We start from the raw sequence: 72,089 nt of genomic DNA on the forward strand, positions 1-72,089 counted from the left end.
AGGGGGGGGGGGCATCCTCAGTATAAAAACTTACTTGACTCTTTTAAAAATGCGTAAAACAAAAGTTGTAAATTACCGTTTTAAAACAATAGTCTGCAAACAACGAAAGGTAGAAAACAAAGAAGAATTTTCACAGGTTTTTACACTGAGTATCGTCAAGAGACTATGATATAGTCTCTTGGTATCGTCCATTGACGGCGTCTGAAATAAGCAACATTTCAGTATTAGGCTCAACCAGGAGCCCATGCAACTCCCCCCGCCACCCAAACCCTCGGAAAGAAGGCATTGTTCTCATCGTCGCTCAGACATTCAAAACAATATTACATGCATGAGGAGCCAGTAGGGCGTAAGCAGGAATTCTTGCTATTCTTTCTGTCTTTTCCTTCAGGCAGCTCTCAGCGAAATGAATAATACGCGCGCTTTTTGCGTTTGTCTTCCGGCTACGAAAGGGCTAAGCCGGGTCAGTTAAAACGGGATCACGACGAGGTGCTGGTGAATAGTTTTTTGATCTTTACTTCGTGTTTGCAAGAACTGGTATATTTTACCCCAGCATTGTTGACAACTACGATGTTTTGAAATCTTATACCTTTATTTCGTCATACAATAACATGCGCTGATGATAAAATCCAACATCGGCGAATTCTGGAGTGAACCGACGTGGCACGTCACCTGATGTCGGTCTATTGCTCTAGACCCTAGGGGGGGGGGGGGGGGTACTCTCTTAGGTATGTGCCAATCAAGGGGTATGGTGTTTGAGGCCAGGCCGGTCTGTATACGGGTATGGAAGAATTACATATTTTGGTCCGAAATAGGGCCGGGTTTGGAGAGCCGGGTGGAGGACCCCGACCAAAAATTCTGAGGAGTACCGGCCTACAACGGGAATAAGAAGCCTACTCCTGCTGTATACGTAATGAAAAACAGCATCATCAGCGTTATTGTAACAAAGTAGGGTGACTGATCAAGATCAGAAGACACCTCGAGCTCATGGTACCAACCGTTGCTTCGCATATTTTCAGTTGAAATCCCCGAACTTTGGGAAGACTTTGTAGTCTAGAGCAAGAGAGGACCTTCATCCTCTCTTGTCTAGAGTTTATTGCCTTAGTCTAAAACAATAAAAAAAAAAAACCTCTGTTATCCTCGCTTCATGTGAAAGCCGTAAGTCTTTGTGGAAGTTGTTCTTCGGTTACCCCCTTTCCACAAAGGAGAGTGCTAAAGAGGGTGACACCACAACCTCCTACGCACGCAGACGCTCTTTGCACTCGTAACGCACGTGACGAGCCCAAAGAACATCTTGCGTATGAGGCCAGTGAAATTACACTTCCGGCGTTGCTGGTTGCTCATGGATAAGGCCGGACTTTAACCCGGTTGCAGTAAGAGTATTACAAATCCTCCTGGATTGGATGCTGGCTCACCACAGTGCAGGAGTCCAATATCAATGGGTATTGGATTTTTCGTTTACCGCGTCAGCTTTAGAGACCTGCCTCATAAATTCAAAGAGGGCCGAATGTACCATATCAGCCTCTGGAATGCATCTGAGACAGGCTTCGTTGCTTCAGGGGCTAGAGTTTTTTTAGTTTTTCTTAGAAATAGGTAACCCTCGAACAGTGAGAAGCTAGCTGTGAGCGCCCCTTGGGAAATTTTAAAAACGTCAACTTATTGCACTTTATTAGAGGTGTGATCGGACTCTCGTTTTGAGGACAAGGCGCTGTTTTCCACCAAAAGAGGCTGATAGTCTTCACAACTTTCTGCGGGTGATAACTGAGTAGAGAACACGACTTTCCGTGCAAGTTTTAGAGAATATTGACATGAATCTATCCTAATCTCTGCTTGATTCGAGAGAACACCAGTAGCCCAGTGCCGATGACATAGCAAAGAATGAAGATATCACTTGTTTGAACAGTAGACAAATTAAACTGAACATCACCTGTATTTTTTTGTTTTTGCTGTTTTGCGGGGTTTGCGCGAACAAGACCGGATAAAATGCCACAGGATACAAAATCCTCCTCCCTCTGCCATTTAAATGTTTAGAGAATCACAAAACTGATCAGTTATAGACAATATATGATGATAATGATGAAGATGATTTTGATGATGATGTTGAGAAAAGAGAATATTTAACCGCACGCTCGATACCTCTCATGCGCCGAACCAAGTGGTACAGGAGGTTGCAGTTCGAAAGAGATATGGTGCCTGGATCAATTTGGTCGGGCATATTTGAATTTAAGGTATACGGCAAAATCTCAAGGTAAAGCAGAGCTTGCCGCATACAAAATACGACGCCATACGAGCGACTTCGGCTCCTTTCATACTCCGAACCTAATGCATATACGACTATGTATTTTTCAATATAACGAGACCATGCGATTAGCTTAGGTCTGGTAGCGTAACCATTCACATTTTTTTACGCGAGCAGGGTGCATGCTTGGTTTGACAAAAAGTACGCCGTTTGAATCAACGGACGCTCCAAGGTCGAACTTATTGAAATCAACTTACGCCGTCTAAATCATGAGGAGCCCAGTACGTGCCATGATTACCCTGCAATTTTCCCGTTCGCATAACGACTTTTTTGTCGAGTGTTTTGCCGTTTTTTTTGTCAAGATAGTAATAGCGAGTTTTCTTTACCTGAGGATAAATTTGTTCAGGTGTAAGCCAAAATGCTGAGGGTCCAGAAAATGCTAAAGTTAAGTTTTAAAAACTGCAAAAGCCGTGAACGAAGATCCTGCTTGCTTGTACGTTTGATCTCACAGGAGATCTAATCAGCCAAACTTGAAAAGTAGACGATGAGAAGTCCAAAGACTACTGCAAAGCTGACACAACATAATATATTTTAAAACAATATTTCGGCTGGCCAAACCAGCCTTCTTCAGGTTTAGATGTTACTAAATTATATAAATGAAACTACTGTTTCTGAACATTTTCTTTCTCAACCTAACCACTGCCACACTGACATGCAACTAATACCACTTGAAGTTATCCACTCCTCACGTGATTCAATCAGAAAAGCCAGAGAGTCTTTTCTTATAGATTTAGCGGGGACCTTGGAACCCCACGGTTTGAATAGACGTGATGAATTGTAATAATTTTTATTTTATTTTACTTATTTCCTTATCCTTTGGTTGCACATTTCACAATTGTGTACTTAGTGCCCTGGTCTTTGAGTGGAAACGAGGCTAGAGTTAACTCTCTTTGATACAACGTTCTTATGCTGACTAGTTGCGCGGGATGCCCTGAGGGCAGCCCGTGTCTAAATTCGGTGGCGTTTCTTTTTTATCGTAGTCGCAAATGTGCATCTTTCAACTATCAAATTCAGTTTTCTAGAAGGGGGATATTTCAATTGCGAAGGGAGGATAGCTTTAAAAATCTGCAAAGCGTACAATGGAAATAAATCAGGCACAGCATCACGCGTTAAATGCCAGTATAGGCATCTTGTTTTCATTTACACGCAGGAGAAGCGCTGAGATTTGGATCAACACAAATAAAACTCTAGCCTCGCTTCCACTCAAAGGCCAGGTCACTAAGCCCATAACCGCGAAAGGGGCTATTTTGCGAAGGTCTGGAAAGGATTTTTCTTGCAAGTTTCCTATAGCTCAAGTTCACCAATTTTAAGATTGTTCTATTAGTGCGAACAAATAATTAAAATATAGCCTGCGTAGCAGTCGTTTCCGTTCCCTTCAAGCCAAACGGGGCAAGCGCGCGAGGGTATTGGGCAAAAAGGAGCAAAAATGTAGGAGCAGGGGGGGGGGGGGGGGGAGGAACGGGGAAGGAAAGGTAACGCCTGCCGCTGGGCCCAGACATTTTACCGAACGCCCCCAAATGACTTCGCTCCGTTGGGGCCTACACTGTCAGGTCAAAAAATATAAAAAATCAGGAAATATATGCGTGCATGCTAGGATTTGTTTATTCTTACAACTTGTGACATAAAATTGCAACATTAAGTGCTAAATAAATTATCTGTTGAGGTATTTAAATCACGTTTAACGCGACGAAATAAAATTCAATTTATGTAAATATAAACAACTTACTATGAACTGATTGGTTGGAAAACAATTCACCATCAGTCAATGGAAACATTAGTTTGACGTTTTTTTGTTTTGTTTTGCAACAGAAATAAAAAACTTTCGTAGCTGGCATGCGTTTCCCAAATCTCCCGAAAAACTATTTTACGTGCACAATGTTTAATACCAGAAGTTTGATTTTTGTTGACTTGAAAATAACATCGTTCTCCAGGGTCTTCCCTTGTAAATTGGGAACGAGGTTGATTTGAAAGCTAAAACGTGTGAAACCTTAACAAGTTTAAGAAACACATTGGGCTAGTTTGGACGAAAAACTACCACATATCGATAGGAATGGATACGAGAAATACTTTTCCCACTCGAAAACTGTTTGGCAGTTTTGCGAAACGCACGCCTGTTCTCCATGAAGTAAAGCAATGGTATTCGAAAAATTTCTGAACTTTATGGAAACACGGAAAGCGTTTTATATTTCTTGGCTTTAAACCAGCTCTACTCTGTTTCTTAAAATTATAATGGAAAAGTAACCCACCCTTAAATTATCGTGATACCAGTTAAGGAAAAAGCAAATCAGCAAGCACGGGAAAGCCGCTTGCCGTGTGCGCTTCGGGTTGAATACAGCTGTTTTTCAGTATTACGGAACTTTTAAGCCTGGTTTTCACTAGCAACGCAAGCACAGGCACAAGAACAAGCATGGGAGATTTATGTCAAGTGAAAACGAACGCGACGCAAGCACAAGCACAAGAAAAGGAATATTTTTGATCCTTGTGTTTGTGCTTATGCTTATGCTTGCGTCTGTGCTTGCGTCGCTAGCGAAAACCAGGCTTAAGCTGGGACGACAGCAACGGCAACGTCACTTGAAAATATTACTTCACTTTCATTTGTGCTACTTCGCGATCATTTTAACTCGTTCAACTTCTACACAAACGACGAACTACCCAGGAACCAAATTGGTAGGAATGACGCTTGGGTTAAGAAAGAGAATGAAAAATTCACCGTCGTGTGCTCACGTTCTCCACAAAACCTTGAATTTGGTCATTTCACGTTGTTGTTTTGCAGAGGACGGTGACAAATGTACAAAAATTAAACCCCACGTGCAGAGCGATTGGTTTTGTTCATTAAATATGTTTTTGCGGCGTTGTCGTTATCGTCGCCGTCGTCAGTTGCTTAAGTTCTCTATTAACGCTGCCGGAAAACCTAAGCAACAAGATGATAAGGTGACATGAATTACCAAATTCACCCCTACAGAGAATAAATCACAGAGGCAAATGTTTCGCTGCGACAAGTTACAGCCGAATTACAAAAAGACTTACAGCTACCCATACTACCTTTCGATCTTGTCCCGTTAGCTCCAAAGAGGCTTTGTAAACATCCTTCAAGTTGAGTTTGAAATTCGTGGTTGGCGGGAAAAATTGAATGTCGAAATCAAATCCCAGTTTGTGTAATTTGGTTTTCATGTTTGAGTCGTGACTTTCCTGTGATGCTTTTTATTGTTCGTTGCTTGAAGAAATAAAATTCATATTTTTTTCCCAGCCATTTAATTTTGTCGTTCGTTTCCGCTCACCCGCAGAAGAAAATAATTTAAAGTTATTTAAGGCGCGTTGGACGCGCACGGTTGTTTTTCTGACCAATGAAACACAAAACAAGTATTCCCCTAGAAAAATGAATCATTAAAAAATGCTCGGTGTATTCTAATCACAGCCTTACGATTGCTAAGGTGAACTAAATAATTATACATTTTATGTAATTAAAAGTAACATGAGTAGTACTCTTATGAGCGCAATAAATTAGAACTGAGCCAGTGTCGGTCAAAAGCTGCAGCTTTTTTCACCATCTCTTTCAGAGAAAGTTGGCCCCACTTGGTTTGCAGATTATGTGCAAACTTGCTTGTAAAGCTTGTACCATCAGGGTCAGATTGCCTTTAAAAAAGAAAAAAAAAGATATATTAACAGTGATATTAGTTTTATTGTCAGAGGGTACTTCAAAAATGAGACAAATCCTAAGGCAATTTGCTATGCTAAAGAGGCGGTTTGTAAAGACTGAATTGCCGCACGGTGGAACTCTTGCGCCAAATAAGCGAGAATACACCTTATTCTGAAATGGCTACCATTTTAATATTCTTTTGTTGGCATTCAAATTAGCCCTTCTTACCTCGTTTTTAAGCTCAAAAATCAAAATAATATTTTATCTTGAAGGACGCAAGAAGCTAGGGCTAATTTGAATGTAAACAAAAGAATATTAAAATAGTAGCCATTTTGGAGGCGAAAACGTGTAACCGGTGCCAAGCTGGAAAACGCACGTAACGTTGGTTTAATTACTCCTGATTGGTTGACAAAACAGCGTGACAGTTTGCTCGGTCCGTTTGGAACACAGGGGACCATGTTGCAAGGAAATTTATCGACATGCGACACAAAACGAGTGCTGTGCACATGAAGGAAAATGACCTCCTTGAAAATGTTGTTTTCTTGACATTTTCAGTGAAGTTCAACAAGAAGTTGACCTCATAATTAATGCAAAATGTCAAAGGACAGAATTTGTGCGGTGAAACTCCTGTTCAACAGCTAAAAAATAAATTCGAATAAATGAACGCACGGGGGAGAGTTTCGCTGAAACATGTCCCCGACACATATTTCTGCGAGTGCCGGTACACGTTGTAATTTTGTCCCTGATACAGGTCCCTGCTACAAGACCTTTATCGTGTGCATCAGTACGTTCTTTGTCCTAGAAACATGTCCCTCGACAAGTTAAGCCTCGTTTAATTAACGCACGTTATAGTCTTGAACGAAAGTGGAAATGGTGAACGCCTTTTGTATGCATGTGACGAAAACGATCGACCTCCCTTTCTACCCCGGCGTGGGAAGATACAACTAAAAATTTAATTTCTTTGCAATAAAGGAGTAAACTAATTACTAACCCGGAATCGCCTTCTTTAGGCACGCTGATCATGACGTCAAGTGGGGCGGTCATAAATGCCAGTCCGGTCGTGCATGTATTCAAGTCATCAACTATCAAGATTTTAGGCTGCAAAAAATGGCATGACGGTAATTAACAAACGTTAAAAAACACCATACGTAACAGGCAAGGGACATTTAAGCGACAAAACAAAACGAACCGATGTCTGAATTTCAAGCCTGAACGATAGAGGGGTATTTACAAAGAGCACACTTGTACTATAGTCTGACTCGGGTCATCCGGCAACATATTCCGATGTCTTTTAAATTTGTCGTGCCAGTCATTACCGTAAAATGTTTCGTTTCCCATCCTTCGATCGACCCATGGTTTCAAAAGTAAAAAGAACAACCACGTTTCTGATTTATTGCGTTCTCCCCTTTCTTGGGTGTTTTCAAGTCTCACACGCTCCGTAACGCTCACAATGAATAAAAAGCCTTCGAACACCTTTCGGAACAGGCTCGATTCGATATTTTTTAAATTCAGCTTGACAATGAGGCAGAGGACACACAAAAAAAGGAAATATAGTAATCATGTTTATCTATTTCAGTTGTTCGTGTCCTCTGGTCCTCAAAATCAACTTTGATTTTAATATTTTAAAAGAAGCCTAATAACGGCTCGTTGCAAAATAAATAAATAAATAATAATAAATAAATTTAATACTTATATAGCGCGAAATTCGTTATATGTATATGATCTAATCCGCTTTACAATAAGTTAAAAAATATCTAAAAGAAACTGCAGGGAATATGATAGTTAAAACTACAAAATGGAACAAAATTAATAAATTAAAAAGCGATAATAAATCTATATGGTACATAGTCAAATGGCAATAAGGTGGAAGATATGATCAATGTTTGCATGGGATTATCGATTATGGGTTTGCCGGTATCTCTTTATAAACCTGGGTGAAGAGAGCAATGTGGATGAGTAAACTATCTGCAAGACTGATGCAGAAAGAAGACAAATTCCAAATACTTACCCCTCTGAGCTTCTCACACATAAGATCCAGGGCCCACTGCAAAGGTACACTAGCGGGAGTGGGGTCCGTCACATCTTTCCCATAAAAGTAGTTGCGATCGAGTATCTGAAATAAATTGTAAAATAAATTGTGGACTAGATCAGCCAGTATAGGAGTGGAAGCTACTTTTTTACAGTTTTATTTTTATAATTGTTTGCCACACTGAGATGTAAGTAAACAAAGGCTAGAGGTAAAGTGCATCGGATTAAAATGCTCTTATATTCGCGCGCGGACAATACCGACGGCGCGAATTTGTTTTTGAACTTTTATCGAGTTCTTTTTTTGTGTGCTCAAGTAAACGTACAGCGTAAAAGTTTTATTAAATATGACCACAGGTAAACAATAAATATGCACTCAACAAAAAGAACAACAACAACAACAACAGACAAAAAAGCGCAGCCTGTGGTTGAACATGGGGACGAGGCTGATCACGTGACCAGATCCGCGAAATTCGAGTAGTTGCGACAAAAACATATGCATGGTCATGCATGGACCCTCTCTCGAGAAGGAAGACAGGTGAGATTGGCTTGAATATTTCTCAATTGGTTTGTACAGTCCCGATAACGAAAAAAAGGAGGTAAGCTAAGCTTAAATCTTAATAGATGTAAGCTTATTTTTTTCAATGAGTGACACTGGCATGCTCGGAAAAGAAAATGTAAGCTTACTTCGCTGGTCAGACCCACACTAGAATATACATGATCATCCTGGGACCAAAATTATAGGAAATACCAACAGACCTGCTTGGGCAAGTTCAGAGGGGAATTGGTCGTTTCGCCACAAGGATTTACTCAAGGGAGGAAGGCTGTGTCACCTAGAACCTGCCGCTCTCACACTCTCAAGTTCATCCCACTCCAATCATCATGTGATGCATACAAATAAATATTATTTTAGTTTCTGACCACGGACGATCAATGACTAAACAACTTGCCTACTGAGATAATAACATTGGACTCATTGCATTGGACTCTGCCCAACCATTTGTTTCAACTTTTAGCTTGTTCTATTTCGTAGTTAGCACTGTACTCACCATATGTGTTTGGATTTTATTGCACCCTTTTTGAAAACAAGTTAAACTTGTTTTAATCATACTTGTGAACCATCCTGACTTATCCTGACTAGGATCTTGCAAGTTATAATTTATGCAGGTCACATTGCTAGAATTTAAATGATAAATCCCACAAAAAAACAGAGAGCTTGCTTGCAGGCTACGTATCTATTTCACTGAGCACCACCTTGCACTGATGTATTACAATAAATAACTTCGATAAATTTTGCAAATTAATATAATTTATGATACAAACCATTTTAGTGTGCCCCATGAAATACACCATCACTATTTTCTTTTTGTCACCCAATCCGTTCAAAGTCTTTCTTAGTCCATCCATGATTTCTTTTGCTGACTTGTCACAAATCTCCTCTGATGAATCAGAATGTAATATTATTAGATAATGACGCTCGGAATTCAGGAAATGATCAACAGAGAGAACTTTTCCTGTGGGTAATGTGTTGAAAATGGTGGAATCTGGGGGGGAGGGTGGGAATACATGTACAATGTATTAATGATGTATTATGTTGAAAATACAGTAACGGAAATATTTTGAAAAAGATAGCCTCCTTTGGTTGCCTACTCAAGTATAAGTAACCAAGGAGACAACAGTAATAAAATAAAATTCAAAGAGTGCAGCTAAAATTGGAGACCAAATAATCTAAAAAAGAGAAAGGCTGATTTCACGGTCAGGTTTTTTGTTCTAGAATTTTTTTGCTGATTAGGTCCTTCACTATAAGATCCAGTACTTTTATTTTGTCATGGTAGACCTTGCAAACGCAGTTAATTACTGTTTTTTTTTTTAGCTAAAATTGGCCTGCATTTAGGCTATATTACACTGTAATCCTGAACAGTGATCAGCATCAAATTTCTCCTTGTAATATCAATGCTTATTCACCCAAGGCGAATTTTCTTGGTATTGTAATGACTTCTCCCCGAGCTAAAAACCTTGGTTAACTTTTAATTGTGGATTAGCATCAATCTGCTTTTGAACAACTGGGCCTGGAAGTTTCTGTGACATGAAATCTGAAAAATTATATAGAAACATACCAAAATGCCAGCCAGCTTTTAACAGTGCCATCCGCAATGCTTCACGGTCCTTAACGCATTGGTTGGTTACTTGTCCATAATACTTCGAGTTTGACACTATAATGGCATGTTGAGTTAGGTTGCTCAAAGAAGGTGCCTGAGGACCTTTGGAGTCAAATTACAAATTAAAAATTAACACCATACAATCTCAATGTTACAGCAATTAAAACTTAAAAATTCAAAAAGATGAATACAAAAATAGGTACATGCAATTAATAAGTCAGTCAGTCAATCAGTCTAAAGTGAAAATTTTTATAAAAACTAGTAATAGTAATCACAGATTAAAAAGTGCGGTCAACATGCCAATTTGTATGTTGAAGAGAGGGGACTTGTGTGGATGAAAGACGCAGCGTGCTTGCACAATCTCACGAGCCAGAGGCTTATGATAAAGTACATATGCCACCATAACCCAGATCAAATTAGAATTTGGAAATGTTGGTTTTTGGGGAGAGGGGAAAACCAGAGTATCCAGAGCAAAACCTCTCAGAGCAAGGACGAGAACCAGCAACGAACTCAACCCACATATGAGGCCTCAGGTCTGGGAATTGAACCCGGTGCACAGCGGTGGGAGGTGAGTCAGCCCTCACCATTGTACGGTCCCTGCTCCCCCACGAAAACAAGGAAGGGCATTTGAGCAGGACATGTTGAAAGGGAAAGAAACTATATCCATCCATGGAATTTGCACAGAAATGATGGCTGAATGTAGCCAAAAAAAAAGGCTATATTTTTCAAAACCAATAATTGTGTTATTTTATTTTTTTATACTTGGAAATTTTGGGGGTCTTCGTTTTTGAGTTTTCAGGGTCTTAGGGTCTTAGGGTCTTAGGGTTACCGTTTTAGAGGTCTTCGTTTTCGAGACACCCGCACATTTGAGCAAAAACAAAAACGTCAACAACAACAACCAAAAATTCAACATGATGTAACTATTATTATAGAGTAGAACTTTAAAGAATTTTTACTCATTTTTCATCAGAATATTATTAAACAGTGGAACACCCTCCCTAAATTAAATAGCAGAAGTGAAGGATTTTAACATTTTTAGAAGTAAACTGAGAAAATTTTTTAAAATAAGTTAAACTTTTTAAATTATTACATTTTTAATGTATTATCCTTGATAAGGATAACCTCCAACGTTTCCTTTATCACCAGCCTGTCAAAGACTAACCTTCACTATCTCCAGGATTAAGACAAATCAGAGGAAGAGACGAGTTGAGGGAGAATTCCAAGGGTAAAGTACAAGCTTCTGTTTGTTCTTTTTGTGACAAATCTCTTCTGATGTTATCAAATAGTTCTTCCAGCATCACATTCTCTTCTTCCACATTCCTCACCACACTTTGTATGTAATCCCTAATAATAATAATTTTATTATTATAAATTATAATAATTATATTAGTTTATTCCTACTCTGCTACGAATTTGTCATCAAACTGACAAAATCAGTCCTGACTGGATGAGCTATGTTTGAAATGTTATGAGAGAAGACTACATTGCCAAGACATGTGACATTCTAACGCTAACTCTTCCACAACCGCGCACTGATTATTTAAAGAAAAGTTTCTCATACAGTGGAGCTCAGTGGTGGAACAGTTTGCCAATAGAATCACGGCAAGCAAGTTCCTTGAATGATTTTAAGACTAAATTGAGACGCCACAGTTATAAGTAAGATTTTAAACACGGCCTCCAAGAAAAGCAGCATTTATTGTTTAGCTTTGGTTTATTATTTTTAACTTTTATAATCCTAGTTAGGTAGATAGATAGTGAGTTGATAATGATAATCTAAGTAGCTGATGGAAAAACCATGTATAAATTGAAATTACAGTGCAACGAACTCAACCGGTGAAACCAAACAATTGATCAGCCAATCACAGGTCACATTTACAACAAATTAAGGAGTCTGTCTTTGGTAGTTTGTAAACCAACCAAAAACGAGAACATTTATTTAAATTTTAATGTGTTGGTTTTATCGGTGGCCCCGAGTTAGTTGCACTGTAAAAAATACAACAACAAAAGAAAACGGTTGGAATAACCTCAAAACTGGCCATAATGTTTGACATGCTATAAAGATGCTTTAATCTTTATTCCTAAAATTTACAGTTTCATATTGAACAGGTTTCACTTAGAGCTTTAACTTTTGGTATATAAGTACAATGGGATACATACAGCCTCCTTTGCTCTTTTCGGATGGTTCCTGGATGGCAAGGGAAAGCAATAATTGCATTTGGAGGTGGGCACATTGGAGCCAATCCTTGCAGAACACCATTAAAATTTGCACCTGTCACACCATTCTCATGAGCCCCATCTACTATTACTATTTGCATCTGAAAAAACAAAACAAAAACAATGCAAAAATTAATATCCATTATTAATATTGAGATGTTATTAATTATTAAAATCTTATTAACATCTTATTGTGAACATGTTGAACACATGCATGTGAGTAATTCAAGAAAGATTGTCACAGAAAAGACATGGTTATAGATCCTTTAAATCTGTTAGCAGCTGCCATTTTTCTAAGGGTGCTGTAATATAATGGTGAAGATGATGACGATGATGATGATGATGATGATGATGATGAAAGAAAATTTTTAGACAGGATAACTGTGTTAGTTTAAAACAAAAACTGCTATAATTAATACAGGTCCTGCATATAGTCCATAAATTTATTTCATGTGAGTTTATTTCAATCCAATAATCATATATCATCCCAATCAATACACAAGGATAATATACCAGGAGTCAAAACACAGCTGACTCAAGTGGATTTAGAGTCAGAAAAATTAACAGTTTCATGGACAGGCTCACGTATAGCACAACCATATACCCAACAGTTTTCCTGAGTGCTCCGCTGCTTTGCTCACATGCCCAAACCCCTCCATCTTCCCCCACTCTGGTGCCTGCCATATTGACAGACCTCTCAAGTCTCACGATTTTGCTGTGACACTCATGATTTTCGGTTCAGTCTCATGGTCTCACGACGAGACACAAAAATCTCACGATAAACAGAATCACAGGCTTCTATAATTTCATTTTTGGCTTGCTTAGGTGCCTTCTTTGCACCAATTCTGTGCAGATCAATCTTCTATGTAATGTATCAAACACGGGAAGGTGTGTTTCATCAAATATCCAAACACTGAGAAGTAGGTAGAAAAAACGAGGCGCAGCCGAGTTTTTTTAAATGACTTCGAGGTGTTTGGATATCAGATGAAACACACTTTAGAGTGTTTGATATGGCTTCTCAAATGATCAATAATTCTAGGAGAAATTCAAGGCTAAAGTTGCCAAAATTTTATGGTAATTAGGAACACATATCCAAACCACGGTCACAGTAGTGATTTTCTTTGTTTTCTCTTGATGAATTATTAATGAGTTTAAGAAGTTAGTAAACAACCTTAAGTTCATCCATCTGTTTGCTGGAAACACAGTCCAATTGACCATATATAGAAGACATGTGCCAAATTAAGTTTTCATTACCAGTCTCTCCCATTTTGGTCACTCACATTTTCAAAATGGCGGAAATTGGACTTTCTCTTGATTAGCACCTGTGTTTACTCGGTTTTGTCTGCTGGTCAATCAATCTCCGTTTTTCTTTTACCTCAGTCTCCAGATTTTCAGTGTTTTGAGGTTGAGAGGTCTGTATTGAGTACTCAAATACTAACTCCTTAGCCTTTCTTTTCAGGTCAACAAAAAACGTTACAGCTCTATAATTAGTGAAAACAAAGAAATTTAAAAATGAGAGAAGAAGTACGAACATCATTTTTACTCAGTTGTTTCACCAGCCAGTTGATGTTCAAGGAACTGTGTAGAAGATCTGCTCGTGAGGAAGGATTCTTCAAGTCAGCTGGCAGCAGGTAATTCTCACCATTTATCTGTAATCAAGAGAACAGAAGAGAGGCCTGTGTTAATTGTAATTTAATCATTTCCAAATTATCCGAACGAATGCATTTTAATTAATAATTTCTTGTTCATAGTTTGGCATTGCAACATGACAGTTATAGGGGTAGTCTCATAAAGTAATATTTTAGCAAATTTGAACTCAGTTCAAAGAGATTTATTATAAAACATCCTTTATTATGGATGGCCCATTTTGTTTTAAGGGTGGGGGGGGGGATAGTGTAAACAAAAAAAAATTCCTGCAAGGCTTTTGAAAAAACAAAAACAATTTGAGTATACATATAAAGGAAAGAAACATCTTGCAAATAAGTGAAATGGAAAATTTATACAAAGATTTCAGTCAAAATTCAAATCTGTGAAGAAAAATACTCCAACATCCCATCCCTCCCACCCCCCTTCAAAAACACAGTTAACATGAACAGAAATAACATTCAACTTACATGCACTGTAGGTCCCACTAGATAAACAAAGGATATAATTCTAGATTCCTTGAGATTCACCAGAAATGATTGAACAGTCTGGACCAAATCTGAAGCCTTGCACCGTTGTTTACGTGTCACTAACAGTGTAAAGATAACAGATGCATGTTGGTATTCTGTAATTAACTGGACATTGCAGTGCAAATGGTTTCAGAACTGCAGACAATCTGAATGCAGTATGGAAAAAAATTGATTCAAAATGATGATGATGACGATGACGATGATGATATGATTCTGTTTTAATTTATTACATTGTACATTGTATCATTTTTTAGATTAGTTCAATGTCTTTGAAAAGCCTCTCAGGGAAAGTAAATAAAGTATGTTATGTTATGATGATGCTGATGATTCTCAGTATTATTTAACGTTTAAAAAATGAGCAGGAGTGTTTTATCGGGTTTAAAACCACGAGCTGCAGCCAAGTGGTTTTAGACCCAATAAACACGTGCTGCGAGTTCTTTCAATGGCTTCAAAAACATTCCTGGAAAAGCGTGTGTCAATAGAGTTCATGACAATAATTATGCTTTTGTGAACGTTGGAAATTAGCATATGAGAAAAATACTGCATACTAATGAGGAGTGTTTTATCATCTGATAAAACACCGCATACCAATAAAGTAAAGTCACTGCAAGTGATGTATCATCAACCATTTAATAGGACAATGGGCTTATGAATTATTAATGAGTTTTAAAAGGACAATCATTTTAATATATTGCATCAAATTGGTGAAAAGAGAGGTGAAACAGAAACAATGGCAGACCAGATAATGGCAATGGCAAAGAACAGTCACTGTGTAAACAGGACCTGGGATAAATTAGTCAACAAACTTCTGCTTGAATAGAACTGAAAATGAGTTAAAAATCTACATCCCATCCAACTTATAATCAATTTAATCATTTAATAATTTATTTATAATTAATAGTTAATAGTAATTTCATGTAAGTCAACAGATCAAGAAAGAAGGATGTAGGTGGTTGTGTATTTAATGAGGCTACGTCAGCTTAATGTGACTATTGGGTTAGCTGATGTTAATTTCCAAATTAAGTTTATTTCTCCACATACACTATAAGTCCTTAGTCAGGAGCCATTGAAGATGTTGCATTGATTGCTATACAAAAATTACTTAATATATTGTTAATTCTTAAATTCTTATAAGTAAAGGTTTAGTTTTACATAGACAAGTGAAAATAAACGATAAAACCGAACTTGATAATGGCGTCATGACGACTCTGAAATGTTGTTCGGTTTTATTGTTTATTTTCACTTATCTATGTAATTCTTAAATTATCCATGAAATTTGAGAGGTACGAGTAAATTTAACCTAAGACATATAAAACTTACCATCCCATCCCAAATTGTCAAGCGCATCTTCCAACTTCCTCAGTTCTCTATCGTGCTCTTTTTCACTTTTACTGTTTCCACAACAGCTTAATAGAAGAGCATACTTTTTCACATCATTATCTTCTGTTGATAAAAGTATTTCAAATACATAAGTTAATAATGTGCTGTGTCTTGGTCATGAGAACTGAAAACCCTAAATACTGTACACACTCACTTTTTAATGTTCATAGCTGAGTTATGCATTTGGGTCTTGACAATCTGCCAGCCAGCGAGGTATGCGAGGCAGATGTGCAAAGCACTCGGGTTAGCCTAAAAAACACTCCCGTTAGCCTAAAAAGCAATCCGCTTAGCCTAAATAGCACTCAGGTTAGATTAAATAGCTCCCCGGTTAGCTTAACGGTTAGCATTTACGTTGGGGGTTGTTCATGCCTTGCACATCTGCCTTGCATGTTTTGTTCATGCCTCGCACGTCTGCCTCGCATGCCTCGCTGGCTCGCATATTGTATACACTCAATGCATTTCAACTTTTATAGCCTTAACAATAAAATTTAATTGTTGTTTTCAAATTCCAGTATGGATGTTTGTGCACAATGATTCTTCTAAAAATATTACTTGAGAAATTAAGCTATCCCTAGGTGAATTATATATCATTTTCCTGTTTTGATCAATCTAGCATTTCTGGTGATATTTAATTGGGTCATGGGAATGAGTTTGGTGGTTCCCAGGGAGCAGGGATGGCGCAGTGGTGAGAGCACTCGTCTCCCACCAATGTGGCCAGGGTTCAATTTCTGGTGCTGACAAAATAATGATATGTGGTTATGGGTTAAGTTCGTTTTTGGTTCCCGTCCCTATCTCCAAGGGTTTTTCTCTGGGTACTCTGGTTTTCCTTCCTCCACCAAAAACCAACATTCCCAAATTCCAATTTGACCTGGAAAGAGTGGATGAAACAGCCACTCTGTGGAAGCCACTGAAATTCCCATGTATTTATTTATTCATTTTATTTTTTGATATACTCAGTAGTACACTGAAAAAAACAGAAGCCACACAGTAACCAATTGGCTGCTCAATAAATTTTTTATTGTCTGTTTGACAGAAGGTCACTTTTAACAACTCGTACAGTCATTTTTCACTTTCTCAATCACCTCTCTTCAAACAAAACGAAGTGGGCAATGATATTTTTTTCTAACTTTCGATCCATGGAAATGTTTATATAGTTATCTAATTAACTCAGAACATATTTCCATGCACCTGGGGTCTTGTTACCCAAAGACATTGCAGCTACTGACAACTTATATCAATACCATACCTGTACAACCAAAGACATCATCTTCATCATCATTATCATTAGACATCATATGGTGACCATCCTCCACTTGACGGGAAAGCTGACAACCTGGTTTGCTCTTTAAATCATGATCCTCCTTGTCCTCTACTTGACTTGGTACACGTGCATCTGGTTTGGTGTCTAACTCTGATCGTCTTTGGCCCTTGGGATTGTCGTCGTCTTCCACCTGACTTGGAATCCGTGCATCTGGTTTCCTGTCAATCTCCTTGGGATCCTGAGATTCTTGTCTAGGATATTGTAGCGGTTTGGATATTGTTTTGGGGTCGCTGGATTCTTCAACTGAGGATACCACATCCTTGGAATCTAATAACATTAATTAATGACTTGGTGAATTATTTTAACAGGATATCAATGCATATTGTTGTTCCCATTCAAACTGGTTTCCCTGCAGTTGTTAAAAAAATTGTGCATTTCTGAAAAGTTATTTGGGTTGGTTTGCTCTAAGCCCTTTACTCATGGGCACGCATTTTCATATCTGCTAACTCTCAATCATTTTATATGCACGAGTCTCACGCCTACAGACTAAAGACATGGATCTCACCCATTGAGGACAATATTATTTCACATGCCTAACTCACAAATCGGAGGCGAGTTGTTCTTTAACACATGATTAATAACAAAAATTCAATTCACTTTCCCATAAAAGAGGCGCTTAATGTTGACTCTGTGTCCTAACTGTATCACAACACACTAAAATTTTCGTGATTCAGTTTGCATTTTGATTTGAAACGTCTACAATCTGTTTGAATCGGTGTCCAAGGGTCATCGGAACATCTTCGGACATTTTTGGTAATGTTCGCAAGTCTTCGGAAAATCTTCGGAAGTGGCTGGGATGTTTTCACAAATCCTGGTCATGGCAAGACAAAAATCTCACGCATTTGACTCAGAAAAAGTTGGCAGGTATACATTATAAGGCACTTTAACCCTTTGCAGCCTAAATTAATTTTGGAAATTTAGAGAATATTTGTACATGAAAATCTGAAAATTATACCAAATATTCAATTTTAACTGTATTAGTGCCAAACGTTCACAGTATTTACATCAAGAAGAGTTCTTCATGGAAAAGCATTAAGAAAAAGTATTGACGTCTCTTGACAGGTGTCAGATGACGTCAAAGTCAATAATCAGTGTCACAGATATAAACAAGATAGGAATGTTTATTGCAGTCCAATGCTCAATTTGTAAACTAAAATTATGTTTTGTATCTTAAAACAACAATCCATGTCCCCTGCGTATAGCAAAACAAATTTGATGTTTTCTGTTGCTATAGGTCGCTGCAAATGCCGCTTTTGCCATGTCACACGGTATGTCAAGCAATCCTATCAGTAGCTAGGAATGTCAACATTTCCTCTCACAACTCTATCGAAAGTCCCCAACGCTTACGTTTGAAGGTCTGCCTCTCCCAGTATTTTCTACAATGTCAAAAGCTGCAAGATTGGCATCGATCACATCTTCAACTAAGAAAACAATGTCTATGTTCGCTGCTTGCGTGGCAAACTCGTCGCCTTGTTCTTCCAAACTATCTTCATCGCATCAAGTCCTTCAATGTCAGAATTGACTCAATCGTCGGGTATATCGAAGTTTTCGCTGAGATAATCGTGCATTTCATCCTGTGTCAAACGCTGAACGGCACTTGCCATAATGGCAAGGCCTTTAACATTTCCCGGGAGAATTGATGGTCGAATAAATCGCACATTTTTCGAGAAAAAGCTCCTAAACTGGCTCAAAAGCTACGAATAACAAAATCCAAGATGGCAACTGACGTTGTTTTGACTTTGGAAGTCTGGGAACTAAAAATTAAGAATCCGCTGAACAGAATTTGGTTGATTGTTGTCGTGTCTGATATATCAGACATCCGGTCGTAAAGGGTTAAATTAAGGCCTACAAGTTTTAGCAAGGCCAGGTTTGTTTGCTGACAAATGAACTATCAAAATATGCTGTCATAGTTGCTTCATGCTGCAGAAGCAGCTGAAGGTTTCTACCTACAAGGATAAAAGACAATCAAACCTGATTGCTGGTCTTCAGTGCTCTTGCTTTCCATCGGCGATTCTTTAGGAAGTTTGCACGCCTCTCTGATTTCATCCATCACATCCAATCTCCGAACATCATCATGTTTTAGCAGAACCAAGAGATCTTTGATAGTTTTCTTTGTATGTATCATCCTTTCAAACAGGCCTGTCATTTTTCCTTTGGTGTCTCCCTGCAGTTGTCTCACTTCATCAGCAGACATGTCCATAGCACAAGCTAGACCTCTCCAGTCATGGTTGTTCGCATTTTCTGGGTTCATCATGTTCTCAATTCTCACGCGCAGCCTGAAGGGGATGTCCTTAACAAGGGAGTCTGGATGACAAACAAACAAACAAACATCAAGAAATGCATGGTCAAACAGAAGCATACAACAATGTGTGGGTTCAGCTATAATTCTCACCCGACCAAAATCAAGCCTAACAAATTACTTGGAAATATGGGATTTTTTTTCAGGGTGGAGGGGTAACAAAAAAAAAATAATAATAATAAAAACAACAACACTCCTTTATACACTGTATGTTCATATTTTGTGTAGATGTCAGTGGTGACCACTTTTCATAGATCATTACAATATTACACAACAAATATTAAAAACTAAAATTTGCACCTTATTGTTCATTGTCATGGAAATTTGCAGCACAAATAGGCATATAGCAGACCATTTTTCATTGTGTCAGGTTTCATTGTGCAAGTATTGGATAAATCAACCTTTTATTAGTCCCAATATTGTGATCAGCAAATATTCTTATTTCTCCTCATGCAGAGAAGAAGGGAAATAATCACTACAATAAGGATATATTGATTAAGTATTTTTTCTTCCAGCCAGTATTATTAGAAACTTGGAGCTGACCAGTGTGAAGATTGTACATGTTGATAATGGGGTTAATGAAGTATTAATTCCTGGTTACCTGGGGTTATCACCAGAGAAGGTGAGTTCAGCTCTTGAAGCATTTGATTGCTGTTCCCTGCAGCTGGAGGCTGTTTGTTAATGGGTGACTGTGGCTCCTGGCTGTTAAATCTGTTAAAGTACACATTTTCAGTGTTGTTTCCAGCTGGTGCCGAGTACGGCGGAGGTGGTGAATTTGCTGGAATTTCCTGATCCTGATCATCAGGTTCTTCAGAAAATGGTGGAAGGCTTTTTGCTCTTCTCATTGGAATTTCTGTTGGAACAAAGCAGATGGTTTACAAAACACTGATAACCCAGTTGATCAATTTCAGTGGTCTAAATTGTATATATACTCAGCCTTTGTGTATCAAGTGATGGAGATTCCCCAGGTCACTACATGGAATTTCGGCGATCATTTCTGGCCTCCTGTTTTTGCTCAATATTCTCCTGTTGTTTGTCACTTTCCTATGTTTTCCCTGCTTCACTAGTCTTTTTTGCACAATCCTTTGTTGTTTTTCCGTGGTATGTCGTTCTTCTTTTACCTTTGGGGCATCCTAGCATGAGCATGCGTTTTTTCGGATAATGCATTGGAATGCCTTGACATTGTGTGAGGTTCAAAGTCATTCTTGTTCACTTTCACTATGTGTTTAAAACTCTACAGGTTATCCATGATAATTTTTCATTGAATTTGATCTCAAAATGCAGGAAATGGCATCTTAGAGGCCTATATGTTTTTTTTTTTTTTTTTTGGGGGGGGGGGGATGGCCCCAGAACACCCTAGAGGCTCATACCTTTGGCACTTCCCAAAACCTCCATTTTTCTTATTTCAAAGGGTTAGAATCTATGGGAATGCAACAAGAAAATTGGGGATAACTGTACATTTTTCAGAGGTTATAACACAACAATAATTCTAAGAAAGGTTAACAACACACAAAAATATATGGCATCACTGAAAATAGTGTGTACCCTCACTAAGATCTGCCTTTCCTATATAGTCATAAACCAGCACCAAATACCTCAGTATTAGTTTCTTGATCATCCCACAATACGCAGAAAATACGCACAGTAACAAAATGCGGCAGTGTCCTTAATATTATTTCCCATGCTGCACCGATTTCCCATGATGCTCATATAATCTGATGATAACGTCTATTTTGCAAAAGAGTCAGGCTTCCAGGTACAAAATAGTGAAACGGGCTACAGAAGCTTCTGTATGTGTATACCCTGTTCCTACACTGTTTGATCGAAAATCCTTATTAATCATAGTGTCTTTGGGGACTCAAATACGTTTACTCAAGCATAAAGGAACTCACCCGCTTGTCCTCGTAGCCTTCTTTCTTCGTTCTCCAGTTCCATCGCTAAATCCTCCTGTTTCAGTTCAGAATTCTTCAAGACCTCGATAAACAGTGGATAAGCTTTTTTCCCTCTCTTCTCTAATAAGCTGAGAAGGGTTTGTGTTCCAATTATAGCTCCCAATCTGTTAGATTTCGCTTCGATTTCTTCCTTGTCTGAATTGTTGAACAACGGCGAAAGATATCCACATAAAACTACAGGATTCGAAACTCGTTCCATAATAACGGAGGTCTTATTTGCTAAGACTTTCTTGTGAACTGGATCCATTTTAGCAAAGTCAGTCAACGAAGTTGTCAGTGCGTCTTTCAGATCTCTCCGTGTTTACTCCTGCAAGGCCAGAGAAAACTGAATACTTCCTCGCCCACGCCAGGCAGAAATAAGTTACCCTCAAAGTCGTCAAAAGTTAAAAATATGCTCTGGGATTCTCCCTACGGTGAATATACTTTCCATTTCAACTTACTTCCTGTTGCTTTCTCAGAAACGCGGGAAATCATCCGAAGATGCAGTTATTTACGTTGCTTGGTCTCTTATTGGTTCTTTTGTTCTCGATTATGTTCGTGAAGTATCGGTATATTTTTCCGCTCTCCGATTTCTGTTTCACTCGAATCAGTCCCCTCACATTTCCGAACTTCTACTGGAAACGAGGCCAGGCAAATTGTGGAATTGAAATATAAGCTTCGCCTTCGTTTTTCCTGTGATTTCGTGGTTTCTACCACTTTAATTGCGGAAATTTTCACACAAAGAGGTCCTTGAAGTGCAAAACTGAAAGCAAAGCTAATGTGTGGTTGCATTGACGTATTAACGTGACTGAATCACGCTGCATTGTTTTGGAGGATTCGTCAATATGCCCCCGTTTCCGTGGATGTTAATTGTTTAAAGACGTACTTCGTTGAATGGTTATATTTTCGTTTTGTGGATTGTAGGCGTCGGAAAAATTCGCCTAATTCCTCTTTCGAAAGCTCGCTAAACGTTGCTTGGTTAATTGCGTGAAAAACTTACCTGTTAACATGGCGGCCAGATCTTCAATAACATGAGCTTCCACTGGTGATTGAAGGAAGTTTGGTTGTCCCTTGTCCTATTAAAATTATCTTATGTATCTGGTCGAAAGTGGGTAAAATCTCAACTCAAAGAATCATCATGGCTAGTGGAACTGTAGAAGCTCAGTTTCCTTATAAATACGAAGCAGGCGATGGAAGAACTATTGCGTTTGCTGCGGGAGAAAGATTCATTTTACTAAACAAGACAAATGGCGATTGGTGGCAGGTCAGAAGAGGAACTGACAAACCTATGTACGTTCCAGCGTCTTACATGAGAGAAATAAGTATTCCACTTTATGAAAATGTAGAAAGTTTTGACAATAACCGTCCTTTTAATGGGGAGAGTGTAACTCGCCAAGAAAATGGACAAAGCTATGAAAGCACAGACAAGGAAAGTGAATCGAATGGAGAAAGTACTAGATCAGACTTTGATTACAACAATATAAACAGGGGAGCTGAAAATGTGGAGGAAAATTCAGGAGATGCAAGCGTCGTTTCAGACGAGTCAAATGATTTGAAAAGTAGTTCTTTGAGTGTGAGATCGCTGGCAGAGTCTCTGAAAATGGTAAGTTTGATTTGTTTTGCGTATTAATAGTATCACGCTTGAAGGTGTCGATTACTCGTCTGTTCTCTTTTATTATATTTATTATTGTGAATCAGAGCGATTTATTTTGTCACCGTGTTTGACAAGTCACCAACATTGATAGCCAAAGAAAATTGTAAACTTTGTTTCCAGTTAGTTTCGTTTGAAGGGATTATAAAACCGCAACCTTTTTTCTTTTACAAACTTTGGCCATTGGGCTAATTGTTGGCTATGTGTATCAGAACGTTTTGTGATTATCAGATCAAACGACTCTATAATATTATCATGCTTGGAACCTGTTCAATTCTTTATAAATCGTTATTAAAAACAAAAAAATTCACTGTAGACTGATGAGAGTTTTTATCACGAAAACCCCTTGTGATTCGCAAGTGCCATTAATTTTGGATAAAGATTGCTCCCACTTTCGATGTAACCGATAAGGTTATTATAACATTTTACCGGATCAGTAAGCTTATTTAGCAAATATTGAATTGTGTTTTATGTTGTTTAATTTCTCAACATAGCAAAACTCGTACTGTAGATAGTAGCTGTGTGCTTCAAATATCTTTTTAATTAAATTCATGCTGATTATATATTCAAGGCGATTTTCAACCTGACTGAAAACCTTTTCTTTTCACAAATTAAATACAACTATTATTATGGGTGAAAGTGTACAGTGACTATTTGCTGAAACACTAAAATTAATGTTTTAAGTGCAAATAAGCTTTGAGTACGTTTAAATTTGTGGTTTAAATTTGTTTTACTTTCATTTTTTCCTCTGAATTGAATTTGTTACCGTTACCCAGAACAGAGGAACATGAAATTGAAACAAACTTGAATCACAGCTTGGTTCCAGAAAATATCCCCCCCCCCCCCTGCTATCTGGGATTTTTTGTTCCAGAAACTTTTCTCAAACTCCTCCCATCTGGCCCTCAAATTTAATTTAATTAAACATAGCCTCCCCAGCACATTTTGCTAGCCTAGAAATTTTTAAACATTTTCTGCATGTTACATATGCCACTTTGTGGGACTCCATGTATATTATTGACATGCCCTGTACACGGTCTCTTGCAAGAGACTGCCCTTGCCACCATGCTTAAGCTTTAGTCATAGCCATCTTGTAACTTGTGGACTTTTCGTCTAGTCTGGTGTTCGTCCGGGTGGCAGTTTTTCGATGGCAAAACCTGAACGACCCAAATCACAGTCTCTTCCCACTGGTTGGGTTGTAATCACTGATGAAGCAAGTGGTCGACCTTGTTATTATAACCCCAAGACCAGTGAGTCAAGTTGGAAACCTCCGAGAATATCACGTAACAAGACCCCTCCCCCAAGTCCAGGGGTGAGTATAACTTATTCTTTGAAGTGTTGATGTAATGTTCAAAAGACGAGCAGGAGTGTTTTATGCACCTCGTGGTTTTAGACCCTATAAAACATGTGCTGCAAGTTTTTTGAACGACTTCAAAAACATTCCTGGAAAAGCATGTGTCAATAGAGTTCATAACAATTATGCTTTTGTGAACGTTGGAAATTAGCATATGAGAAAAATACTGCATACTAATGAGGAGTGTTTTATCATCTGATAAAACACCGCATACTAATGAGGAGTGTTTTATCAGCTGATAAAACACTGCATACTAATAAGGAGGAGGTTTATCGATATAAAGTCACTGCACATGATGTATTATAAACCATTTCATAAGTCAGTGGGCTTATGAATTATTAATGAGTTTTTGAAGTGTGTAGAATTACATTAGTGTTTTGCATGTCATGAACCTGTAACATCTTTGTAATTTCATGATCAAGCTTAAAATTTACCATCTTCTTCTCTTTATCACCGTGACCACTTTGGTGTGTATACTACCCAAGTACCACGCTATTGGCTTTGGGAGAACTGATATACAAACCCAAGAAAGTATCCAATAGGTTTTGCTGTTCAGACCTGTTTGACTCTTGATTTGTCACTGAACTTCTCTGAAGATGCAGTCAAAATAAGCTGTGACTAGCTGCAAATGACATTTTTGTTACTGTAGCATGGCGCATTATTAATATTTATATATATATATATATATGTACTATACTCTTAATTAAGGACTAATGCCAGCATGCCAAAAGGTAGCCTGAATTTTAGCTGTCTTCTTTTGGACACATACTCCCACAACAGCATCTCCTTCTGAAATAAGAAATCATAGGAGGTCACTGAAGTTCAGGTTTTTTTGTTAGCCCTACCAGTTTTACTCAACTTGAAATCATGTCTTTTGATGTTTCATTTTATATGGGATGGAAGTTTTCACTCTTCCAAATTCCCATTGTATAAATTTTGAAAGCATTGTGTGGTACACCACACATGTTATGCTGGCTTGCCTCCTTATGAACAGCTGCTTAGGCTTGTTGTCAATAATCTATTATAAAATTGAAGCTTTGTAATAATCCGTTTGCAAGATTGAAGCTTTGATTGGGTTTACTCTGTCTTCTGTGACAGAATGATTTCTGAAACACTGAAGACATTGTAAACAAATCAATATTAATTATTCTTGTAAATGTTATTTGCAGTGGCAGACACCTCCATTAGGATGGAGAATTTCACGTAGCAGTTTAACTGATGAGCCTGTGTATGTAAATGAATATAACGACGAGGAGGTAAGCTTCAGATTGTTGTGACAACTGGCAAATCAGGTGTTCTCTTATGACATGTTTCCTATGCCATCTGCAGTTGTTGTACAATGTATCATGATTGGTAATTTGAAGGCCAAAGTTGCCAGATCTTTTTTGCAGTGAGGTACTTTTTCCTGGCTCTTACTTTTAGAGAACTTTTCTTGGAAGAGCATATTTGACCTTCCAGGCAAACAAATGATCAATTCGACATAAGGATGTCGTCCATAGACTGAACAGAGAGAACAACCACTTGGTTCAAGGTTTGAGTGGATGGGCTATAATCGGAGGTTCCTTACAGTCAGCAGGGCACATTCACATGGAATATTGATGGTGATTTCTTTAAAACTTAACAAAAGTTCCAACTCTCTTAGTCAAAGTATAGCCTACAGACTTGTTATCACATTAGAACTTTTGTTTAACTTTAAACAGGGAAAAAAAGAAATCATTTCAAATAATAATTATTTGAAATAATGTAACAGTTGGTTCTGATTTTAGGCTTAGATCTTGAGGTTGTTGGGTGAGTTTGAGCCTTCAAATCCCAAAGTAAATATGAAACTATGTTTCTGACAAAGAGAACTACATGTAGTTTGTACGAATACCAAATGAGAGCAAATTCAGAAAAATTTGGATGCCAAGGCCAAATCATCACTTACCGGTAAGTCCTTTTTCCACTGGGCCCTTCCATTATTATCTTTAATTAATATTATAGTTCCTTGCTATTTTAGTGTAATGAGTTCTCATTCTTCTAGTGGATGCCTTCTAAAGACAGTGAAGGACAAGTGTATTATTACCAAGTCAATGGAGAATCATCTGCCTGGGAACTACCTGAGGTGAGTCAATTAAACAGATAACAAGAAAAAAATTATATTTTGTTAGCATTACACAGCTTCCATGGAGCAACCTCTTGTACCACATCTCTTAGACAAACGATGTCAGAAAGACATAGTAATGTTGCATGTAATATATCAAACACGAGAAGGTGTTTTTCATCAGATGTCCGAACGCTGATAAGTAGGTTGAAAAAACTCTAAGCGCAGCCAAGTTTTTTTAAACAACTTTGAGGTGTTTGGGTATCTGATGAAACACACTTTTTGAGTGTTTGATATGGCTTCTCAAATGATCAATAATTCTTGGAGGAATTCAAGGCTAAAGTTGGCAACATTTTGTGGTACATGTTATTAGGAACACATATCCAAACAACAGCCACAGTAGTGACTTTCTTTGTTTTCTCTTGATGAATTATTACTGAGTTTGAGAAATACAGTTCAAGTACATGTAATAAGGTTGTGATAATAATTTATTGATTGTTGGTGGCATGGAAAGTTTGTCATTGAACTAGTGTGACACTCACTTGCATTACTCAGCAAGTTCCACCTTTCAGTTAGGCAATGTTGTACTCAATAAGCCATTGACAGCATGATTGGCATTATTGGCATTTTGTTCCGATTTCACAAGTGTTGTTTTTAAAGTAAAGGCGTTTTTAAAGTAAAAGCTTTCTTTTGCCTTTGAATTCCACGTGATTGCAATTTATTTAACTTGTGAGGCCACTTCATTCCAGCTCTATTATCACTCTTGTTGTGTTGTTCCTTTGGTAAAATTAGCCTGTTAAATGTAGGTAAAGTTCACGTAAAATAATGCTGTCGCTGCCTTTCTGCAGGTGACACGACAATCTTTTGAAGCACTGGATGTCACATATAGAAGACGCTCTCCAAATCTCGGGCTTAGAAACTCCAAATGTCAATCTCTGCTGACATCAAGCCCACGAAACTCACAAACAAATCTTGCTGCTCCTTTGTCTGCAGCTGCTTATGGCTTTCCCCCTCCCCCCAGGGTGAGTTCATATGCTTAGCTTTGTAAATCACGCAATAGCTGCAGACGTTTGCTCATTCTCTGCCTTTGTCATACTTGTTTGTTGCACATGGTAAAACAACCTTGCACAGCTTCATCATTCTTTTGCTGTTTCATCATTGTCCATGATGTTCTACTTCTTTGTTGTTCTTGCTTGTGTTTTGCACAGTCATTTACCTTGCAATTTTACCACATCCTAAGTCAGCAGCCTTGTACATGTAGCAGTTTCCTTGCACATTAAGGTCTATGGCACTTCTGTATTCATCAACTGATGTAAAATCTCTAGAACATTGTTAATGTCATTTTGTAGTATTGCAGAGACATTGTGCCACAAAAATGGTCTTGGAGAGGTCAATTCCTTTCAGGAATGAAAATTCACCCCCTGGTGTACAATGTATTTGATACGGTTAACCACCCCAACATTTGACTTTTTTATGTTTTATACATTTATGGTGTAACTTGTTTCAGTGAGAGAGAGTTTGAGGGTGTGTACCTATTGTATGTGTGGAAATTACCGGTAGGGCTTTTGTGACATTTGTTGTCAAAGCTGTGATACCCTTTCCCCAATGTTGATACGAATTTCGAACAACACATACCAAAACCTTTGAAGTGGCATATACATTCATAAATGCTGAGTTTGTATTTATGGCTTTGGAAAAACAGGGTATAAAAACTCAGGAAGGAAAGGGTGAAATACTTTCACATTGTTGGTTTTGATAGAGGAAAACTACAGTTAGACTAGGGACTAGGGGCTAGTCCAGCACCAGGGACTCGTCCCCACATGTGTGCCAACCTTAACAATGGTTAGGAACAAATATTACCCCATGTTTCTGGAATAAACTTTAGAATGTATGCAAAATGTGTGGTAAGTCTGGGTAGAAATGAAAAATTTGCGTGAAGTCTTTGAAAATGGTAGGAGGTCCTGCAAAATCCTGGAAATAAAGTTTTCTTGAAAGACATCGAGGCACAGCCAGATGGGAAGAATTACTTAGTGTGCATTATAGGTCCTGGAAAAAAAAAACTTTCTGAGGCCTGGAAAAGTCCTGGAAATTTGTTTCCGAAAAAGGGTATGAATTTTGGGTCTAGCGGGATGTATCAGGAGAGTAATTTTAACAGAGGAGTACCTAATTCATTTTGTTCTTTGTTAGTTTCATGAGAGATCAGATTCGGTCCAATCCAGAGAAAGCGTGTCATCAATTGGGGAAGACTGGCCAGCACCTCCAACTCCGACTACAGATATTGGGAATGTGAATTTTGTAAGTGTTATCCCCAGTAGAAATGCTACAGAGTCCTAACCAGTCCACTACAACAACAACAACAACAAGACTTTATTACCCGAATTAAAAAAAGTTATTAATACATTTAGTTGATTATGACATGTTAAGGGCCTACCAGCTCCCTGAAATAACTAAGAAGCTAAAAATGTCAGGGAGCTGGTTTAAATAATGTAAATTAAATTAAACTGAGTTCTTACTGTCTCGTTATGTTGAATTCAAAGTATCGGGAGATAGAGACGTTTTCACGTTCGCCTCTAACACCTGGACAGCTGGATGTTTTTATCTCCTGACTCTCAGAATCCAAGAAATGCAGATTTTGTAGGATAATATATTTATGAAATATTTTTCAGGATTCTGTAGTACTGTACCCAGGATCTTACAGGATTTTACACTGTATGTAGTAAGATCTTCTGTAAACCTGTTTTTTGCCATAGATTGCAAAAAAAGAAAGAAAGTGAAATCACAGTTTTCATTATGCTTTGGATTATAGATAATTAAATTAAAATAATCAAGTATTCAGTCACATTTAACTTCTTTGAGTGATTCAGGAATCAAGTTAAACTATGGTCAGTTGTTTACTTGTTCAACATTTAACACATATGCAACAGGGATATTGTGATAGTTTAAACAGCATCCTACTGACAGTTCACCAACAACTTGCTGGAAGATCACTGACAGATGACTGACAAGTAGAACCAACAGTTTACTGGCCTTGACCAACAATTGGCCATGAGATTTGCTTAAATTGCTGGCCATCTGTTTGCTAACCAATAATAATAATAATAATAATAATAATAATAATAATAATAATAATAATAATAATAATAATAATAATAATAATAATAATAATAATAATAAAAGCACATAATGAGAAGAAGAAGCACTTTTTACTTTTTTTTTTTTTCTATATTGTCAAAGTTGATACTGCTATAATAATAAGAAGAAGAATAACAATAAGAATAATAATGATAGTAAGAAGAATGATAATAATAATAATAATATTTATAGGGGAACTGTTTTTCAATTTTTCCAATCTTTGAAATATACCAGTAATATTTGTTTTATTATGTATTACAGTTTCAAGAAGTGGAAAAGCAAGGAGTTTTAAATCGGAAGAAACTGTGTGAGGGAGGTGGCAAGAAACTCAAGTATGAAGTGCTTACATGTACCTACACTAGAATGACTAAAGAGTGCTATGAATTTAATTTTCTTTCTTGTATGTTCACCTGCCCCTTACACACCCCTCCCTCCCTCCCACACACACACCCTCCAGTCATCAATTGGCAGACTATTTATGGGTATTGCTTTGGTTGGTTTGACTTTTTTTTTTTTAGCTTTTTCTTGGATCATGTCTTATGTCATTTTGTGGCATATGTTATTTGCACCTCAAAAATATTTCAGACCCAAATAATCATTATAAACTGAAGACTAATTCAGTGAATTTTCTCTTTTTTGATTATAGAAAAGTGTCATGGACTCCTACCTTTGTTATACTATTCTCTTCAAATCTGGTGTTTTATAAGGACCAAAAAGCAGCTGCCCAGGTAAAGGATTTACTTTGAGGCTGTCATTAGCTCCCAGCAACCATTGAACAAATTCACAGTAGTTTTCTATGGTCTATACTCTTATAGACCATAGGATGATATCATAAAAAGTTCAAACCTTGAGTTCCACTACCAAGCTTTGAACATTTTATGGTGTCATTTGGTGGTCTATAAGAGTTTAGTTCATAGAAAACTGTTTTTGATACGTTTGTTTTTTAAAATAACATGGGAAAAGTATGAGCACAATTTACTTTATTTTTCATTGAGAAAGCCTGGTCTTTACATCTGACATCATTTTTATTGTCTGCACTCTTATAGACAATAGCTATGAGCCAATCAGTGCTCAGGAATTTTGATAGTTATTGTAAAATTTACGATGGCCCGCAATTGCAATCAAGATCACTGGCTACTCCGAATTGAAGCAGGCATGAGTCAGATGTTTTTTTTTTGAGTCAGCTCCTTTATGGCTTGTTGACTGCCATGAATACTATGCTCTCTGGCTCCACACACTTCATCTCAGTTTAAATTTCATCATCAAGTCGGTGTTCCAATCTCAAGTCACCCTGTAGTAACCTTCACTGGAGAAAAATTTGCAGATGTAGAACTTTGGTTTCCAATTTCAAAAGTACTGTCATTTTCTTTTGGTGATACGTACATTAATACATTCAAGCGACATGTTTTTAATTTCTTAATATAGTTTATGTATTTATTTATAGATCTTTCTTTGTTTTCTTTTAATTTTATGTATAAATTTTAGTCTTAATCTTTGAGGTCCTTTTCGAAAAACCACATTTTGTGAAAAAGTTTTCAAAATAAAGATCATTATTATTATTTATACACATTGTGTGACATTTGCATAATGGGTGAGCAGAGAAAGACACAAACAGCAATATTTTGAGAGAAATGTAACACTACTTTTATGTGTATACATGCATATATTGATAGAATGTTTATCTTGTTGATCTAACATTAAAAGGGAACAGCCTTTCACTTTCAGTAGCTCTTAGCACCATCAGAATACAAGCAAACAAATTGGTGATCTTGGCAACAGTTTATTTTCCATCCAAACCTCTCAGTTAGCCAATCGTAATATAAACTGTTATGTTGTATTGTACCTAACAGAAACCTGGCCTTCCACATGGCAAACCAGAAAGTACCTGTGTTTTACAAGGTGCTGCATTAGAATGGGCCCCTACATCAACAACGAAGAAGAAAAATGCCTTCCAGGTATATTATCTTGTGAACTTTATGTTTTACAGCACTCTATATATCCATTTTTGTTGTTGTTGTTGTTGTTGTTTTTGTTGCATGCTTCCTCATCTTGTGGGTGTTCTGGGATTTGGTAAGTGTCCTCTGTATATCACCCACAAAACAGAATGCATGCATCAATGACGTGGGAGTATCACCACTAGTAGTTTAACTGTGAAAATAGAGATGGCCTTGAATCATAATGCTTGGTTACATCCAATTGGCCTTTTGCAACAATTGGTCATGAGGTCAATTACCATAAAGCTTTGTAGCTGGAGTTAAGTGATTTCGAGTAATGGAAAGAACATGTTTCAATAATTTAGAGAGAACACAAATTTCCATGACAAGATTGTGAGAGTCTGGTCTTTATGAGAACAAGAGTTAAAAGTAGCTTATTGTATCGTCTCTTTTCCAGATCCGAGCATTGTCAGGCCTGATGTTTCTCCTTCAGCATGATCATCAGATGGAAGCCAGTAATTGGTTCAATGCTGTAGCTGGTGTGATAAAGAGACTGGTGAGTCACTTAGTTAGATAGCTCTTCAGATTACAGTCAACTCTCGCCTTGTGGACACGTCGCTATTAGGGACGCCTTGATAATAAGGACAGCAGCTTAATCCCCAGCAAAAATAAATTACAGATGTTTGATTGAAATAAATTCCCGCTATTACAGACCCTTGCTATTAAGGACACTTCTTCCACCCAAGGGTGTCTGTAATAAAGAGAGTTGGCTGTAACCTGTTCTGTAGGTATATTAGCCAACAGGGCCTGGCAGGATTCAAGTCTTGTGGTGTGCATAGCAACCGGATAAGCAGTGCTCGAAATTAAAAAAAATATCCAGGTTGTCCCTATTTCAAAAGCCGGGCAACCAAACCCGTGGATTTGGTTGCCCTGATGAATCCTTGGTTGCCCGTTAGAAAAAAAAATTTTGCATCAACACAATAACTACAAATTATCGTGCCTTCTGGTGTGAACTGCAACCAAGGTCGCTTGTCTTTCCATGTTCGCTGCGGTTCTCGTTTTCTCTCTTCTTTCTCGTACCGTGCAGCTGTCTCGCTCAATTTAGCTTTCTTTCGAGGAGGCGGCATTACACCGGTCAAAAAATGCCACATTTGCACTCATTGAAAGAAAATACTTGTATTCTGTACTGCTAATTGAAGACATAAAAAATCAAAACCGAAGTAAAGAATTCGAGAACAATTATGGTAACAATTACATGCCGTGTAGAGCTTGAGATGTAACTCACATTGCAATGGCAGTGAAGCTTGAACTAATCCCATAGTTCTTAGTGTGCGGCGATGGTTTTCGCGGAAGTCTGGATTTAAGTTGTGGCATATTCAAAATGGCGTCTTTTAATCGTGATCGCCACGAGACATGAAACTTTGTGTTTGTCTCTTACATTCTCGTACCTGGCAATGTTTTGTAAAATTTACAGATATCCAAAACACAGGAAAACGCTAAGCTGAGGCAAATTAATTATTATTAACTTCACACTATCGGACATTGACAAAACAAAACCGTCACGTAAGTAGGGTGTCGTTTTTGATTAATTTATTTTCTATTTTTGGCTGGGTTGTCTGTTGTTTTCTCCCCGGGCAACCAGCCTCTTAATTTTAATAAAAATTGGTTGCGCGGTAAACTTTTTGGTCGTCTCGGATGACCGGACGACCGCTAATTTTGAGCACTGGATAAGTATTGCCTAAATCTAGATCTGGTGTTTCAGTTTGGGCTCACTGTCTTTGTGTTTGTTCTGATGGGATTATACTTGTGTTATCAGGGAGGAGGTAATCCTCTGTGCATGTTGAAACCCAGGGGCAGATGGACAGGGAGGAAAGGGTTTTTTTTGGTGAACTCTGTATCAGGAAAACGTTTTTAGGGTATAAGTTTCCCCTACCCTCATTTGAGATCTCTGCTAACTAACAGCCATCTTTCTTCAAAATTATCCTGAAAAATGCTCTACTCTTAGGTACATTTACACTGCTGGTTAGGGAATTCCTCATTTCCTGTTTTGACGATTAATTTTTCTCCCTTTGGTTGAATTTTGGAAGGGAATGGAGTTCCCTTCCCTTTGTCTTACAAATGTCCTGACTTCTGCTGAATTCTACATTTAGTACATAATTGTACTTTGTTCTTGCCTTCTAGAATGAAGATGAGCCTTTCCCCATATCTGGCACAGTGCAATACCAGCCTTTACAAAGTAATGTTATGACAAGATTGTCACAGTTTGCAATGATAATTTACTACAACACCACTTTGACAGTTAAACCATGAAATAATAATCATTAGAGTGGCTCTAAACAGGGTTTGATGCCAGAGTTTTACCTGAGATTAAGGGTACTTCCTGGGTTCGATAGGGTAAAAAAGGGAAAAAACATTTTTTTCGACCAAATAGAATTTGGGGATTTTATCTAACATTTACTGAAAAAAAAATTGTAAAATATTAAAAAGCGCGCGAGATATTTTGGAAAACGTATTTCCATCTAAAAGTAAATAAATAAAAAAGGTGTCATAATCTTCTTAGTGTGAGACGCCCCAGAGGAATTTTCGCGGCAAACGCTTCATCCGGGAGCTCTTATTTCAGAAATAGGCATATTTTGTTTACATCTCGCCTGCCGTTAATTTCTCTCTTCGAATTTTCTATTCTTTGCCGGCGCTTCCCACATGGAAAAGTCATCAAAAAACGAAAAGAGCCTGTGGATAAAATCCTGGAAGATGCCAGGGCCTAAGAAAAAGGGAAAGATAGGTTTCAGCGAAGATCGAAAACGTGATCTTGCAGAGAGCAACAAAGGCTCTTGGTTCGACCAAGAAACTCTAGTCGACGTTGAAGGTTCTGTCGAAGGTGATCACGAAGAACTGGAGCAGCGGCCTTCAATTTGATCTACTGTTATTGGATCAAGTACACAGAGGTCGATTGCTGTGCAAACGTCCTGCAGCCGTAACTTTGCAAGCGTCCTGTGAAAATATCAAATATCATATTCTACATCCTCTGGGCCGATTTCTTTCTTCTGCAGCGAGATAAAACCAAATAACGTTTTACTGCGTGTTTGTAATGAAACATTGGAATAAAATCAGCAAGAATTAGACCGATGAAATAGAACTCAACAGAAGCGTATCAGCCCAGGTGTAATACTGGAGATAGCGTGTTCTGCGTGGCCCTTTCTCTCGCTTTTTGCTCCGCTCCACGCTATCTTGAATATTTCTTACGAAGAAATCACCATCGTACCTAAATAACAGTAAAAATCGATTTTCTTTCATTATACATTTCCTTTGATACGAAATGAATAATCGCTTTAGCTTGAAGCATAAATTACATTACACGCAATCAAAACGAACAACCAACCCAATAGATTTCATCTCTGTTATCAGTGCACTCCGCTGAGGAGTGCACAGTTTGGCAAACTCTCCGCTGACGTGGTTCTGGTTTCGTTAGCCCTGGTTTTTCCCCGTTTTCCTGGTTGATTTTTACGTTTTCCTTTCGCCACTTTCCCCATCTCGCTCGATCACAACAGCGGAGTCTAAAACGTGTCTGCAACGCGATACTTTTTCCGCGAAATTCTGTGCTATTGTTGTTGAAGCCATGGGGTCCTGTTGCTCGATTGGCTCGCCACCTAATGAGGTGTCATAATCTCCTGTGGAGGCTTGTTTTTCTTGCAAACCTTTATCGAGCGAAAACTTGCACTTGAATTTTGGCAGAGTATGTCGACTTTGAACGAATTAATAGGGTATGTAGTTTTGACGGATTGTCGTGAAATTTGGCCAGAAGATTTGAGGAATAATGACAAACAAAAAGGTGTCAGGGAATTTTGATTTTCAAAATATTTTTCCCGTGGCGACTGTTTACGCAACACGACTCAAATATTTTTTGCTACTCAAACTTAAGACGTGGATATCTAAATAACCAATCAGAATTTCAAAAAAGCCTGACACCTTTTTGTTGATTGATGTCTTGTGAATAACACTGTGCAGCGATTTCGTTCTTCGCGCGGCGTTCGATAACCGTTTAATTCAATGGAACGACCATCGGTCGATTCGAGGTTCTACTGGATCCTGGCACTTAAAAAAGGAAAAGATCGCTCAATTATATTTTTTATAGGAAACTACATTTATTAAGCTTTATAATGATATATAGTTTGTTAGAGGTTTATTAAAACTTGCGCGCGTACGATTTTTTTTCCAAAGGACACCCGTGAACCCAGGAAGTATCCTTAAGGGAACTGGTGATATTAAGTTAGTCTGAACAGAAGGTCCCCATTGGCCTGGATTAGGGGGGTTAGCAAAGACACCCGTTACCTCATGAACATTACCAACAAAACGTTATTGGCTTTAAAATTTGAGTTGACACAGAAATATTCAGCTAGCAAGGGTCAGCATTGTTAGACAAACAAAAAAAGTGAAGTGAATCTCATTGTCATCTTTTACTGCTGGATAGAGGGTTGGCTATGTAATAAAAACTTCATCTTTTGATGTTGAGGAGGGGGAGTGCAGGCAGGGACAGCCATCTATTTTGTGGTTTAGTGGGTCCTGTTTGAGTATTATAATAATAGTTTTGACCACTTCCCAAAACCACTGGGAACTGGCCACTAGCCATCCTCTGAAGTTTGTTTTGATGTGTTATCACTTTTTATTTTAGTATTTATAATTTAACAACTTACTGTGAAGGTAAACTTTGCAAAATGGAATGGATATTAAATGCTCAAGCATTACATGTTCTGTTTAATTAGTGCCACTGGTTACTGTATTTAGCTTCTTATTAATGTTTTATTCTTGCAGGCAATGATAATGACGACGTTTATGAGGATCCTAGCTATAGCACACCTAACTCTTTGCAATCTGAAGAAAGACTTACTCGCACTCGCAGCAAAAGAGGTAAGCATATTAAACAACTTGCATAAATTACAGTCAAGATCAACAGAGCCATGGCTTTTTTCATCCATGGTCTCCACATCAAAATGAAATCAAGAAATGTACCACAAAGGTTAGATTTAACACCCGCAGTGCTAAATTCATGGGTACTCATTGAGGCATGCTTTTAATTCTTTTTTGACTTAGGGTAAAAAATATATTTGATATCTCAGGAGTAACGAGAAGTGCAACTGCAAGGTATAAAACTTGGGGTTCGGTTAAACTGTGCATTTGAAGAATTTCTCAGAAGATACATGTACATGTATGCTTACTGTATGTAATCAACAATAAATGCAGTACTAGCTTATTCAAAGCCAAAGTGATTTCCTCTAATAAAGCGGTTACAGTAAAAATTAATGACTTGGAGTAAGTCGAACTCTTTATCTCTTGCTGGTATCAAAGTAAACAGGGCTTTTGTCATCATGGAACATTTTTTCAGTAGCTTTCATTGAATGGTCGTAGTTTAAGATTTCATCCACACATGCAAATGTCAGAACTATTTTGTACATACCTCTTACTAATTGAGTTTGAGGTCCGTACTGTAAGTTACGGACCAAGTATTTCCCTACTGATTTATATGGCCCAAGCGTGAAGCATGCGGGCCATAAATCAACAGGGAAGAATGAGGATCCGTAACTTACAGGACGGACTGAGAAAACGAGGTTAGTAAGATATTTATTATATCTCTGAGGTTAATCCAACGTGCGGGAAAGGAAACTTTGAAATTTAGGGGGCTGTACAGTGAAATACTGCCCGCAAAACTGACCAATAACACTGCACGTACTAACTAAGAGATATAATAAAGTGTAATAAATGATACTACCACAGTAAAGTGCTGTTTTTAGTAGCTTTATTTGAATGGCTTTAGTTTAGTTAACAAATAGATTCCATTTTGCCGTGCGTCTGTACTCTGATAATGCACAGATGACGTCAAAACGTGGTGAGAACAAAGAAGTATGCTACGAGCCGCAGGCGAGTAGCGTGACTGATGTTCTCACCATGTTTTGACGTCCTCTGTGCGTTACCAGAGTACAGACCCACGGCAAAATGGAATCTATTTGTTTTATACAATAACCAAGACATTTCAACACATTTCGTGAGCGAGCATCGTGTTCCCTGAGCTGAGTCAAAAACTTTCCAGCAAACTCAGTTTTGGACTACTACACACATGCAATTGTGATCTTCTAAATTAGAGTATAATCCGAAAGAATTTCACTAACAATATTTTCGAAACTAATCTTTATTCCAGAAGGAAATCCTGACCTCAAAATGTCACAGCATGTAAGTCGCTTCACTGCGATCTCTAATCGATTAGTCGCCATTACCGGATTTCTATCGGCGACATATTTTGACAAATATTTGCTTCCTTTTCACGTCACAACAAAGTTCTAGCTTTTTTGTCCTGATTGAGATCACTCTCAACGGTCTTTGTCCAATTTTTTTATTGAACACTTTTCCTTTCGTGTGAAAATTTGCCTATGTTTCTCCGCTTCTCGCAAAAACAGTTTGCAAAACTTTGTTGACCAGTCGCTCTGGCTGGACTCTAGACTCTGATCACGTGCGCCGGTCACACCACTCGATGACGTCAATTGTGCGTCTATACTCTAATCACACACTCCTCTAGACCAATCAAAACGCGAGCTTTACACAGTTCATTGTATAAAATTTTATCTACAAAAGCAAAAGTTGTAACTGCCTCATACAACATAAGTTAAACATTAGCACAGGATAGTTCTTGTTAAATAACTTTTTTTGCATGGTCAGAAAATAGCATCTCTTTTACAGACTTGAAGTTGAAGAAGTTTCAAGCGTTTGTTTGGGAATGCATTAATGTGATAGTCAATTAACTTCCTTTGCTATTATGTGCTTTAGGAAGAATTAGTGGTCGTTTAAAGAAATATTGTTGCTCAATTCACTTGTTGCACTGAAAATCACTACAGGTAGCGACAGGGAGGACAATAGAGGCAAAATCAAGGACCGATTAAAGAAACTACTCACAAAAAGGCCTCCTATTGAAGAGCTAGAAAAGAAAGGGATTATTAAAGGTAAGTAAAGGTGGTATTTACCTGGCCCCGGCAACCTCATTCCCAGGGTCTCTCCTCTTCACGTCCCAGGAAGCGAGAGGTTGTTCAAAGGGTGGATGATTTTATCCATTGGATAGTTCGCTATCCAGCAGATAAAATGTGTGCAAGATTTTCATGATAGTCCTATAATTTGTGGATAGAGTAGAAGCATATGTCAAATTTAAGAATGGCATTGTGTGGAAAACTTGGCAAAAGCATTGGTTGGGGTACATTTTATTCCCTGGATAGCAACTCATCCACTGGATAAAGTTATCTGCTCTTTGAACAACTGGGCTGATGTTTCATTTAATTTCCTTTGTTATGATGAATTTTGAGGGCTAAAAGAGTCCCAGTTCATTTTTTCTGAATGCCCATGCACATTTGTTATATATAACCATAGTTATTATATAGTACCTAAAGTAAATCTACCCTAAAAACAGGTAATTTGTGGGCAGTCATCTTAGGGTTTAACATACAATTACTTCAATTGTTATTTTGGACTGTTCTTAAGTGGGTGGTTTTCAAAGGAGGCATATCTTGAGTTGAGGTTTATTAGTATTGTTTTTTTTTTAACATTTCCTAAAGGGAATTATTTTTTGTGGTAGGGCTATTGTGCAAGTTAATTTATTGGGCGATGTATGTGTATCTCATGACTCATTGATAAAGTTAAGGACTGTGCCTTGTGAGAAAAGCAGATCTTAGCAAGGGCTGTTGGAATCAAAAAAGAAAATTGGGGGGAACCACGCATTTTTTAGAGATAATTAAGCAACAAAAAGCAGTAAAATACAAAGCAATGTATGGCGTTTTTTTTCCAAATTGAAGCTTTATTATCCCTGAAAAATGCATGGTTACCCCCAATTTTCGTTTTGGGTACCACAAGCACTTGCTAACTTCTGCTTTCTCCGCATAGTTTTAAACCGCGCAAAATTATCCTTGTATTAGAAGGCACCACCCATAGGAAACCCGACCATCTCGAGGTGTGCAGAACGTATGCGCAGTAACAAAAGTAAGCACCTTCCTTAACTGCAAACTTAATGTTTCTTTTTTCAGAGAGTGTATTTGGCTGCAATGTAGTACGACTTTGTGAGAGACAGAACACATCAGTGCCTGTGTTTGTGAGCAGTTGCATTGCTGCTATTGAAAAGAGAGGTACAGTATCAGTCAAGTTCAACTGAACACTAGACTTGCAAGTAAAACTCCTGCTTTCCAGTGTTCCAGATAAGAGAGGGGTTTCAGGGTAAAAACCTGAAAAGGTTTGTTCCTTGACCAGACAAATTGTTTAGTAAACTTAAGAAGATGTGGAGAGAATCAGGGCTGTTGACCCCTCAGATTCAGATTTTTTTATTTATGCACTATTTCAAAAGGAAATTACCATACATCGCAAAAGTAACATAAAGACATTAAATGACATAAATCATCAAAGGTTATTCATAAATGATTATTCATTGACACTCAAACTTTGAAAGTTATCTGGAACACCAATAATAATAAGTTGAAGTGACACAACTCTTTAGCTTTGCAAATGATTTGAACCCAGTTGTCATATCGTCAGTTGGTAAATTATGATCTTCTGAGTGGGTTTGGATTTCGGAAGGATTATTTTGGTGATATTGACTGACGTTTTGACAAACTGAGCAGGTCATCATCAGAGTTGAATGAACGGTGTACTGTAAACCCCAGACACTGGTTACAGTTGTCACTGCTGATAGCAGGGCACACCTTAACTGACAGACGAACAGTAACGTCACAACTTTTGTTTTGTTTCAAAACCAATGAGATGAGTAACTACAGACAATAATACCATCTACTGGCTCTGCACAGTTCACTTGACTCTGAAAATCATTTTCACCCATGTTGTAGACACGTCAGTTGATGTCTACACTTCTCTGATCATAATTTACTCATTTATGATGAATCTTTATATCCTAGCATAGACACCCCCATTGCTTGCTCACTGTGAGTGCCCTATTCACTTGAGTAGGTGATTTTTTTCTTAAAATGAATCCTTTACAATGATTTATGATGAGAAGACATAAGTTGTAACTAGTATGTAAGTTACAACCTTAGTATGTACATTACTTGCAAGAAATTTCGGACGATTTTAATTTCGGACAAAAATATTGTCCGAAAATGAAACCGTCCGAAAATTTGTAAGTGTCCTAAATTTCAAGCGTCCGAAATTTTTACAGTATAGTATAAAACTTAAAAAGTAGTTTCTGGGCGACGGCAACACATATTCAAAGCCAATATACATCATATGGCTAGAATTCGGATTAGGCGGCTTTGCTCAGTCGTTCTTCAGCGCAGTGTCCGAAATTTTTGTCCGAAAATTGTCCGAAATGAGGGAAAAAGTGTCCGAAAATTAAACGTCCGAAATTTTAACGTACGAAATTTTTTGCGATGTAAGTAATAATTCGTTCCTTGTTCTTTTTTCCCTGTATTTTATTTATAATTTATTATTTATTTATAATATCATAATCTTTGACCGGCCCACCTAGATTAGCCTGGTTATTTGCAGGCCAGTCCAATGTATCAATGTACCAATGTATAAATGCACAAAGAATAAAGCTGTAAGGAAATTGAGCTTTTAGTGACAACCTATGGCACATGTCTTAGAACAATAATTTTCAAATTATGGCGGAGAAATACTTTTACATTCAGCTTCAGGTGAAAGTACCGCAATAGGCAAAACAAAATATTTCAGCCATCCAGTGTGGATTCAACTTGGTGATAACCACTGGATCAAGAGCTATACATTAATACTGTCAAAAAAGTGACCGATATGAAACCAAGAAAAAAAAGGAAATCCCAAATTTAATTTTTAAAATATTAAATGGAACTTCCACTCCTTCAACAAATTGACGGTAAATTGTGGGAAATAGTGTTTAAATTCTAGTGTGCTAAAGTGTGCTAAAAATTAGATATGATTATGGCCTATTTTCGATTTGAAATTTCCCGGGCGCCGCCATTTTGGATTTCATGACGTCATACGGTTGCTGCTATTGTTAGTGAGCAGAAGTTCTTTTGTGTGTAACAATTGAACAACCCGTATTGCGTACCGTCATGAAATCCAAGATGGCGGCGCCCGGGAAATTTAAAACGAAAAATAGGCGATAATCAAATGCTGTTTTCTCCGACACAGAAATATTATTTTCATGTTTTCCAACGAAATTTGAAGTTAGATTGTAGTTTCAACAATGTAACGTTAATTTTCTTTTTAAGAGTGGAGGTTTCCTTTAAGAGGCAATCAGTATCAACTAAACAGCTGCTTGATAGCTTGTGGTAAGTGGGTAGGGGTTTGACTTTGAGAGCGAGTGTTATAATTTTCCTTTCGTCGTTTGTTTCAGGTCTGTCATTTGATGGGTTGTACAGAGTGTGTGGTAATGTTTCCACTGTGCAGAAACTCAGAATCATGGTCGACCAAGGTTGGTTTGGCAATTTACCTTTTATTTTTTGTCGCAGCATATGCACAATCTTCATATCTAACACCACACTTAAGTTCACCCAATAGTCCTGCTTCAAGATTTAATCCACAGACGTGATGATTAAACCACTGGCCTTTAGTATTACCTTAATAATTGAGTTGTCTAGTCTATACTAATGCACATCTTGCGCTACTCGCTCTCGTCTAACTTTGTCGCGGCAGCCAACTCTCGGTAAATTTGGCCTTATGAAAAACATGTGGTCAAAACAAACATTTTTTAACTGACTTTTAGCCTGGGTAAGGTTCTTAGTATGTTCTTAAATTTTAGTTAATCTCAGCCTCAACGCCTCAACGTTCTTATGTAAAAAAAGGTTCTTACATAACAAAGAATGTACAGTATACTCTTCTAACTGGTCATAATCTTTATTCAAACTATGTTGTGTTTGCAGAGGAGAAAGTAGTATTGGGTGAACCACCTTTTGATGATGTCCACGCACTCGCTGGAAGTCTGAAGCTTTACTTTAGAGAACTGCCTGAGCCTCTGATTCCCTATGACTTCTTCAGCGGATTTGTAGAGGCAATAAGTGAGTATTATATAATAATAAAATAAATCGTTAACGAGGAAACCTAATTCAGAAGGGTCCTCAATTTAGACCTAATTAGACCTTATAAACCGTATGTGAATTGTTTAATGCTGCCTGTTGGGCTAATGTAGGTTTACCTCGTTCAGTAGCTGGACTTCCTCGTAGTTTTTCTTAAATCGAACTGTTCTGCTTTGATTGAAACCATCAACGGATACTAATGGAGCGGGCTTTGAAAATTGACATGAAGTCAAAGAACTGAATTTCAGTATTTTTTGTGGTTTTCAAGAAATAGAGCTCACTCGTGTGATAGGTGTGTCAGAAGCAATTGGGATTGGACAGTGTACTTCACACACACAGACACATGTTGTATCGTCCAAGTTTGATCTCGGGAAAACCACAAGCACAATGTATATGTTGTGGTTCAAAAATTTTCAAACCAGTTTGATTTTTATTTCCCCTTTGTCTCAGATTTATGGTAATGAATACGTTCAAAGAAAATAATCCTTCGTGAAATAACACGAAAAATTTCTGTTAGCGTTAGTTTCACCGAGCGTAAACTTCCTTTGAGCTGTGAAAGCAGAAGCCTTTTTCGGCGGGCGAAACAAAAGCGTGAAAAAGCGTCTGCTATCGCAGGCTAATCCGGTATCATAAGGTAGATTTCTCATTAACAGTGATTGACCTTCCCAGAGAGGTGATGTAGTAGAAATAGTTCGAGAGAGCAGTGTAAAAGTGAAGGTTTTTGGTGATAACAACTTTGCTAAGCATTTTTCTTCCGTGAAACATTTCTTTTTTTGGTGTATAGAACAACTTAAACTTGTTTTCTTTTTCTCCAGAACAAAACACACGAAAAGACAAGTTAACTGCGATGAGATCACTGGCAGTTCAGATGCCAAAAGTCAATGGCGAGACGCTGAAGTTGTTGCTGCGTCACTTGCGAAAGTAAGCATTTAGTAACCACCATACCGAAAAAGATGGCGAGTGGTACATTTACCCATAATTTTTGGCGTACGAAAACCCTAAAAGGGCCCATTAAAACGTACAGAAAAGTTCTGAAAACTTTCGAACGTAGCATACACAATGTTGTTAGTACGGGGACGAATTTCGCGCAAAATATGGTTTTCTATGTGCTTATTGGCTGTGTTAGGTTCGCAAGACCGCCGACCGGTTAGCTCATTTGGTAGAGAACCGGGCTCCCGTGCGGGAGGTCGCGGGTTCAAACCCCGGCCGGACCAACACTCAAGCTCTTTAAATTAATTGAGGAGAAAAGTGCTGCCTTTGTAATGACATCTGCAAATGGTTAGACTTTCTAGTCTTCTCGGATAAGGACGATAAATCGTAGGTCCCGTCTCACAACCCCTGTTCATGATTACTTTGTGGGACGTTAAAGAACCCACACACTGTTCGCAAGAGTAGGGGACGTAGTTCCCGGTGTTGTGGTCTGGCCTTTCATCTTTCACACTCATGCTTGGGTTGAGTGGGTGGGTGAGATCTAATATGGAGCGATGCTGACGTCCGATCTCACCCCTTAGAATTGTAAACCGGCCGCCATGAGACTTGGTGATATGTGCGGTATATAAGAATTTCATTCATGCATTCAAGGTATTGTGGTAAAATATACTGCCGCCATCTTTTTTACTTGTTGTTTGTGGATAAAAGGTACTTGCCATGCTGTTAATTGTGAACAATGCTCACATATTTGCTGAAAGCCTTGATTGAGACACATTTAATTACGTTGTGGCTGAAAGGGGGTCTTAATAGAAAAAGTTGTGGGAGGAGGGGTGGGGGAGGCTAGGGCCGCGCTTAAGGACGGTGCCTACTTTTGTTAATGCGCATACGTTCTGCGCATCTCGAGATACTCGGTTTCCTATGGGTGATGCCTACTAATACAGGGATATTTTTGCGCGGTTTAAAACTATGCGGAGAAAGCAGAACTTAGCAAGTGCTCCTGGTATCCAAAAAGAAAACTGGGGTTAACCATGCATTTTTCAGAGATAAAAAAGCTTCAATTTTGAACAAAACGCCATACATTTCTTTGTATTTTACTGTTTTTTAGAATAATTTTTGCGTTATTATCTCGAAAAAATGTGTGGTTACCCCAAAATTTCTTTTTGAATTTCAATAACCCTTGCTAAGATCTGCTTTCCCAGCATAGTCGTAAACCAAACAAAAATACTTCTTTATTAGTAGGCGCCGTCCTTAACCCTTTGAGCCCCAACAGTGATCAGCATCAAATTTTTCCTTGTGATATCAATTCTGAACCCAACAGGGTTTTCATTTGAGGCCGGAGGCCGGACGTTTCGTCCGGTCGTTTGCCATTCCACGTCCGGTACTTTGAGATCAATATTGGCGATTTTTTTTTTTTACTACTGTATCATATATTTTTCTTACTAACGCATCTCATGAACATACTGACTAGAGGATAACAGAAAGATCAATTACATTATTCAAAACGGCCATATAACTCTTTTTTCTTTGCTTATTGAGCGGCGGGATATTTTATTGGTTTCCCCTCTTCATTTAAACGGAATTGAAGTGACTATTTCGTTTCACAGACAGTGATGATTCAGCTTTTGGCTCGGACCTTGATGAATAGACTACACTCTTGATGAATGGACGACAACCCAAGTTACCAAACATTTTTAAAAATCAAATAAATTCGCAATGATAAGCCAATGAAAATTCTGTTGTTGCCATTCTCCCTCCCCCTACCAACTGACCATTTTCATTCAGTAATTTACTTTTTAAAGAGAATTTTAGTGAGCGCCAGCATTGCCTAGGAAACTGTTTCCTTGGTTCCAGAAACGCTGGAAATGGCGTTTCTGAGTATTCTATTTTAAAAATTTCCTGGGAGACCCCCCTAGATACTTGCGCCTTCGGCGCTCGCGAGGCGCCTTACAGCGCCAAGAAAACATTCACGTCCGGTGCTTTTAGAAGTATGTCCGCTACTTTACAAAACAGTTGAAAAAACTGACCCAAGGTGAATTTTCTTGATATTTTAATAGCTTCTCCCCAGTACTTTGATAAGAAAAAAACGGGGACAAGTTAGGAGAATTTGTTCTTTGGTATTACGGTTTAAAGGGTTAATAGAGCTTTTAGGAAATTTCATTGAATGTCTCGGCAGTCGAGAAGAGAATATGGACGTTAACAGTTGGATTTAATGTTGTTTATTTTGTCATTTCAGGCTAATGGAGCAGAGTGAAGCAAATCGCATGACTGCTCAAAATCTGGCCATCGTGTGGGGTCCAAATCTGATGTGGCCTCGGTATGACTCAGGAGACATCGCACTCAACATGGTTCACCAAAATCAAATTATAGAATTTCTTCTGTTGGAATTCGACCATGTGTTTAAATAGTTATCAAATTAGAGCGGTTTCCAATTGAGTGTCGTAAAACCAAAACCAAAGTAATTACTCTGGCCAATCACAACAAACGCAAACAGCACAATGAACCAATCAGAATCCGCAGCAAATACATGTAACCGGCGCTAAGCACGGGAAAACCCGTGCGAGCAAGCACGATTGTTTTTAGTTTTGCTTCTCACGGCGTGACTTTTGCCAACAAATCGAAGATTGTAGTAAAGCAAAACTAAAACAAACGCTTACTTTCGCCACTCAATAGAAAACCGCTCTATGCAGAGATGCAAACAGAAAGAGATGCTTATCATTGTATTTTTCAGTGAATTAATGTTAACTTTGTTGGCAGCGTTGCCACTTATGAGAATTCTTGCTACGAATATGTAGTATGGACTAAGGGCTCTGAAATGTGTTTCTGTAAGTTTGCAGTTTATTGAGCTCAGTTGTAGGACTGGTTTTGGCCTGTTTTAGATGGCAGTAGGTCTCCGTGTACATACTGTTTCCAAATAGTATTAGATGTCCAATGTGACACGTCATTTTACATTCGTTGATTCAATTATAAATAGTCACGAACAATTTCAAACGCTAAATCCCTTGTCTTGTTAACGCTTGCACTGCCGCAGATAAAGCTTCATTCGTATAATGCGCCACTTAATTTTACTTCGTGGATAAAATCATGGATGGCAGCTGGAAGAAAAGTTATATCTCTGCTGCTGTTCATTATGGTGCACCAGGTTTTGGTCGCAACATTTGAATCTGGTCGCAACGTTTGAATCTGGGTGAAATCCTAAAGTACGATCTTTCAAATGAAAATTGTACAACAGCACTTTTCTGTGATTCGGCTTTCGATTTCCGATTTGTTGGCGTTATCTTTTGAAGTTTTTACTTTCGGGGAGTGAGAGAGTTAACATTGTACAATGCGGAAATTGAGACACCTTTGATATCTTTATTTTCTTAGTTACCCGGGGTCACATTGTACTTAAAAGCGAATGTTCAAATAGCAAAGCATCCCTATTTTTGTGTCTTATTAGGGGAATACTTTTCCACTTTGATCAAATAATTTCAATTAGATTTGATACGCCACGCCCTTAAGGTGAAAAAAAAAAAGTTTTGTCCAAGAGTTGAAGTGGTATAATATATCAGTTTAAAAAATGAAGTAATAGATGACCAAAGGATTGTCATGCACCTTCTGTTGGTGTAAAATGTATAGATTTGGATGGATTGAATAGTTATTAAATTCTAAAATATAAATGAAATGATGAAAAGTCTTTGTTGCAGTAGTTTTAAGGGTTTTTTTTATGTCTTTTTGTTGTTCAAAAAGCAAATTTTCTAGTATGGGCAAGGATCTGATTACGATTTTTTTGATGTGTCATGCCCGCGATGATTTAAACCAAAGAACACCAATCTTATTAGTAACAAAGTAGTGTTGTGTCACAACTGGTCATATGATTTCTCCGCACGCTGGAGACTTTTTATAGTTCCTCTTTCCGAAAAGATTGATAGCCGAGATACTGACGCGAAAGAAGCTTCTGTGAATTTGAAAACTTATTGCTATCACTGCCTGGTCAATTGTTTTCAGCTTTGCTCTTTCTTTAGTCTTTTGACAGAGTACACTGGAGCTGTAAACAGGCCACTGAGTGTAGCCATTAGTAAGTTCCTACGGCGGCGGCATTCAACGCCGCTACAAACAACGCGATATGATCAAATTCAAAGTTTTATGGAGCATGTGGGCACACAGTGATGAAGCTTTCATTCACTTTCTTACTAAGACATCATTCCTACCAATTCAATCCCTGGATAGATCGGCTGCATTGTAGAACTGAAGTTGAACGGGCTGAAGTAATCGCGAAGTAATTCTTTTCTTTATAATTGTTTTCAAATGTTGTTGTTGTATTTGCCTTCGTGGTCGCTAATGGCCCTCTCTCACCATTAGTTGTCATTTAGCGACTAAGCCGCGTAAAGAACTAACTAGCAAGTTGTGACTTTTTTTTACGACCATTACAGATGAAATTTGTCGTATTTTCGGATTACGTCTTGTTTGACTATCGCGCTTGAGGGTTGACCACACAAATCCCTTCGCTCATTTTCGTGCTGTTTTGACGCGTACCTGGGCAACCTCGTTCTCAGGGTCTCTGGAACGAGGTTGGCACCTGAGTACCCTATAAAGTAGAATCCTTCACTTCATGGTTTCTCTCTTCTTTCCTTGAGGAAATTTAGAAGACGTACTAGAAATTTTAGTTACTAGTAAAACAAAGAATAAATCGACTACTTCGTGATTCTTTCAACTTGTTCAAATTTTTTGTGGGCGAACTAACCTAATTCCTATAAGTAAGTATTATGGATCAGTCATTCCCAGCAGTGCCCTCCCCTCCCCCTCCTCGGGCTATTAGCAATTTTTGAAAACAAACCAAAAAATAAGTTGATTTGGTAGTTTTAGGGCATACCTACATTCTAATCGAGTCTCAAAGAAGTCTTAAGCTTCTTTCTCAATATTGCTCCGGTGAGCGTTCGTTGTGTGGATTTACCATCTCATCTTGTCCTCTTTACAAAAGTTTATCGTCTTTGTCGATGAACCAGTATCATTGAAAGGAAGGGACAAGTGCTGTGAGGAGCAACCTCGAGGGTAGACTAATGCCCCCCCCCCCCCCTTCCGGGACAAAAAATGCCCCACTAATGCCCGAGGGGAGAGGTACTGGCACTTCTGAAATTGACTGATGCATTATCTGTTCATCGTGTCGTTTTCTTCATCGGTACAATTACCGTGTCTGCCTTTTAGTTCTCACATTCTTAGAAATAAACGCTAATTTTTTAACTGGATATTTCATTTATCTGCTTTTCGGAGGTCTGTATCAATTCTTTTATGGTCTTTAAAGTGTATATGACAGATTTTTTTATTTTAATATTCTTATCAATTTTTCTTCCCCACGTTTAAGGCGTATAAAGGCGTCAAAGTCTTAACTCGTGGATTTCTTGACATCTTTTAGGTTGGTGTCGATTACATCAAGGATTTCTTGAAAATGTTCGTCTTAAGGGGGGATTTTACCTAAACGCCATTTTTCCGCCACTTGACATGGCTTTAATGGAAATATCTCGTTCACGTTTCAAGCAATCCAGAAACTCTACGCTCATGCCGTGAATCTGTGTTGTGGGGTGTTTTGTGAATTTTTGGGTATATTTGGGATGAGATAGTTTTTCTTGAAGGATTGGTAAAATTAAGAGAAATAAGAAATATTGAAGATTTAGTGAAGTTTTAAAATTAGAAGTTTAAGTTAATAATTAATAGACGGACACCAAGTTAGTCCACTAGCAACCTGGGGTGCTCTTGCGTGGGTATCAACTGTCTGTTAGTGTTCCAAAAATCATTTTCTTTCTTCTATCCCTCCTTAAAACCTCTTCAAATTTCATTCAAATTTAGGTAGAATCCCCCCTTAAGTTTACTTAGAAAATATATGTTGTTGAGAGTGGTCTTTCTTGTTAATTCTTTTTTTTTTTTAATTCTAAGTCAGTGGAAAGCGCAGATTCGCTGCGTAACTTCAAGAACTTTAGGTTTTTCAGTACGCCTAAACTAAGTTCTTTGATGTCCACGAGATAAAGCCTCGTTCCCAGGGTCTTCTCTCGAAGAAGGGAGGAAGAGAGAGGGCCCTGGGACGAGGTTGTACCGAAGAATTTTAAATTTCTTGGATTTCAAAGCCTTACAATACATTCGAAATTGACTCACGGAATCAAAGCGAACAAAGAAACGTTAAGCGTTAGAAAAATGAAAAGTGCGACGGTTAACATGAAAAGTTTCAGTAGAAAAATAAATTTTTCGAAAAAAAGAAAGGATGGCGGTCAAAAAATGTAGTTGCCATGGAAGTACTGGTTAAGAGAGCAATAACATGACAGGAAATTTTTGCAGATAAATTTTAAAAGAATCACGATGTTTCATGGCTTTTTGCTGTGATATTGACCAAGATATGGATGCTTGAGGCGAGCACGAACACGAGCAAACTTGAAACCAAAAAAACAAAAACAAAACAAAGCAAAACAAAAAAGAGCTAATATGGATGGAGTGTCTCTCCTTTTGATGTTTCTTCGAGGAGAAATTTCGGATGTAAACACTCTCATCAAAACGTCTTTTGAGGATCTCGAAATGGCTGCTAAGATGAAAGGAAGCCTAGGGCAGAGATGCCAACCTCTGAAGATCTGAAATCTGGAGATTTTTTCTTCTGAGCACCCCCCCCCCCCCATCCTTATTACCCTACCCTTCCCCCTAAGCAAAATTGATGCGCTTACCCCCCCCCCCCACCTTGTTGGCACAAAATTCGCACAACACTAGAGCTTTTTTGTCCTGCTCTTTAATTGGTTGAACGTTTATCCAATCAGAAAGTCGTTTATATTGCAATGATGACAGCCAATAATGACAAAAAGCGTATTTTCTTTGGTTTCCGTCAAAGATTGTGGCAGATTGGGTAAAACAGGTATGCAAATGTAGCCATGACACAATATTTTTTAAATTTATGGAACATTTGAGTTGAAATACTAGCCTATTATACAAATAAGACGCCAAGTCACTTTTATCCGGGAGGTTTAGTCACCCGTACGGGAGACCGGGAGATTCATTCCGTATCCGGGAGACTCCCGGATAATCCGGGAGAGTTGGCATGAGTGCTAGGGTTCATTTGTCGTAAATGCTAACCCGTGACAGCAGTTTAATTTTCCCCAGTCTTGCAGTGCCTTTCGGCGTCCGTGTGAATTAAAATTAACGCTGGTTGCACCCAGGCAAGTTTTTTTTTGACAACTTTGACTTGGACGTCGTGTGTGTAGAGAGTAAACAGGTTTTCTGTGAATTCATAGACCGTAAAACAATCGTATTTTTGGGTTGGTCTGTCAACGAATGCGTCTGGAGCGAATGTATAAACGGAGAGTGGGACTGGGGAGAGACGCGAAAAACTACGATTGTTTCCATATATTGAATTCGTTCGAATTACCTGTCTCCCATTAGTTGAATTATTTTCCTGCCTAAAAAGCTTGTTTTTGAAAAAGGAGACTTCCAAAGAAACATTTAACAACGATACTAGAATATTATTCAGTCAAATCAAGAGTCATTTTTTGTTAGCTCAACTCTTGAACTTTCTTTAGCAAAACTTACGTCACACAGGAATATTTCTGTTAAACAAGTCAGTAACCTAAAGTTGTGGCTATAATCAGGATATAATGACAAACCGGAAATACTTCAAGTCCAATTATCTGAACCTCATTCCCAGGGTCTCCCTTCTTCCCGTCACCTGGGAACGAGGTTGAAATTATATTTGATGCCTGTGATGTCAGCTATTACGTAAGACTATCCCAGTAGTCCTTGCGGGCTACGGAGTTGACCATGTGCTCGCTGTCATGTAACCTTCGTGTCGATTCATTAAATGTATTGTGCTTATAATCTAGCCTGATTTATGCCTCAATAACATTACATGGTGTCATGAGTAGGATAAAGTGATTCGACGATGACATCTTTCCGAGTGCAGCTGCCGGAAAAGTTTGACTTCAGTCGTCAAGAAGAATGGCCCAAATAAAGCCGAAGATTCGAACGCTTTCGCCAAGCATCTGGTCTGGTAAAAGAAGAAGAAGAAAGCCAGATCAACACCCTGATTTACGCAATGGGAGATCTGAAGGAATCTCTGGTTCGGCTGCGTTGACCCGTTCTTTAATGCAAGTTGGGCATTTGTTTACCATTTCCTCCAGTTGCTTGCTTAAACCTGGCCACCAGACTGAGGCTTTAGCACGCTCTCTGCATTTCACAATACCTTGGTGGGCTTCGTGTATTCTGTCTAGGACGTCTAGTCGCATGGATACTGGGATCACAAGCCGGTTACCCTTCTGGAGGATCTTCCAGCCAGGGTACAGAGGTTTAGAATGCGGATGATGCGGTTCACCTACACCATCTCGCATGTACCGGGAAAACACTTGTACACCGCAGACACACTGTCACGAGCACCCCTTGTCAGACCCCTAAGCCGAATTGAGGAGAAGTTGGAGAGTGATGTTAAGGCCTATGTTGACTCAATTGTTAAGTACCTCCCTGCCACTGAGAACCGACTGGAAGAACTGAGGTGCCAGCAACAACAAGATGAAGTCACGAGACAACTGATGACGTACTGCTCTGAAGGATGGCCTGACAGATCTCGTCTTCCTGGCCCACTTAATCCTTACTGGCCCGAGAGAAGTGAGCTAGCCATACAGCAGGGATTATTGATGAAGGGTAACCGGCTTGTGATCCCAGTATCCATGCGACTAGACGTCCTAGACAGAATACACGAAGCTCACCAAGGCATTGTGAAATGCAGAGAGCGTGCTAAAGCCTCAGTCTGGTGGCCAGGTTTAAGCAAGCAATTGGAGGAAGTGGTAAACAAGTGCCCAACCTGCATTAAAGAACGGGTTAACGCAGCCGAACCAGAGATTCCTTCAGATCTCCCAGATCGCCCATGGCAGAAAGTTGCAGCTGACCTATTTGAGCTCAAAGGCCAACCCTATCTTCTTGTTACTGACTACTTCTCTCGCTACGTCGAAGTCTCGTACGACATCGCCAGATGTAGTCGTCCACCTCAAGTCCATCTTTGCAAGACATGGCATCCCGGATCAGCTCTTGTCCGACAACGGCCCACAGTTCTCCGCGAGTTCATTTGCCAAGTTTGCAGAAGAGTATGGATTTACCCACATCACAACCAGCCCCAGATACCCAAAAGCAAATGGCCAGGTGGAACGTGCTGTGCAAACGGTGAAAAACTTGCTCAAGAAAGCAGCAGATCCCTACAAGGCTCTGATGGCTTACCGTTCTACTCCCCTTGAGAGTGGAATCAGCCCTGCAGAACTATTGATGGGGAGGAAAATCCGCACAAGAGTCCCTACCCTGCCTACCCTTTTGTGCCCAAGCTGGCCATACTTGGAGCAGTTTCGACAAAAGGATGCTTCCCTTAAAACCAGACAAAAGACGGACTTCGACAGGCGTCACTCAGCTAAAACCCTCCCAGACCTCCCTCCTGGTGAGCACGTTTGGTTACCAGACCAAAAAGCTGAGGGGACTGTGGTAGACAGAGCTGGTACCCCTCGTTCCTACGTAGTGGAGACTCCTAATCTGAACGTTCTCCCTCGAACACCCAAAGCAGACGCAGCAGCCCCTAGCCCCACCTCTCCTGTTGTTGGAAAGACCGACAGTCCCGTGCAGACCAACACTCCTGCGCAGACCTCTGAACCTGTTATTTCCAGGAGAACCACCCGAAGCAGTCGGGAAATAAGACTACCTGAACGTTTCAGAATCTAGTGACTGTGAAGTTAATCATTCATCTAAGAACTTGGAGACTTTGCTTACATGTTGCCGTTATTTTTAATCTCAGGGAATAGAACTGATTTATTCTGATTTCACAAGGACCCAACATTGATTGTTTAAGTTAGGATAAGTTGTTACCAACTCCGAAGGGAGATGTGATGTCAGCTATTACGTAAGAATATCCCAGTAGTCCTTGCGGGCTACGGAGTTGACCATCTGCTCGCTGTCATGTAACCTTCGTGTCGATTCATTAAATGTATTGTGCTTATAATCTAGCCTGATTTATGCCTCAATAACATTACAATGCCCACTTTTGAAGTAACAAAATTACAATTATATAATATAATTACAAATTATAGTCGTAAACTGTAGCCCTACCTGTATGACAGTCAAGAGGAAAATACTAAGGTTAAGCCTTTTTCACTTTACAACTATCCGTAGAAGATACCGATAAAGCTACTTTCGGTCACATTCCTCTTTGCGTACCACTAAAAGGATGCTCAACACAAATGTGCCAATAAATAAACAATTACCCAGCATTATCTAAGTCTATTGCAGTTTTATTAAGTTTCAAGGCCACCAACAACAAAGAAAGGCTACGTTTTGAGCGACAAAAGGGTTAAGAATAACAAAAATAGGCAGTCTCAGACTGCATGTGTCTACTGCAGTACTGGTATAGAAATGTGATATAAAAGAATTGAAGAAAAGGGAAATAAGACTGAAATGAAAACGAAGAGGGAGGAGTGGAAATAGGATAGAGATAAAAAAAAAAGGGTTGTAAAATGTTGCACAGAATACTGGTGAGAAGAGATTAAGCTGGTATCGTTTACCACAAACATTTTGTATGAAGAGAACTGTAACTTTATTCTAACATAAACAATATATTATAGACCATAAAATGACGCCATAAAATGTCCAAAACTTGGCAGTGAAACCACTCGCCTGCAGCTGGTGGTTCCACTTGAGTTTTGAACATTTTTTGACGTCATTTTATGGTCTATAAGAGTATAGACCATAGAAAACTGCCGTCGATTTGTTAAATATAATCTTACAACGTGAACCACAACTTTGTACTAAAAGCAATGCAGCAAAGTTCTAAACATAAAGTACTGAAAGCAAAGTTGTAATCTGAAACGTAGGCATAAAATGCAACAGAAGCTATTAATTAATCTATACTGAACTTATGAATGGCAAGTATCATTCTTTAACCCTTTGACTCCTGTCGTGTTTCCATAGTTTTCGCATAAATTAACTTTTTCCTAGAGCGGTTTAAACTGAATAAAATGCGCAGTAGATAAATAAATATCTTTGGCTTCCGAAGCTGACGTAAAATAATATGGTTACCTATTAATCATTTACCGAAAAACACACTTGAACGCAAAAATATTGCCAAAATTCATGGCATGTTGATGAAGACCTTTGTGTCAACCCGCTTATGCAAATTGTCCTTGATTACGCATTTGTCGCTTCTCAAACGCATATATGAATTGACAAAGACACAAAAATCAACAAAAAGCTTTCTAAAAAAACATTTTATTGAAATAAACGATGCATTTGCTATTAGAGGCAAAAAAACTTTCAGTTTTTATGCGTGCGTGCAAACACGCACGTAAAATTTGAAGGCACTCCGTGTTTGTTCAAAGCGATCACTCGCAGTAAATTCGGGCACGTTTGCGATGAAAATTACAGAAGTTACAGAATTCTGGTTCAAATCATCACTTAAACTATTTGTAAAAAGCAAATCAACATCGAAAAACATCATTTACCGTATTGTCGCCATTGTCCTGATCCGCAAATACAATCGCTTAGATGTCGGTCAGTCGAGGATTAGCGACGGCTTTCGATAGTATTCCATTTGGGATTCCTGTGGCATTTACACTCTTACACTCTTTCACTCTTTCACTCTCTCACTCTTTCACTCAACCCGATGACATAGTGTATACGCTTCTCTAGAAGCCGTAGACACAAAAATGGAAAGAAATTTGTATACATTCTGCTGTACAGTTATAGAAAATGCTTTTTTTTTTTATTTTTTATAAAACTGGATCCAAAGAAAAGTCGCAATATGGAAACGATGTCTTGTTGGAAATCGATGAGAAAGTAAATAACAGAGGACGAATGAACGAATTTTCACACCATGGCAGGTCACGCAGGGACAAATCTCACAGCTGAATTATTTGAAACAAAAACAATAGTCATTATACAAATTTTGGCCAATTCCTTTGCTTTTAGCGGTTCATCCTCAGGGGGCACAAACTTGTCTCCCATATAATGCAAAATAGATGGCCGTTTGGAGCAACAGCAAGATAAGTAACTATTGCTTTTAAAATACAATCCAAACTTCAGATTTGTTTCAAATTGATTTTCATTGAGGGACAAAGGATGCTTATAAGAGTGTGACACCTATCGAAACTCAATGTGAGTTTTGAAGTGTCCAGAATAGTAGAATTTATGGTTTCGTGCCGACCTCAATGCGGTTACGTTTGTTTTAAGAATAGTTTAAAACAGACATTGCTTCTTTAAGTTTAAGTTTGTTTGTCGTTATATCCCGATAAGAGCCACAACTTTAGATTACTGACTTGTTTAACAGAAATATTCCTGTGTCCCATACTAAGTTTAGCTAAAGAAAGTTCAAGAGTTGAGCTGGCAAAAAACCTCTCTTGATTTGACTGAATAATATTCTAGTTTTGTTAGCGAAGTAACGAAAAGTGATCAAAATTGAACTAAAAATCAGCATCAGGGGACCCCCACAAGGCTGTTATCTAGAACTTAGCCCAAATAAAGACCATTGAAGCTGAAACTTTGGTAAGTGGCACAAGGCCTCACAGTATCGATGTTGCCAATTTTGAGCAAAATCGGCCAACCCTCATTTCCAAGCTTGCCCCACTCTCTCAGGCAGAAGCTCTTAAGTTGCGTGCACAACTGGTCATTCAGTTATGCTACCTGTTGTTGTTTGCAATGTTCGTCTTGTCTAATGGAAGTGGGCTAAAATACTTTTAATTTTTTTAGGCATTTGGGGGCCTGTTAATAAACTTTGAAGAGAAGAAGATTGGGAGCAGACAAAGTTTCCACTGAAACTTGACAACGCGAAGAGAAGAAGTGATCAAGAGAGCATGCAATTACTTCGTTGACAGTTTTAAAAGCTAGGCCCTCATCATTTTAAATGATTCAATTTGTGTCTCTGATTTTGCAAGGGTTTAAACCTTGGGACCCACGATCAATACAAAAAGTCAAAGTTCCCACGACATTAATACAAAGTTAATCTTATAGGAAAAGAACTTACATAAGTACACACAGAGAAGAAGACAAAACGTTCTATACGTTTTCTCCCTTATTTTATTGCCTCGTATGGGTTTTCTCTATCAGTATCAGCTAATTTTATGATCAACCCACGTCTTCAAGTAACGGACCCTGGCGGTAGACGCCAGAGAAGCCCATCTAAGAACCTGCCGAAAAACAAAAAAGCAGTCAAAATGTTCAAGTTCTTTTCCTACTTCTATAGAATATTGCTCTGATTTCAGTTCTAACGGGCGCGATTGATAGTTTTGAAGACAATGGTCGGGATGATTCTCTTGAAAGGAAACTGATAAGATGGCGTCACATTCTACTCGGCCCAAATCTCGGTATGGTTGGTGGACATTTTTGAATTGCGTTATCAGATAGTAGCAAAACGAATGTGGAAATTACGCTTGAAATAATCAAGCTTTCCGTTAGAATTACAGCTCAAAATTTGGCGTAGGTAGCACTTTCTTCCTATACTTTCGAATGCTTAAGACAAAGGGAAAGTTAAAATTTTGATCACAGCACTTTAAAAATAACACATATTATATGAAATAAATAAATAATAAATAAATTGGTGACCTTCAGGTTCCGGATCAAATTAGAATTTGTAATTGAATGTTGGTTCCAGAGCAACGGGGAATTCCAGACCACCTAGAGAAGAAGAACATCTCGGGCCAAGGAAGAGAACCAACCACAAAGAGGTGAGTGCTCTCACCACTGCACCAGCTCTGCTTCCCCCCTTCCCTCTATGAAAGGTAAATAATTTCAGAAATCGGAAGGCTATAAAAACAGTGTTTGGAATATAAAATAAATTGAACTCTTTACTCATATTTGATTGGTATAAAGGTGTGTGTGTTTTTTTCTTTTCTGTCCATCCCCGCGTAGTTTTCTTGGTTCACTGGTCACTTACTTTGAACGTAGCCATTGATCCAGTTCACATAAGAGCTCACTCGAGCGTATACAGAGTACTTGTTTCCGGGACACGATAGGTTTTTCACCCACGAGGCCGCTCCACGGACGACCCACTTGTCACCTTCCAAGCACGACAAGGGGCTACCGCTGTCACCTATACAGGAACTGCTTCCCACTCCTCCGACACAAACCATGGAGCTTTCATCCACTAAAGCTCTGTTTATATTCCGGCACTGGTTATAGCTGACCACTGGGACTAGGGCTTGTTTGAGGTAATCGGAGAATAAGGACAAGTTGTTTGGATCGATGCGTCCCCATCCTGGTAACAGAAATCGAAAACAGCATGGCGGATGCATCAGCGTGTGGAGATAATCATGAGATGTTAAGAAATCTAGACGGACTAAAGGTAATAAAGGAGTAAGTCTTCACGATTTGTGAAATAGCTGTTGGAGAGTTATGGTTTTGAGAAAATTTTTATGAACTTTGATAGGGAAGTTCTCCCATTGTTCAATCAACAGTTTGGCTCAGTAATTACTCCTAAGGGTTTATTATTGCTGAACGGCGTGCCGAAACCCATGGGACAAAATTCATGTTTTGACGCTGAAATGTGGAAGAACTATGTAAGAAGTTATCCCAGAGATTAGCAGTGCTCAGAAAGATAAGGAGATCCCTATTGAACAGCGCATACTATACTATACTATTTGGTCAAACTACTCAGCAGAGAACGTAACAAGACAGCTGGTTCATTGATGTACTTTATTTTCCAGTTTTTGCGTGTGCACTTCCCCTTTGTTTATTGTTATTTTTGTGTGTGCGTGTGTGTGTGAATGGTAAATCGTGTCCTTAGTTCTATGTTAATGTAGGGTATTTGCAAATTTTTCCGCTTGGCCCAGCCACTTAGCTCGATTAGCTTGCTATTTCTAAGTGGCTGTGCTCTCTTCCTTAGTAATTTTTCTTTTTTGCATTTATGTTAACACTATATTCTGGGCACGAATAAAGATTGTTGTTTTTGTTGTTGTTGCAGAGTCCTCAACCTGCAAAAACGCGCTGCTCGAGTAATTTTAGTAGCTGAAACAAGATCAAAGAGTATAAATCTCTTGAAGAAATTGGTATTGGCTCCCGTTTTATGACAAAATTTAGCTTAACAAGTGTACATTAGTCCTGAAGCGCTTACAAGGAAGCTGTCCTGCCTACATGTATGACCTACTTAAATGTAATGCAGATTTACACACGCAGTGGACGCTATAGTGCCTTAAACCTCGTCGTGAAAGTGAGGGAGGAAGAACCTTTGGCGTGTCTGCAACCAGACTCTGGAACACATTGCCTAGTAATCTGAAGAAAGAGGGAATTTCTGTAACCTCTTTAAGAAAGGCCTTCATAGCTATTTTTTAACGAAGATAGCCGAGAACCCCCGGGGGTTGAGGGTACTTGGGTACAGCTTTGCTGGGTATGTGCCGCTGGCCTCTCAGAGCCCATGCCCCATTATAGTCTATTTTTTGGCTAGTTATAGACCCCATCTTAGTCACTTTCTATTCTTGCATCTATTTTATCAACCCTTTAAATAGGTGATCCTAAAATGAATTGACACATTTTTTAAAATTGAATGTAGAACACTTTATTTTTCACCTATACAGCACAAGCATTCTGGTACGTTTGCTAACCGTAAATAAAGTTTACAAACGTACCGTCATAAATAGTCAGGTGATTGTTACATTTAATTAATAACAACTTTGTGAAATTTTTAACCGAGACCATTTTGGATCCCTACTTAGTAACAGAATTTTCTTACCCCCAAAATCCAAAAATGTGCGACCCTTTTCTAGTTACTCTATTGAAAATGTAACCCATTATAGTCAATCCAGTCGTGAAAATGCGACCACATCCAGCGACACATCGCCATTAGCCTCATATGTGGGAGTACGCCCCCCACTTCCGCTCCGGGTCGAGAACTACGACATACAATCGACATACAACGAACCAGGGCATCGAACAATACAACGGACCAGTGCATCAAACAAATATCAAACGTCGTTTCCAGGCCCAAGAGGAAAGGGTAGCGCCTGTTACTAAAAGATATCGCATTTATCGATGAAAGAACGCCAGCAACCTTCGGCATTCCGAACCTTTACGGAAAATGGACTTACTTACTTACTTACTTACTTACACTACCTTACACGATGACAATGTAGGTTTCAGCTTTGTAAAACCACACAAATTGACAATCAAAACCTTTAATGTTTTTTGACGTGGATTTCCAGTAACGTCAGTTCGACAAAGTCTACAGCTCCAGTAATGATTTTAGCTTAAGCTTGACCTTTCCTCTCCGCATTGTGAAATACAATCTCTCAGTCAAAAACTAATTTCTTCACCGTAAACTGTCCAATTTTCATCATTTAAACTGTAGAGTACTTCTTAGAACTTATCCTTTCGATTTACCGCTTCAAAAGGGTTAATTTTCTTTCTGAAAACGAGTCTAAATCATGTAAACAATATGGCCGCTGAGGCATGAAAGAATAGCGAAGGCCTGAAAAGAATTCAGACTTGAACGGGAATGTAATTCAAGAGAATATCTGTACCATGCTTCCAAGCCAAATAGGATCTGACCAAGCGGGCCGCAGTAGACTGACAGTAGCTCTTGATAAATAATTTTCAGTAATTACCTGTAACATAGCATATTGCGTTTTCACTGACGCGTGAGTCTTGGGCTGGCAAGCAGACGGTTCCGATTGTACGGCCAAGGGTTGCTGGACGCGATAGTTTCAAAACTGCAACATCGTTAAGTAGATGGCTCCTGATGAATTGTGGATGGTGGATGACTTGTGATACTTGAAATTCTTCGCCGTCACCAGTTCTGTTATGAGCACCTATATTTACATTGGCAATATACATTATAGTTGATAAGAGTAAGTTAACTCAGGTGATGAATGGAGGGCAGAAGCACCTTCATCAAATAAGTGAGAAAGTGGATGAATAGGGAAACAAAATAAGGTTAATAGCTGAACCCCCTGGGAATGCGTAGTTTTAATAACCCACTTCCCCCTCTAACTTCAATGGTTCTTTCACCTTCACCTCGCGGGACATTTTTTAAGGTTGTCGGTTACTTAGTCTCCTCCGCAGCCATACCGTTTGTGCAGAGGAGCGTTGCGGGACGACACTAAGAACGGTTGCGTAGGAGATTACTGGTTGCTATAGCAATCCCAATGTCCTATGAGGCTATTCAATAACCAGATAATGACCAGCATTTCCTGTTTTTTTTTTTTTTTTTGGCAGGAGAGGGGAATAAGGAGGAGGTAAAATTTGGAATCGACCTGTGACTCAAAGAATGCATTTTTCTATAACAATGAGACTTGACTGAGACCAGTATGCATCACTGCCCGAGAGCTCAGACGGAGGTGGTGGAGCCTGGAAGTATTTAAGGAATGAGTGGGTGCCAAGTATGTGCTCCCCGTCCATCCGGGTTCATTTATGTTCATCGTCTAAACATAAAGCTCTTGAAGCAGTTCTATTAATTTTTCTTCACACAAATTGACTTGAATCGCATTGAACTGAAACTTACCCAGAACCACTGAAAACCGAGTAAGGTCACTGATTAGGTACACGCAATGTGCGGCGGTTAAAAGCCAAGTTGTGGATAGAAGAGAGGCGCCACATTGGAGACCGCCATCAAGGCGAAGAAGCGCTTGCCAGGGCCACGAATTCCGGGGTGCTTCCTCGCCTCCTACAATTCGGCCCTCGGCGGGTTTCCTGCCACACGCTGTTAAATACAAAAACAATTGTTACGGTTGTTACGAGTGACCGAGTAAAGAACGATGGTGTACAAACCACCTAAAAGATTTCTAATTTTGTATTTGTAAGTTTCACTTGGGAAATCAGATACAAACATCAGATTGGCAAACCTTGACTCAAGGTTGCTTCAGCTACACTTCTTTTTAGCGAGAACTTCTCATTATTGACACGAGTTTCTGAAAACGTCATAGTTAATAAAAGGCAGTGGTTATAAAGCATGACAAACGTGTTTGTTACAGACAACAATAGATCTAGAAATGTGTTGGAGCAACTGACCAACAGAAACGTCGCTTGTAAGATATTCAACTGTAGTGTGAACATTAAAACAAAGGATTGTACACGGTCGCGGCCCTTCCAACAAAAATTGCAGCACCATTACCGTAATACACGGTTTCATAACCATTTCCTCAACAAATTATGAAAACATCCTGTACTTTTTGGCCACCCGAGTCTGATGCGGTATTGTAGTAACGAGAGCAGGACAACTATCAGAAATGCTAATACGCTGAAATAAGTTAACTACAATGTACATGTTGATATATTGCGACATGTACTCTTCCTTTGGGCTCAACTGTGCCAAGATATGTTGCGATGGAATATGCCGGTTTTCCTGCACATGTACTAGTTGTATCGATTGTGACTGGAATGAAAAATGTTGTTCGGATCATCACGGTTGGAGTGTGCTCTATATGGCGTTCATAACTTTTGTTTGACTGATGATAATTTGCTGCTGGGCTCGCCACTGGGATCCCAATATGTTTATACAGCTGTTTCGACAAAGGTTGTTCAAAAAAGCGTAAAATTAAGCGTACGTGATAATGCCGAGAGGTAGTCTGGGAAACACCCAATAAATTTCAATAAAAACTTTGAATCCATATTGCCTGCCGTCTCATGATCAAGTCTTCGCTGCATGGTGGAGGCATTATGGGTTCTGAGTTTTTATTGAAATGCATATTGCCCGCCATCTCAACAGTGGGGGCAATATGGATTCTGTGCTTTTATCGAAATTTATTGGGTATTTTCCAGACTACCTTTCGGCATTGTCACGTACGCTGTCGAAACAGCTGTATCTTCATGCATTTGCGCGCTTTTTAACTCGTTAATTCGCGCATGCGCAATGAACGAGTTGTAGCAATGGTGGCGTTTTCACTTGGCTGGTGAGTTGTTAACTTTGAAGCATGCGCAGTGATCGTAATGTAGCGGAATTTCACTTTGGCGCTGGTCGAAATAAGCGAATTTTGCGTTTTTGGAAGGGAAACACACCTCTTGGAAACGGTGAATCGAAAGAGAAACTTCTAAGGGATGCTCGAAAGTTTCAACAGCGGAAATCAAGCATTAATGGCGAAGAAATTTTTCTTCGATTTGTGGTTTTATTAGCCCGATGATCGGGCGGATCTCAAATCAACTTTTAATCCGCGGAGTTCCTTGGTAATGTTTAAGTGTTTCTAGGTATACAACACACAAATAATTGCAGGTTTGATTGTGAATTTGTACTGAAATACTATTCTAATAGACCGATTTTTCGTTTTCCGAACAGTTCTTGCAAAATGTTTGAAAAACGTGCTGCGATAAATTCGCTTCAAAATTGACTTCAAATCGCTTGCAAGTCGCCTCCCGGCGAAAATTATACGCTTTTGCTTCTTAGGCCTGTAAAAAGACCTATCTGAATAAATTTTTTATTTCGTAAAGCTTTTTGTGTCTTTTTCTATTTTTATTGATGAAACGTGACAACTCGGTGTAATCTTGTGTTAACAAACACGTCCTCGAAACTAGCGGATGAAATTCGCCCAGACAGAGGCCGCAATAAAGTTCATTCGGGGTCCAGTTTGAGCAATAAGATCGATTCCACAGCAAAAATGTAAACACTGAAAATTTGCATCGCAACGCTTGATGTACTTCTATATTTACGTTCACTTGGATAAAGCCAAAATAGCAACTTCAGCAAGGTTAAAACCTTCTCTGGATGTTATAAAACGCGACAAAAGCCGTCGTTTGAACTTAGAATGCTGAAAACAGCAAGATTTAGGTTACGTGGTAGGCAACCAAAATCGTTCACATGTATCAAGTTTCATTCGGCAACAACACGACTCGAGGGAAAAAAATTACGGAGGTTCTTGGAAGAAAAACTGGACGCTTTCTTGTCGATTGGCAACCACGCAAACCACCAAAAAAAGCGCACACGCCCACCTTTGCGTTGCTTCGCGTATCGGAAGGAATCCGAGTGTGTAATTTAATTGTTTAATTGTTTATACATAACGCATTCCTTGTAGCGTAGTTTGATGCGAGTACCGCCTTACGGTTACCACTATTCACTTCTGCATTCATGAGTCACAGGAGCCTTTGATTTATCCTTCGCAAAAGGCTAAAGTCTGGTCGCCGAAAGCTCATTTCGTTAACAATTTTTTAAGCAAAGAAATCTTATTGGCTTTTAATACGTATAATCCTGTTTACTCTTCCATTTTTACTGATATGTTTTGTTTCCAAAAGTGGCAGTGACAGGCTTGTTAAAAAATTTGACCTCCAAACAGTGGGAGCTTAAGAGGAAACAGTGGCTTAATTCAACTTTGTGCTACCGGAGAGCGTAGAGTCCCGAAAGTAACGGCCCCCGTTACTTTCGGATTTAGAAGGCCAATCAATAATCTGGTAGTCGCTACTTTCGGATGGTTACCAAACGTTTGTGATTTTTTTAAAGGTCATTCCGTTTATGCATGTTATTAACTCTCCACATGAACAAAGCAAACTGAAACAAAAAAACAAAAACTTAAAAAGGCCCAAAAAGACTTTGTGTAGCGAAAATAATGTTCGTATTATACTGCAACTAATTACTGTATCATTTGACTCCGCTGACACATACAGCTTTTAAAGGATAGTTTCCAGTAGAATTCAATGAAGTTTGCAATCAAATCACAAATGACTCTGCACGTTGTTTAGTCCTACACTCAGGCTGTTCAATCCGCATTACACTTAAGAGCAGAGGGTTTCTCTTTAGTAATTTCTTTAAATTTGGAAGACCGTTCTAAAAAAGCATTGTAAGTCGATCGAAATGGACACAATTTATTTGCAGGAAAGTATTATAGAGTCAAAAAGTACTACTCGAAACGTTATATCAAATACCATACGGTATTTTATTGCGGTTGAGATGTCATTTTCGAAGGGCCGCTACTTTCGGGATGGGGGGGGGGGGGGGGGCGTTACTTTCGGAATTCTACTGTTTTCAAAGGAAAACTGTGAGGGTATGGATTGAAAGAAATCAGAGAGCTACAAATTTGATATCTTAGTGCTGGGGTGTACAGGATAGTGTGAAAAGATTACTGTAAAACCTAATGAATTATTTTAACCACCTGGAGGGTAAGAAGCGTTGTATTCACAGCGGTTTTTTGTCTCGTTGAACGTCAAGTTAGCCGGACAGGGTATTTTATGCAGGAATCCATTTGAACAGGCGATATATCCATGGCTGTTGTCGGGATCTGCGTAGTTACCATTGGCTTTCTCATCGCAGAAACCTCCTAAAACAACGATAAAAACTGTTAGATAACTAGCAGGCAAGTTTCTCAGTCACACTAACATCTTTTTCCTCGTGGGGAGAGCAAAACAAAATCAAGAAAAAAGAGGAGAAACAAAGCTAACAAGATTTTATAGCATGGTTACTAAAAGTTTAAAAAGAAAAAAAAAACAAAAACAAATGAACCAAGATGAAATAGATGGCTATGAGGGGATTTGTTATACAAGCCTGTTACCAGAGGTGTTACACCTAATACAGTATAGGAATTTGCATGATTTTCAGTTGTGATTTTCGGCTGTTCTACCCATACCTGAAATACTGCAACAGATATTTTTTGTGCAAGTACTTATTCAACAAGACTTCAAGGTATTTACAAATTTAAAAAAAGGTTGTTAGAATTATGACATATTCTAAATATAGACAGAAATGAAAGCCACTATTTCTGTCGTTAGAACTACTGAATATATATGAGTTAAATATTTATCAGATAGTCTCATTTATGTATTCTCACTGTTCTCACTATCATGGAAACTTGCCTTTAGCTTTCACAGATTACTTTTCAAGGAATGACACTATTGATAAGCATAATAATAGATCTTCAACAAAATTACACATAAACTACAAAAGAAAAACAAATTCAATTAAGTATGTAGAGTGTACAAACCACCTAAAAGATTTCTAATTTTGTATTTGTAAGTTTCACTTGGGCAATCAGATAGAAACATCAGATTGGCAAACCTTGACTCATGGTTGCTTCAGCTACACTTCTTTTTAGTGAGAACTTCTCATTATAGACACGAGTTTCAGAAAACATCATAGTTAAAAAAAGGCAGTGGTTATAAAGCCTGACAAACGTGTTTGTTACAGACAACAATAGATCTAGAAATTGTGTTAGAGTAACTGACCAATAGAAACGTTACTTGTAAGATATTCAACTGTAGTGTGAACATTAAAACAAAGGATTGTACACGGTCGCGGCCCCTCCAACAAAAATTGCAGCACCATTGCCGTAATACACGGTTTCATAACCAGCTCCTCAACAAACTATGAAAACATCCTGTACTTTTTGCCCACCGGAGTCTGATGCGGTATTGTAGTAACGAGAGCAGGACACCTATCAGAAATGTTAATACGCTGAAATAAGTTAACTACAATGTACATGTTGATATATTGCGACATGTACTCTTCCTTTGGGCTCAACTGTGCCAAGATATGTTGCGATGGAATATGCCGGTTTTCCTGCACATGTACTAGTTGTATCGATTGTGACTGGAATGAAAAATGTTGTTCGGATCATCACGGTTGGAGTGTGCTCTATATGGCGTTCATAACTTTTGTTTGACTGATGATAATTTGCTGCTGGGCTCGCCACTGGGATCCCAATATGTTTATACAGCTGTTTCGACAAAGGTTGTTCAAAAAAGCGTAAAATTAAGCGTACGTGATAATGCCGAGAGGTAGTCTGGGAAACACCCAATAAATTTCAATAAAAACTTTGAATCCATATTGCCTGCCGTCTCATGATCAAGTCTTCGCTGCATGGTGGAGGCATTATGGGTTCTGAGTTTTTATTGAAATGCATATTGCCCGCCATCTCAACAGTGGGGGCAATATGGATTCTGTGCTTTTATCGAAATTTATTGGGTATTTTCCAGACTACCTTTCGGCATTGTCACGTACGCTGTCGAAACAGCTGTATCTTCATGCATTTGCGCGCTTTTTAACTCGTTAATTCGCGCATGCGCAATGAACGAGTTGTAGCAATTGTGGCGTTTTCACTTGGTTGGTGAGTTGTTAACTTTGAAGCATGCGCAGTGATCGTAATGTAGCGGAATTTCACTTTGGCGCTGGTCGAAATAAGCGAATTTTGCGTTTTTGGAAGGGAAACACACCTCTTGGAAACGGTGAATCGAAAGAGAAACTTCTAAGGGATGCTCGAAAGTTTCAACAGCGGAAATCAAGCATTAATGGCGAAGAAATTTTTCTTCGATTTGTGGTTTTATTAGCCCGATGATCGGGCGGATCTCAAATCAACTTTTAATCCGCGGAGTTCCTTGGTAATGTTTAAGTGTTTCTAGGTATACAACACATAAATAATTGCAGGTTTGATTGTGAATTTGTACTGAAATACTATTCTAATAGACCGATTTTTCGTTTTCCGAACAGTTCTTGCAAAATGTTTGAAAAACGTGCTGCGATAAATTCGCTTCAAAATTGACTTCAAATCGCTTGCAAGTCGCCTCCCGGCGAAAATTATACGCTTTTGCTTCTTAGGCCTGTAAAAAGACCTATCTGAATAAATTTTTTATTTAGTAAAGCTTTTTGTCTGTTTTTCTATTTTTATTGTTGAAAATTTGCATCGCAACGCTTGATGTACTTTTATATTTACGTTCACTTGGATAAAGCCAAAATAGCAACTTCAGCAAGGTTAAAACCTTCTCTGGATGTTATAAAACGCGACAAAAGCCGTCGTTTGAACTTAGAATGCTGAAAACAGCAAGATTTAGGTTACGTGGTAGGCAACCAAAATCGTTCACATGTATCAAGTTTCATTCGGCAACAACACGACTCGAGGGAAAAAAATTACGGAGGTTCTTGGAAGAAAAACTGGACGCTTTCTTGTCGATTGGCAACCACGCAAACCACCAAAAAAAGCGCACACGCCCACCTTTGCGTTGCTTCGCGTATCGGAAGGAATCCGAGTGTGTAATTTAATTGTTTAATTGTTTATACATAACGCATTCCTTGTAGCGTAGTTTGATGCGAGTACCGCCTTACGGTTACCACTATTCACTTCTGCATTCATGAGTCACAGGAGCCTTTGATTTATCCTTCGCAAAAGGCTAAAGTCTGGTCGCCGAAAGCTCATTTCGTTAACAATTTTTTAAGCAAAGAAATCTTATTGGCTTTTAATACGTATAATCCTGTTTACTCCTCCATTTTTACTGATATGTTTTGTTTCCAAAAATGGCAGTGACAGGCTTGTTAAAAAATTTGACCTCCAAACAGTGGGAGCTTAAGAGGAAACAGTGGCTTAATTCAACTTTGTGCTACCGGAGAGCGTAGAGTCCCGAAAGTAACGGCCCCCGTTACTTTCGGATTTAGAAGGCCAATCAATAATCTGGTAGTCGCTACTTTCGGATGGTTACCAAACGTTTGTGATTTTTTTAAAGGTCATTCCGTTTATGCATGTTATTAACTCTCCACATGAACAAAGCAAACTGAAACAAAAAAACAAAAACTTAAAAAGGCCCAAAAAGACTCTGTGTAGCGAAAATAATGTTCGTATTATACTGCAACTAATTACTGTATCATTTGACTCCGCTGACACATACAGCTTTTAAGGGATAGTTTCCAGTAGAATTCAATGATGTTTGCAATCAAATCATAAATGATTCTGCAAGTAGCTTAATAAAGAGAAAACTGGCTCATTTTTAAAAATTACCCATAAATCAGCATAAAAACCAAAAAAAAAACTACAAATTAAAATAACCACTACTAGTCCTTAAAAATCCTAAAAATTCAAAAAAAATCGCAAAAAATTCAAAAAAATGGATTACCAAAAACATAATTGCAAAGAACTCCAACAAATCTGCAAAGAACGAAAAATCATTTATGCTTCAAGAATGAGAAAACAAGAGATGATTGAAATTCTCACCCAAAACGACGAAGATCCCACAAAAACTGTCCATTTTGAAGTTCAAACTCGAATGGCAATCTTTTGAAACAACCCCGAACAACGAGAAAAAGCAAGAGAATGTTCACGTCGTTGGCGACAAAATAATCCCGAGAAAGCGAAAGAATATTGGAACAAATGGATGGAACACTTTGAAAACGAAAAAGAACAAAAAGAAAAAGAACTCGCAGAAAGATGGATAAAAAATAATCCTGAAAAAATTAAAAAATATTGGGAAAAATGCAGGGAAAATTATGGAAGAAAAAATATTTCAAATTTCTGTTCTGATGAAGAAAAATGGATAAAAAATGAACTGCAATTTTGATTTTCACAGAATTTCTCTGAAAATCACTCTCTTTTAAAATCATACTCAACATTTTCAATTTCAATTTTTCCACTTCTGGAAGCATTTGCAATTTTGTTTGCTGATATTTGAAGTTTTTCCAACGCTTGTTTTGTTTTGCGAATTCAAGTCCTTCATTTGGTGGCTCAAAAACAAATTTTCTTAATTTTTTTTTTTTCGAAGGAAAACCAAAAGCTTTTTTGAGTTCATCGTTTGTGTATGTCATTTTGTTTTGAATTTTCTTTTCTTTGCCATTTTCAAAAGACTTGCATGAGTTGGATAAACTGTGATTTCATCACTTTTTGAAATAATTTGGTTCAAATAAGCCAATGATGAATCACTGAAAGAAATGTCAAAAAGATCCTTTCGACTCACAAAAATTTTTAATTCAATTTGTTCTTTTACCATTTTATTCAATTTTTAAAAAAATTTGTTAAAAAAAATTCAAAAAAATTTTTTTTTAAAATTTATATAAAATGGATCTGAAAGTCTCAGAATTAAGAGATGAAGCGAAAAGGCTTGGACTCAGAAGATACAGTCATTTGAGAAAAGCAGAATTAATTGATGTAATCAACCAAGCTCGTGAACGAGAACGTGAAAGATCTCGAAACCTCTCACCAATTTTTGATGAACCAGTTCCAGAAATAAATTTACAAATTCTCCAACCAACAAGAGCAGTGGAAAAAAATCCGAAAGAAAGGAGAAGAAAAGAGACTAATGAAGAAAAAAATAGAGAAATCAGAGAACTCGAGGAAATGCTTGGATTGAGAAGACCAACGCAAAGTCTTTTCCTCCAAAAATCAAAATATCATCACCCGAAGAAATCGAGAAAGACAAAAAAATCACAAAAATAAAAGAAATAAACAAGAAAAGAACAAGAGTTACAGAAACAGCAACCGCATTGAGTGGTTTTGCAAGACAATTTCGAATTCAAAAAGAAGGAAATTATGATGAAATGGAATTCATGTAAATTGTCAAACCAGATGTTTTGCAATTGATGAGAGAAAATCGACAAACAAGGGTGAGACTTATTCACAAGAATTGATTTGACCAACGGAAATGTTTTGACTGCGTATCCTTTTTTTTAGTCTCAAACAATTGAAAATCTTGAAGGGACGAATGAACTCGAGAAAATTAAGGCGTGGGTCTCTAGTTACGTACTCAAAAAAGCAAGGGGGTGGTCAATCTTCTGAACATTTAGCCGTAACGTCGTAAGACTTTGGCAACATAATATGCTTACAAATTTCAACATATTGACCTACACAACTTATGCAAATTAGGTCACGTGACCTGTTGCGGCCGAGACATTTATGAAAATATTTGAGCAAAAATGGCACTACTTTTTATTGCCTCCTGAAGGCTGCCGGTAGTTTTGAGACTTTGCCACTGTTAAGCACTTCATTTCTGTGCTCGGGCTTTTTGAATATTTCTTTAATTTTGAAAATAAACGGTATTTTTTACTAGTGCCCAGTCTCTCCAAAGTAAAATTAGCCGTTTATTTTCAAAATTGAGGGAATATTTAAAAAGGTCCGGGCACAGAAATGAAGTGCCTAACAGTGGTAAAGTTTTAAAACTACCGGCAGCCTTCAGGAGGCAATAAAAAGTGGTGCCATTTTTGCTCAAAAGTTTTCTTGAATTTTGCATCCGTAAAAGGTCACGTGACCTAATTTACATAAGTTGTGTATGTCAATATGTTGACATTTGTAAGCATATTATGCTGCTAAAGTCTTATGACGTTACGGCTAAATCTTCAGAAGATTGACCACCCCCTTGCTTTTTTGAGTAAACAACTAGAGACCCATGCCTTAATTTTCTTGAGAATCAGAAATCTTTGACTCACTGATTGAAACAATCGAAGAAAGATTTCAAAATTTCAATCAAGGAGCATCAAACTGGTTTCTTGAAAGAGTTATTTCACCTGAAGTACAAATTACACAATTCATTCCCCTCAGAGGGAGATCATGGATTGCCCTCCCAAAAAAACTAAAAAACAAAAAAGCAATTATCAACATGAAAAATGATGACAATCAATGCTTTAAATGGTGCATCACCAGAGCACTTTTTCCTGCCAAGAAAAACGCAGAAAGAATTGACAAAAATCTCAGAGAAAATTCAAAAAGACTCAATTGGAATGATCTCAAATTTCCAATTGATTTGAAACAAATAAATCATTTTGAAAAACTGAATCAAAACATTTCAATAAATGTTTTTGGTTTTGATGAAAATGTTTATCCTCTAAGGATTTTCAAAGGAGAAAAAAGGCAACACCAACTCAATCTTCTTTTAATTGCTGATGATGTAAAAAAGCATTATTGTCTCATCAAAGACATGAGCAGGCTGTTGTCAAAGCAACTTTCAAAACACAATGGATCAATTTACATTTGTTTCAGATGCTTGAATGCTTTTCAAAAAAAAAAAAAAACTTGAAATTCACCAAGAAATTTGCAAAAGCCATGAATTCATCGAAATGCCAAAAAAGGAAACTTTCATCGAATTCAAAAATCACATTCGCTCACAAAAAATGCCATTTGCCATCTTTGCTGATTTTGAGTCTCTTGTTGAACCAATCAGCGGATGTCAACCAAATCCAAAAAAGTGTTTCACCAACCAGTTTCAAAAACACAAACCTTGTGGGTTTTGTTATCACATCAAATGCTGTTTTGATGAAAACCTTTCAAAAACTGTGACACGTCGAATGAAAAATGAAGAAGAAGACATCTCTCAAATCTTTGTTGAAATGATTGAAGATGATATCACAAGGATTCAAAATATTCCACGAAAACCCTTGATTATGAAACAAAATGATTGGGAAGATTTCAACGAATCAACAAAATGTTGGATCTGCCAGAGAGAATTCGAAGAAGACGACACAAAAAGTCAGAGATCATTGTCATTTCACTGGGAAATTCCGTGGAGCAGCTCACGGCTCATGCAATCTCCGATTCAGAAAGCCAAGATTTACTCCAGTGATTTTTCACAATCTTCAAAACTATGACGCTCATCTTTTCGTCAAAAATCTTGGAAAAACACAAGGAGACATCAGATGCATTCCAAACAAGGAGGAAAAATAAATTTCATTCACAAAAAAAATCGTTGTTGGTTATTACATCGACAAAGAAGGAAACAAACATGAAATAAAACACGACATCAGATTTATTGACAGCTTCAAATTCATGTCATCTTCTCTTGATGCATTGGTCAAGAATCTGGAAAGAGACAAAAAGATTGAAACAAAAAAAAGTCTCCTGAAAGAAAAAATAATTGAAAGAAAAAAAAAACACTGAAAGAACAAAAACTGACTCCAGAAGAAAAAGAAGAACTCGGAGAAAAACTCAACCT

The 72,089-nt window shown here is 38.3% G+C and overlaps 3 protein-coding genes across 10 annotated transcripts in view; 1 reads left to right on the top strand and 2 right to left on the bottom strand.

Annotated features, from left to right (window-relative positions):
• Positions 1-3,876: 3,876 nt before the first annotated feature.
• LOC146459465 (uncharacterized) lies at positions 3,877-21,883 on the bottom strand. Its single transcript, XM_085089387.1, has 14 exons — positions 21,398-21,883; positions 20,107-20,358; positions 19,178-19,510; positions 17,132-17,473; positions 15,826-15,948; positions 14,446-14,564; positions 13,864-13,980; positions 12,275-12,432; positions 11,280-11,461; positions 10,076-10,219; positions 9,282-9,397; positions 7,942-8,046; positions 6,925-7,031; positions 3,877-5,929 (listed from the first exon to the last, which is right to left on the bottom strand). The coding sequence occupies exons 1-14, from the start codon at positions 21,702-21,704 to the stop codon at positions 5,782-5,784; spliced, it is 2,553 nt and encodes an 850-aa protein (XP_084945513.1). The 5' UTR covers positions 21,705-21,883; the 3' UTR covers positions 3,877-5,781.
• Positions 21,884-22,086: 203 nt separating this feature from the next.
• Positions 22,087-47,205, top strand: LOC146459466 (rho GTPase-activating protein 15-like). Of its 2 annotated transcripts, XM_085089388.1 has the most exons (18): positions 22,087-23,039; positions 24,202-24,396; positions 25,608-25,694; positions 26,459-26,539; positions 27,367-27,540; positions 28,706-28,813; positions 29,912-29,982; positions 30,297-30,378; positions 31,501-31,605; positions 32,042-32,140; positions 33,766-33,820; positions 36,394-36,489; positions 38,466-38,570; positions 39,639-39,737; positions 41,936-42,013; positions 42,462-42,596; positions 43,430-43,535; positions 45,778-47,205. In XM_085089388.1, the coding sequence occupies exons 1-18, from the start codon at positions 22,575-22,577 to the stop codon at positions 45,947-45,949; spliced, it is 2,313 nt and encodes a 770-aa protein (XP_084945514.1). In that variant the 5' UTR covers positions 22,087-22,574; the 3' UTR covers positions 45,950-47,205. The 2 variants fall into 2 exon arrangements, with proteins under 2 accessions (XP_084945514.1, XP_084945515.1); XM_085089389.1 differs by lacking the exon at positions 27,367-27,540.
• Positions 47,206-56,562: 9,357 nt separating this feature from the next.
• LOC146459467 (chymotrypsinogen B-like) overlaps positions 56,563-72,089 on the bottom strand; it is a 126,303-nt gene continuing 110,776 nt past the window's right edge. For 6 of the 7 annotated variants that reach the window (XM_085089395.1, XM_085089399.1, XM_085089393.1 and 3 more), the window contains 5 exons: positions 64,571-64,735; positions 61,000-61,197; positions 60,104-60,307; positions 57,442-57,762; positions 56,563-56,695 (listed from right to left, as the gene is read on the bottom strand). In XM_085089395.1, coding sequence (XP_084945521.1) covers positions 56,688-56,695; positions 57,442-57,762; positions 60,104-60,307; positions 61,000-61,197; positions 64,571-64,735 — 896 coding nt within the window. In that variant the 3' untranslated portion in view covers positions 56,563-56,687. The remainder of the gene's footprint in view (positions 56,696-57,441; positions 57,763-60,103; positions 60,308-60,999; positions 61,198-64,570; positions 64,736-72,089) is intronic. The other variant, XM_085089397.1, reaches the window with a different exon arrangement.

Source organism: Pavona decussata, unplaced genomic scaffold, assembly GCF_977016875.1.
Source record: "Pavona decussata unplaced genomic scaffold, jaPavDecu1.1 SCAFFOLD_219, whole genome shotgun sequence".
NCBI classification, from domain to species: Eukaryota; Metazoa; Cnidaria; class Anthozoa; order Scleractinia; family Agariciidae; genus Pavona; species Pavona decussata.

Bases quoted from the DNA above. Each gene is read 5' to 3' on its own strand.
- LOC146459465 (XM_085089387.1), bottom strand. From the start codon at position 21,704: ATGGATCCAGTTCACAAGAAAGTCTTAGCAAATAAGACCTCCGTTATT. The intron at 17,474-19,177 runs GTTTGATTGTCT...TAATGTTATTAG, and splicing joins CACTGAAGACCAGCAATCAG to ATTCCAAGGATGTGGTATCC. The intron at 12,433-13,863 runs GTTCGTACTTCT...TTGTTTTTTCAG, and splicing joins AACAACTGAGTAAAAATGAT to ATGCAAATAGTAATAGTAGA.
- LOC146459466 (XM_085089388.1), top strand. From the start codon at position 22,575: ATGGCTAGTGGAACTGTAGAAGCTCAGTTTCCTTATAAATACGAAGCA. The intron at 24,397-25,607 runs GTGAGTATAACT...TGTTATTTGCAG, and splicing joins CCCCTCCCCCAAGTCCAGGG to TGGCAGACACCTCCATTAGG. The intron at 26,540-27,366 runs GTGAGTCAATTA...GCCTTTCTGCAG, and splicing joins CTGCCTGGGAACTACCTGAG to GTGACACGACAATCTTTTGA.